General features: G+C 48.4%; 1 protein-coding gene across 2 annotated transcripts; it reads right to left on the reverse strand.

The window, feature by feature from the left end:
* Positions 1–11,073: 11,073 nt before the first annotated feature.
* On the reverse strand, positions 11,074–49,297 carry Qsox1 (quiescin sulfhydryl oxidase 1). Of its 2 annotated transcripts, XM_052737250.1 has the most exons (13): positions 48,867–49,282; positions 40,452–40,552; positions 32,601–32,646; positions 31,802–31,904; positions 29,134–29,224; positions 24,419–24,561; positions 22,738–22,872; positions 19,517–19,646; positions 16,000–16,122; positions 15,076–15,223; positions 13,831–14,010; positions 12,593–12,819; positions 11,074–11,762 (listed from the first exon to the last, which is right to left on the reverse strand). In XM_052737250.1, exons 1-13 carry the CDS (start codon positions 49,153–49,155, stop codon positions 11,754–11,756), a joined length of 1,725 nt encoding a protein of 574 aa, XP_052593210.1. In that variant the 5' UTR covers positions 49,156–49,282; the 3' UTR covers positions 11,074–11,753. The 2 variants fall into 2 exon arrangements, with proteins under 2 accessions (XP_052593210.1, XP_052593209.1); XM_052737249.1 differs by having other exon boundaries at positions 11,074–12,819; positions 48,867–49,297.
* Between the last annotated feature and the right edge of the window lie 21,938 nt (positions 49,298–71,235).

Below are 71,235 nucleotides of genomic sequence, written 5' to 3' on the forward strand. Positions count from 1 at the left end.
CTTAGACGTAGAAGGGCCCTGTCTAAAGTACACTTCCACACAGATAATCCTGCCTTTGATACTTTCTGAAATGTGGCTCTGTAGTTAGAGACCTAAGTGCATGGGAGAAGTTCCCTTTTCTGTTGTGGGAACACGCGTGGGCCAGGGACAGCTTGTGGGAGTCAGTTCCCTCCTTCCATCACTCGGGTCTCAGAATCAAACTCAGGTTTTAGTCAGAACTTCGGATTATTTCCTTAGCATGGATTTTTTAGCAGTAGCATTACTGAACCTGAGGAAATAGACATTTTAAAGGCTGATCACAATGGCATATTATTTTTCAGACATACTATACAGCTCACATGGTTGCTCCTCAACATCAAGTTATATTGTTATAGGATGTATAAAAATCATGTCCCATTAATGTTTTACTTCCTTGATGTTTTTGTTTTATATTGAGATGGGGTCTCACGTGGCACAGGCTGTTCTCATCCTGCTGCATAGCTGAGGATGAACCCCTGATTCTCCTGCTTCCTCCACCTCTCAGGTGTTGGGATTACAGGCATGTACCACCATTCCTAGCTCATGTCTTTGATTAATAAAGTAGGCTGTTGTTCATACAATTCTACTGAGTGACATCTCCTCCCCCTTCCCCTCCCCCCTTTTTATTTTCTTCTTCTTCTGACAGAATCACATACATACCAGGCTAGGCTCAGACACACTATGTCGCCTGGACATCGATTCTCCTGCCCCAGCCCCTAGTCTTGGTCCCAGAATTTGGGATTACAGATGTATGCCACAGTGCCTTGGCTTGGGAAAACCTTTGGAACAGAAAAAAAAAATCCCATAATAACTAAGACAAGTACTGAGTGATCAGCCTGAGTGTATCTACCTCAGTGTGACTCCTGGTACTGGAGGAAGGTGCCTAGGGGCAAGCACTGGCTAACCGATTCTACTTTCAAGGCATTGCTGGTGGAGCCGAGGCCCTACAAGGAACAGGGGAGGTAAGGGCTTAATGGGATCCAAAATGGCCACTTGGGTGTTGCAAGGCTATTGATGATGTTCAGTGAATGTCCTAATAGTCTGTTTATACATTTATTTATTTTTAGACCAGATCTCATATATCCCAGGTTGGCCTAGAACTTGGCATGCATTGACCTTGAACTTGTGATCCTCCTGCCTCCACCTTCTGAGTGCTGGAATTGTGTGTGTCACCTGTCCAGTTTATGTAAGGCTTCACGCATGCTCAGCAAGCGCTCTACTGGTTAGCTACACCCCCAGCCAACAGTTCACGTTCTCAGTCCATTAAAAGTGCTTTTTTTCCCCAGGTGTGGTGACAGATGTTTGTAATTCTAGGTCTCAGTAGTTTAAGGCAGGGGACACAATTTGAGGCCAGCCTGGGCTACATCAGAAGATCCATGCCCCTCATGTCTTAGTTAGGTTTATTATTGCTGTGATGAAACACCATGACCAAAAACAACTTGGGGAGGAAAGGGTTTATTTGGTTCACACTTCCACATCACTGTTCATCATTGAAGGAAGTCAGAACAGGAACTCGAGGCAGGAACCTGGAGGCAGGGGCCATGGAGGGATGCCGCTGACTGGCTTGCTCAGCATGACTTGCTCAGCCTGCTTTCTTGTAGAACCCAAGACCATCATCTCCAGGTTAGCACCACCCACAATGGGCTGGGCTCTCCCTCATCAATCCCTAATTAAGAAAATTCCCTACAGGCTTGCCTACAGCCCAATTTTATGGAGGCATTTTCTTAATTGAGGTTCCCTACTCTAAGATTACTCCAGCTTGTGTCAAATTGACTTAAAAAAAATAGCCAGCCTACACTTCAAGGAGAAAGTGTTTTCAACTGTATATATAATACTTTTTTCAAATAAAAAATGATCATATAGAAAAGGAAAACACCCATAATCCCACACTGATCTTTAACCACCAGGAATGGTATATGGGTGTATATATTCCATGTTCTCACACAGGGATTCAATCTCCATAAGTATATACATATATTTGTCCTTTAAAAAACAAAATCATTCTATAAACTTGAAATTTTCAATCAACAATGTAGTATAAAAATGCTTTCAGGGGGCCTGGAGAGATGGCTCAGAGGTTAAGAGCACCGACTGCTCTTCCAGAGGTCCTGAGTTCAATTCCCAGCACCCACGTGGTGGCTCACAACCATCTGTAATGAGATCTGGCACCCTCTTCTGTATACATAATAAATAAATAAATCTAAAAAAAAAAAATGCTTTCAGGTGCTGGACAGTGGTGGCATGCCTTTAATCCCGGCACTTGGGAGGCAGAGGCAGGTAGATCTCTGTGAGTTCAAGGCCAGCCTGATCTATAAAGTGAGTTCCAGGACAGCCTAGGCTGTTAAACAGAGAAACCCTGTCTCAAAAAAACAAAACAAAACCAAAAATAGTTTTTGGTTAAAATAGTCAAATTGTCTTTAGTATTGTGTTGCATTCCATTGGAATAATAGGTCAGATTTAATCAATTTCCCATTTGGGGCTTTATTTTAATCTTATTTTGATATTATAAATATGCATCATATAGTAAATCTTAGTAAATATCCCCAATTTGCTTCTTAGGTTGAATTCTAGAAATAGAATCACTGGATCAAAGGTTACGTATATTAAGACTTCTAAAATGTTTTACCAGCTGTACCACATTGTGAATTACTATATATGTTTCCCAAAGGTTCAGTTTGTCCCTGGCAGTGAGTGAGACAACCCAGAGACAGCCTGTATTTCTTGAGGATGGCCCCACAGCACCTCCATCGCAAATGGTTTTCCAGAACTTTGTCACATCCTTCAAGTGGTGGTGGTCTTTGACCCTTGACCCTTTGCAGGGCATGGTTTTTGCATCCAGGGTCAGTTACCGGAGCTGCCTCAGCCAGCAGAGCAGCAACAGTAGTTCTGTGTTTACCCTCTAGGCCAAGCCCTGCACTAAGTCAACTCTAATTTGGCTTCATTTAGACCCACACTTCACACTTGTGCGTGTGTGTATTCCTCCAGGCTTCTTCTAGACCAACATTAACAGATATAAATGAACAGATATAGATATAAACAAGTTTGCATGTTTATCAAGACCTGTTCTTAGACGTTTCCAGGTGAATACAGCTTCCACTCGAGCACACAGAGGAGGAAGAAGACATGGAGATCGAGCCTCACTTCAGGAGGAAGCACAGGGACATCTGCTCTTTGACTAGCCTCCGGAAGAGTAAGATGGATGGCTGTGGCTGTGTGATCGGGCCCCCACCTACATGACGGGACACTAGTAGATGTGAAATGTGCATAACACACAGCCTGCCTCACGGCCACTACCAGCCCTTCTACAACATGCTGGTGGGGGCTTCTTGTAGATACACAGCCCAAGAAAACTTAGAGACCGAGATACAACGTAGAGCCTCAAGGACTCTTACTTAGACGTGCGACGCCATTTCTGAGAGTTCCTAGGCGCACACTCCATCCTAGATCAGACCTGGAGAATTAGTATCTGAGGACCTGGAGTATATGTTTGGGATGGTATAGAATCTTTACAGAGCAAAGAAGAATCATAGCCAATACATAGCCAAGAAGCATCTTCCAGGGGACATTGCGCCGCTTCGGCTGCTGCTGCTGCTGCCTCTCAAGGGGATGGGATTCTGGAAGATGCTTGTATGTCCTCCTGGACTCAGCACCAGGACAGACCCTTCACCAGCAGCCACGTGTTTAGGTCACACGCGTTCTCAAGGTGTACACAGTCTGCTCCCTGCTACTCTAGTGAATACACTTGTGAGGTACTTTGTCCAGTGACACGGCTTGTCTGCTTGCCTGTGACATTGGTTGGTGACATTGTCTTCATGAGATCTCACAGCTGACACTTCCCATGCCTACCTCTGTCTGCATTTGCCTCAGTGAGTTTCACATCTGGGATACATGGGGTTCCGCATCTGCCGTAGTTTCTTTGTGGTTTCTCTCTGGAATGTCGATGCTCCTGAGTAAGGGTTGCTGACCCTGAGTTCAGTTGCCTGGCAGTGTGGAGAGATGGACAGGATAATGCAAGGTAAAATCTGTAACGAGTCTTTCTCTGTCCCACCAGCCAGCTCCCAAATAATGACATGGAGACTTATTACTAATTATGAAAGCTCGGCCTTGACTTAGGGTTGTTCCACTAGCTCTTACAACTTAAATTAGCCCATTTATATTAATTTACGTTCTGTCACGTACAGCCCATTCTGCATCTTCTGTGTCTCCTGACATCTAGTTTCATCTACTTCCTCTCTCTCTGGAAATCCCACCTATACCTCCTGCCTAGCTATTGACCATTTAGCTTTTTATTACACCAATCACAGCAAATACATCTTCATACAGTGTACAAAGATCCCACAGCAAAAATCATTAGAATTTACTATTTTTTTGCTAACACATGAAAAACAAATTTTTTTTTTTTTGGTTTTTTTTTTTTTTTTTTGGTTTTTCGAGACAGGGTTTCTCTGTGTAGCTTTGCGCCTTTCCTGGGACTCGCTTGGTAGCCCAGGCTGGCCTCGAACTCACAGAGATCCGCCTGGCTCTGCCTCCCGAGTGCTGGGATTAAAGGCGTGCGCCACCACCGCCCGGCGAAAAACAAATTTAAATTGGCAAAGTAGCATAATATTCCTCCTTGTATTCCACTTGAATTTATGCACATTCCTACCAGTCATGAGCTTTTTTAAAAAGTTAATTTCTGCACACAGACACACACACACACACACACACACACACACCACAGCATGCACATGGGGGTCAGAGGACAACTTTTATGAATTGGCTCTTACCTTCCATCTTGTTGAGGCAAGTCTTTCTGACCCTGCAGTGTACTCCTGGCTAGCTGGCCCACAGGCTTCTGGCACATTCTCCAGTCTCTCTTTCCTATCTTGTTATAGGAATGCTGATGGGATGACAGGTACATGCCACTGCGTCTTTTTTAAAAGCCTGTCCTAGGCACCAGGCTTGCATGGCTTCCATGACAAGCACTTCTACCTGCTGAGCTGATACCCAGCCTGCGCTTTCTGTTTTATCACATAGATTCTCTGAGTAAATGCCTGACAAACACCCGTATGAGTGAATTGTCCCTTGTCATCAATTGCTCCTTTTTTTTTTCCAGAGCTGAGGACCGAACCCAGGGCCTTGCGCTTGCTAGGCAAGCGCTCTACCACTGAGTTAAATCTCCAACCCCCAATTGCTCCTTTCTTTAAGAGTGACTTTTTTTTTTGTAGCAAGCTCTACAGATGATGTTGAAATATTTGTTCTTAAAAATCATACCTTCTGGTGTCCAAAGACTGAAAAAAAAAAGCAGGTTTTGGTTTTTTAATCAAGGAAATAATAAACTCTAATTAAGAAAAGATTTTTGGGGCTGGAGAGATGGCTCAGTGGTTAAGAGCACTGACTGCTCTTCCAGAGGTCCTGAGTTCAATTCTCAGCAACCACATGGTGGCTCACAACCATCTGTAATGAGATCTGGTGCCCTCTTCTGGCTTGCAAGGACACATGCAGGCAGAACACTGTATATATAATAAATAAATCTTTTAAAAAAAGATTTTTGAAAGACAGAAAAAGAGGGAAAGAAAAAGAGAATTTCATACCCTGTAGTCTTCAACTTTTGGGGAAAGAGGTACACATGCTTTGGGCTTTAGGATACCAGTCTGTGGGCTCCTGGATGAATTCTGATCTCAGATCTCCTTGGTTCTAACACCCCCTGGCTCCTCTTGATGCTTTGGTAACTGAGTGTGAAGGGAGGATATTGTGGTTTAATCTTTTTTGTACACTGTAAAGATGTCTCTGCCTAAGGAGCCTTCTGATTGGTTTAATAAAGAGCTGAATGGCCAATAGCTGGGCAGGAGAGAATAGGCGGGACTTCTGGGGAGAGAGGAACTGGAGAAGAATCTGAAGCCCATGGGATTTGCCAGTGAAACATGGAAGGAGTCAGATGTACAGAATGGAGGAGAGGTTAAAAAAAAGAAAAGCCATGTGGTGGCACATAGATTAATACAAACAGGTTAATTTAAGTTATAAGAGCTAGCTGGGAACAAGCCTAAGCTAAGGTCAATAATAAGCCTCTGGGTCATAATTTGGGGGCTGGTGGTCCAAAGAAAGTCCAACTACAGATGGAGCCTATAGTAGCTCGGATATTCCCAAGACTCCCTGTACTGGTCACCTCTGGTTCTCAGGTGAGCTATCCTGCAGTTACCCTGTAGAACTGACTTCTAACTCTGGTGCTGGGCCTGTCGCTTCTGCTGGGCGTTTAAAAGACAGTTGCTCTAGCGAATGAAGCATTAGGAAATCTGCTGATGTGTGCAGCAGCCTCAGACTGCTTTAAACAACTGCTCCTTTATTACCCTTGCCAACCCCACAATGACCAAAGAGGCCACTTAATGACAAAGGGATGCAATTAGGCAGTCTCTAGGAAGAGATGGCGGGGTGGCTGGCTGGCTCTTCCAGAAGAACTAGCTGTTGTCCGGTGTCTTCCTCCTAGTCAATTGCAGAGTCAGGATTGGGCTTGAATTTGCAAACGTGACCATGCATGGTATGGACCTGAGGTCACAGGGGTTTTACACTATTCATTTAAAGGTAAAAATTATTGACTACAGAGTTCACACTCATGCGACGCATTACTCAAGAACCATGGAGCATGCGGAGCACCATTGTTTCCTGCTTTAAATCAAAGATCTTTTAGAGTCACATCAAAGGCAAGACAGATGGTTTTCCTTCCACAAGAGAGATGGCTCAGCGAGAGAAGGTGTGGTACCAAAGCCTGACCCACGTGGTGGAGGTAAAGATGTCAGAGTGTCTTCCCCAATCATTCTCCACCTTATTTTCATTTTTATTTTGAGACAGCCTCTCACTGAACCTTGAGCTTACAGGTTCAGCTAGACTAGCAGGGCAATGAGCTCAGAGGACCCATCCTTCTCCGTTTCTCTGTGATTGCAGATGGTGCTGGGCCTGGCTTTCTCTGTGGGCTCCGGAGCTCAGAACTCAGGCCATCAAACTTGCACAGCAAACACTTTCTGACTCAGCCCTCTCCCTGGTCCCAATATGTACAATTATTTTACACGGTTTCTCTGTATAGTTTTGGTGCCTGTCCTGGATCTCGCTCTGTAGACCAGGCTGACCTCGAACTCACAGAGATCTGCCTGGCTCTGCCTTCCCAGTGCTGGGATTAAAAGTGTGCACCACCATTGCCTTGCATTGTACAATTTTTTAAATGGGTTTGGGGTTTGTAGTTGTTTTGGCTTTCAAAAAAAGAGTTACTTTTGTTTTTAATTATGTCTATTCCTGTGTCTGTGTGGGGGTATGGGCATGTGAGTACAGATGCCTGAGAGTTTGTGGGTTCTGGGAACTGAACTCTAGCCTTCAAGAGTGGTACAAGCTCTTAACACTGAGCCACCTCTGCAGCCTCTTTGGCTTTTTGAGCCAGGGTTTTAGTCTGACCTTGACTGTTACCCTCCAACCTCTGGCCTCTTGTATGCTACAATTATAGGTATAAGCCCCACATCTGGCTTTGTTTTTATTTATCAGTTAAGCATAATTTAAAAATCTAACCGGGCGGTGGTGGCGCACACCTTTAATCCCAGCACTCGGGAGGCAGAGTCAGGCAGATCTCTGTGAGTTCAAGGACAGCCCAGTCTACAAAGTGAGTTCCAGGAAAGGCACAAAACTACATGGAGAAACCCTGTCTCAAAAAACAAAACAAAACAAAAACAAAAACAAAAAACTAAAACAGTGAAATCTACAATTGTATTTTCTTTTTCCTTTTTTTTTTTTTAATTTTATCATTAGATTAGGATGTATTTTAACCTGGGCAGTAGTGGCGTACACCTTTAATCCCAGCACTCATGAGGCAGAGGCAGGCAGATCTCTGTTCTTTGAGTTTGATGTTTGGTGTGAAAGCAGTATCTTAGCTGAATTTTCCAAGTCATGTTCTTAGCACCATTGACTGAACAATCCTTCCCTCCTCAAGGCAGAACTCTGTGGCCATGAGAAACTTGGAGGTAGCTGGGAGCTGGATGGAGATATTGTAAGCAGATTCAAGCTAGATTAGTGTTCCATCTCTCCCAAGCCTGAGGTATGCTTCTGTGGTGGATGAAGGCTCCTTGACAGACTCCAGGAAGGGGCTAATCATCCCACAGTAGTGACATGGTGGACCAGGAAGGCTAGCAGGCAGCACCCAAGGCCAGCTCTTCTCCAGAAGAGCCTGGCAGCCCTAGGGAAAAGCCCATTGCTCTCTGCAGAGGTGAGCAGCAAAGCACCCAGATGTCACAGACTGGAGGTGAGTTTCTCTGCATGAGCTTCACAGACGTTTGAGTCTTGCTCAGACTCCCTCCTAAGCCCTGAGGTCTGCCAGGGCCTTGTGGTTTCGGAGCCCTTCTGTCTGTGACCCATGACTGGTACTTCGTGGTTTAGGACAAGAGCCAGTGAAGGTGACCCAAAAGCCTGGGCCCCCTTCCTGCAACTGACAGCCAGCCCACTTACCAGAGTGTGTTCTTCCAGAGAGGCCGAGCAAAGTGGAAATCTTACCTTCTGCTTCTGCAGCAGCCTTCCATCAGAAGCATTTGGCAGTGTGATGTGAGGTATGAACCAGGGTCAGGATGACTGTGGAGATCCTGCCTGGTGTTGATATGAGAGTTCCCCTTTCCCAGCTGCCCTGCAGTTCCATCAGCCAGGACAGCTTTAGGAGGGTGCTGGGGCCAGGCTATGAAGTGTCCCCCCCACAGTCTCGTGTATGTGCGTGTTTGGTCCCCAGCTGACGGTGCTGGAGTGTAAGGCCTGGCTGACAGACATGGATCACTAAGGCTTTCCTTTAAGGGTTTGACCCCTTCCCATCCTACAGCTCTGACATGTTCCTCAGCCCTCCTACCTGGATGGACTGAAGCTGAATCAAACATTTCCCCTCTTGTTTCTGTCATATTGTTGAGAAAGGCAGCCAGTACAGAGGGCCAAAGGACAGGGACAGCCCCTCACATCTGCCTGCCTTGGCTGGTGGTGAATAAACCACTAGAGGCCCAGGAAGACCTTGGGGAGGGCCTGCAAGCAAAGCCCAAGACCTTGTATTTGAGATGAGGAGGCAGAGCCCAGAAGTAGATGATCTACTGAAGGCCATGCCCGCCCAGCTGCCAAGGGAGCCTTCCACACCTTTTGACAAGAGTCCCTTTCCTACTGAGCATGCTATGGGCCTGAGAAGAGGGCACATCTACCTCTGTGTACCGAACCCTTTCCTGGAGGGTGTTCCCACACTGCCAACATCACATGACACACCTCAGAAATGATCACGTGGGTCTTCTGGGGCTTGGAGAAGCCTGCTGAGTTTCCCTCCTGCGGAGCACGTTGATCACTAGACCCTGCCGCCACCTCAGTCTATAACACCAAGGACTGAGGCGGTCCTCTTTTGTGCCCTGACCCAGCCTAACCCAGCACAGGAAATCTTGACATAATGATAATATTAATACAGGGTTTTTTGTCTTTTGTTTTATAGCAACAATTTTTCTTTGTTGGACTGGGTTATGTGCTTTCTCTTCTGACTGTACATTTTCATATTTTCTTATTTATTTTATTTATTTGGTATGTGCATTGGTGTTTGGTCTGTGTGTATGTCTGTGTGAGAGAATCAGATCCACTGGAACTTGAGTTACAGACAGTTGGGATCTGCTATGTGGGTGCTAGGAATTGAACCCGGGTTCTTTGGAAGAACAGCCAATGCTTTTAACCATTGACCTCCCTCTCCAACCCCACATTTTCATATTTTCTCTGTTTGTACTTCATCCTTCAAAGCCCAGCCTGGCTGTCACTTAAGGAAACCCTGAACTCCTAACACATGATGTGCCGGACAGGTGGAGTCCTCTGTCCCATCCAGCAAAAGGAGTCTTTGCTCTGCAGGGCTCTGCTTAGCAGCCTCTTCTGCCAGAGAGCATCCCAGACAAAGTCTAGAAAAGCCCCAGTCCCAGGATGGCTGCACGAACAGGGCAGGGGACCAGCTGGAGGGCAGGCTGCCTTATCCAAGCCATGGACATGAGCCCTGGGGAAATCAAGGTAAAAGGCAGGGGGGCAGGAGGCCCACCCTCCCTATCAATCAGAAGGCCCAGGATAGGGCCAAGGGGCTATGGAAGGAAACCCATACCACCAAGGATCTCAAACAGGGACCTGCCTCTACTTAGTCTTGTGGCTGAACATCATGGAACAGCCCGAAACAGTATTTCCAGCAGAGCCCAATCCTAGCTAGCCAGGTTTGATTTGGGGAAGTGTGCTTATGGGAGGGCTAGGATTTGTTGACAGAAATCTTTCCTTGACATTTTATGAGCAGCCAGGCGATTGAGTTTATTTGGTGAGGGACCTCTGTGGTCTTGGACTGGTAGGGTACTTCCTCGGACACTGGCCCCTGGAGCCTCTTTCCTAAACCCTCCTTGGTCATGTGCTGGCCCGTCAGCCTCTCCCACCCTCAAGCAGGGTCCAGCAGGGAAGGCCTAGGAGGATGTGGGGTGGGGCTCAGACACAGAGAGGGAAGCCACCCTCAGAGCCAGGCTGCTAAAGAGGTCAAATGCCCTGCCAGCTGCCCCTCCCCCACCCCAGCTGCCCCAGCACAGGAGGTGTCCCTGGTATTCCACCTGCTGCACCCAATGCTGAGGCCATCTGAGCTGAGTGAAGATGTCAGAGAAAACCCCAAATCGGATTGAGGCTTCTGCTCCCCCCTAATGAGGTTCATTATCAGCTGCTCTGATCCCTGTAAAACCCAGAAGGCTGGATTAGGGACAAAGTCTAATCCAGGCTGACTCCTCCTGGCTGAGCAGCCAACCCAGGCTGGCTGGACAAACAAACCCGTCAGTCCTGGAGGAAGAGCCGAAGGTGGCAGCTGCGGACTGGCTCCTCTGACACCCAGGCAGGTCTCAGGGAGGGTAGAGAGCAGGAGGTGTCAGAGCATCCCCAAGGCCTGGGGCACGAGAGTGCTCTGTGGGGAGTGAGGTGAGAGGCTGCTCCTGGACCGCTCTGCTGCTGGATCTCAGGTGAGGCCGGATGCTAGGCATTTGGTAGAGACCTGGACAGGAGGTCTCCAAGGAGCAAGTCAAACACACTATGTGTGACTTAACAAAAATAATTTTATTCGCCCCTCCCAAGCAGTAGTGGGAGAGTGGGAAGGAAGCATGTGTCCCAGCCTCTTTCCACCTCTGCCTGCCCGCAGTGGAACCCAAAGAGGAAACCCCTCCTCCACTGCTCTCAACCCAGCACCTTCCACGTCCAACAGTCAGGATTGATTTTAGAGAACAAAATAAAAGACGAGAGCCCCAGCTCAGAGAGAAGTCTGCCCTCTCACAGCGAGCACAGGACTACCTGGACCCAGCGTCACCCACCCCTTTACCCCTGCCACCAAGTAAGCAGCACAGCCCACAGTCCAGCCACTGTCACCCACCCAGCCTGCCAAACCCCACCGACCTCAAACTACACCCTTGCAGCAGAAACTCTAGTTTGAACCTGGAAGACCAGGATCACCTCCTGAGGCTTCCAGACCCACACTCCTGTAGCCAAAGCCCACTCGGGTCTGAGGTGCCGAAGCTGGGTAGGGCAGGAGTGATGCTGCTTTTTCTTCACGTTGAGAGGGAGGGAAGGAGACAGAACCTCAGAATGCACTGAGGAGGTCCACTCCAGCCCACCCAGCCCAGGATACTCTCTTCTGGATGGAAACTCTGGACTTGTCTGCCTCAATTTAAGGCCAAGACCAAGCAGGAGACATTGAGACTTCAGCGGGAATGGGGAGGACTTCACATAAGCTGAAAAACAGGAATTTGGTGCTGAAGCCAGGGCCTGAGCCTCCCGGAACCCCCCCGACCCCTGCCGTAGGCTGCCCTGCCCCGTGCTGGTCAGATGACACTGGGACCCTGTCTTGTCTATGGACTCCTTCACAGCAGACTCCAGGGCTCACTGTAACAGCTAGCTTTCTTGCTACGCTCAGGGAGAAAAGGGAAGAAGGGTAGAGGGGAAGCAAGGGGGTCAGGGGGCCAAAAAAGCTCTATGGATGGCAGCTCCATTTCCTGTCCTCTTCCTGGACAGTTCAGGCTACGGGGTGACTAGCATGGCCCTTCAGGGTCCTCATCCTGGCCCGGAAGTAGGTGTACATGGCTAGTAAGCCCATGAAGGACACAGAGTAGAGCCCCACACAGAGGCTAATGTCCAGGTGGGAAAAACCCCCTCCCAGAACCTGTAGCCACGGGCCTTTTTCCTGTACAGCTCGGGCCTCTGGTCCCCCTTCAGGTATGCTGGCTAGTTGCTTGGGGCTGCGGCCCCCTCGCCTTAGCTCTAAAGAGCCTTGGAGGTGGTTCACCTCAGGCAGCAATAAGGCCTCACTGTGTCTCTTGCTCAAGTGATGCTGGCCCTGGGCATGCTCCTGTGTATCCCTCTGAAGCTCTTCCATGTGCTCAGGAGGGCCCTGCCCTGGTGGAGCGCCACTCATTCTGAGGCCTGTGTATAGTTCCTGGGGGTCACTTGCTTCAGGCTTCTCAGCTCGAACATCTAGGGCAGGAGCTCCAGGGGACTTTGTAGAAGCAGCCTGCTCATGGCCCAGCACTGAATTTCTGGTCTCCAGTTTTAATGCATCCATTACCAGCTTTGGGGTAGTTTCCGGATTCTGGGGACCCCTCTGGGTTGTTAGTCCAGCTGCAGGAGAGTCCATGATGATGTTTCCTGGGGAGAAGTGAGCCTTGAGAAAGTTGAAGGTGGCATCTACATCCCACACAGGCTGCTGTCCGCTGAGTTCATTATGGCAGGCAAAACACATGTCACGGGGTGGCCACTGCACTTTGGGGAAGACGGGGTCCTCACTCGGAGCACCTGGGGAGAGAAACACATATAGTGTTTGGTTGTATCTGGTCTGCGTAGGAGCTCAGGTTTCCTGTGTTCAGAACACCAGCTTTTTCATCTACAAAAAGGCTCCCCAAGCCTTTAAAAGGATGGAAGATAAAATACAGATACAAAACAAAAAATTAGCATGTGGCCAGGCCTGGTGGTGCAGGTCTGTAATCCCGCCTACTGGGGGATGAGGTAGGAGGAGGACGATCAGGGCCAGACTGGCCTCTGCCTCAAAAAAGGGGCAGAGGAGACTTTGGGGACATAGCTCAGTGAGCTAGGCCCTAGGTTCAATCGCCAGCACCACCCCAAACAACCCCTGGCCCAATCTGCACAGTTCTGGCCCACAGCGTGGCACAGCCAGCCACTGCAGCGGTTGGTGGCAGAGCTGAGGCAAGGGTAGGGAAGAGGCGGCTGGGTCTGCCAGCAGTGAAGGCAGGCACTTGTCTTCTTTTCAAAGTCACCAGGAGGCCCCTGGAGGGAACCAGGTTCGGCACCACCTGCTCCATCGCTCCCGCCCTGGGAGGTCCTTCTTGCTCTTCAGACATGTAGTATCCAGTCTCCAGAAGTCTTCCCTCCCAGGCTCTGTGTGCGGACCCACTGTGCTCCCATGTGCAGGGGGAGCACACTGTAAATAAGGGGAACTAGCAAGACGGGGTCCCTGTCTCTCTCCAGCCCACACTGATGAGAATGGAAAACCCCTGCTCCTCCTCCGTTAGTCTGAGTGAGAGGCTAATAGCCAGGAAGCAGAGCAGAGGAGGCAGGAGAGATTCTAGCAGGCCAGAGAGGGGTCCTGGTTCAGCAGGTGAAGGAGCGCTGGCACTGAACACCGGGGTCACACAGTGTCCCAATCTGTTCCCTCTAGACACGGAGCTGACGGTACTGGACTGGTTAGCAGGACTGGCAGCTATGTGGAAGAAGCATAGGCTGTCGCTGAAGAGACAGTGAGAATGCCCCCAAATGCCACCTCCAGCCTTGGAAGTGGCCCTTCCTTACCCGAGAGGCGAGCGTTAACCCTGTTGTGGCTAGTCCAGAGCCAGAGAACTGCACTCTTGGGACTTGTCACGCGGTGCATAGAGGCAGCAGCCATCTGCTCAAAATGGTTAGCACAGTCTCGACAGCCAAAGAAGAACCGAACATAGTTCCGCATGGCTTGGAGGACCTCCTGGCCGTCAGCTGTAGGGAAAGGAGATACCACACAAAGGCCCTTGGTGTTGCCAGCCTCTGCTGTCTCCATCAGGGCTCCCCACAGGCTGCTCCGTCCTCAGCTCGGCTGTGGTCACCAGCCTGTGTAAACTAAGGTCCCTTGCCTACTTTTCTCCTGCACGGGTCACTCTAGAGGCGCTCCATTCCCTCCAAAGCGCCTAAGCTTCAGTGCCTCCTCTCAGGTCCCCGTCATTACATCTACAGAGGGACATTCGGGCTTCATGGGACATGACTGGAGAGTGGGAAGGAACAGAGCACTCACTCTAGCTCCCACGATCCTCCTCTGCCTACCTGCTTCAGGTTTCCCATTCAACTTGCTCTCCAGTGGGCCTTGCCTCTCTGGGCATTCTTAGAGGTCCATCCTGAGCTGGTCTGAATATCTTCTAATTTCTCTTCACGTCCCTCAGTATTCTCACTCTGACCTGCGCCCCGGCCCCCCGCACCCCCCCCCCGTCCCCTCCCGCCCCCCCCGTCATAGGGTGGCACAGCAATCGTCGACTCTCACACTTTTTCTTTACTTGAAACCAGCCTCTCCTAAAGGTGGACCCACCCCAACACTTTCACACCTTTTTCTCTTCCATACTCCATATACCTCAGGGTTTGCTTCCTGTTGCTTCTAATGTTCCCACCTCCAACCCTTTCGAAGGCAGCCTCCTACCTCCATCCACCAGGACCTCACAGAGAGCGCTTACACACACACACACACACACACACACACACACACACACACACACACACACACGCAGCTTTAAAACACCAACGCCTGTACCACTGTGCCGTTTACCTCCTCGGCCTTCCAACTCCATTTCTTCTGCACCCACTCCAGGTATAACTGCCCCCCACACTCCAACTGGCCTCGCCCCTCTGCCTCCCCCTTCTCAACGGCTCCATAACTGTATTCCTGCAAACATTTCCTTCCTTTCTTTCCGCCTCATCAGTTGCCCCCAATCCAGGATCACTCCACCTGGCTCCCCGCAGAGGACAGAACAAAAGGACAGTCTGAGGCACAGCGAGGTGAGCAGGCCCTGGACTCACCTGGTTCTTGTGGGTAGTTTTCACTATACCGACTTGCCTGCACAGTCAGGAAGTGGAAGAGGACCCACAGGGAGCAGGGAAAGCCCCGGAAATGTGGCTCACTGCCTTGGCAGCCAACCCAGTTCACCTTCTCATCGAGAACCGAGTCCTAAGGAATACACGTGAACATGAGGGCACAGCAGAGAAGAGGAAGGGTCGGGAGGAGGCGACAAGAGACGCTCCCAGGACCACACAGCACACAGCAAAGGAGGGCCTCCTCTTGGTCTGTCCCCTCAATGGGGCACCTCTGCCATCTCTACCCACCAAAAGACAGCAGATCCGAGAAGCCATGGTACAGACCAAGCTCTGTCTTTGGAAGAGCAGTGCTGCTCTGACCACTGAGGTCCTGCAAGCCTTGACACCTTAAAAATCCACGTGGTTTGGGCAGAAAGAATAGGTGCCCTGCTGTGGGCCATGATGAGGAAGCTGCTTGGAAGCAGGCAAGAGTTATGGTTAAGAACTCTGGTGTCGTAAATAACTGTGGTGGCTCATCCCTATAATCTTCACATTTGGGAAGCAGATGCAGGAAGATGGCTGTGAGTTTCAAGGCCAGTAGCCTTTGATACAGAGTAAGACCCTATCTTAAAAATAGGACTCCACTGCCTCAAGCCTTGTTTTTAGTCCCAATCACTTACAGGTACCATGGGCCCTTAGAGTAGAAAAGTTATGTAACCGCTCAAACTTGGTTTCTTCACCTACTAAATGGAAACTCTAAGGTCTGAGGATTCAATGAGACAGTCTATAGAACCCAATGAAGGGCAGCTCATTAGTGATAAATGGAATGACCTAATGCAAACTGCTGAATAACGTCGTCGGAGATCTCAGTCCCTCCAGTCCCAGAAATGTCAGGACACTGCTAAGTCTTTACTTGCCTTCCAGACTCACCTTCTTCCTGTCGTCCATCGCAGCTCTAAAGAAACTGTAGGGCATCTTCTTTCTCTGCTGCTTGTAGAGCCAGTCATTTAGAGAGAACAGGAAGTTCTGGACCGAAGGCCGGCCAGGGAAGTACTGCAGGTAGGAACAAGTGCGATTGGAGAGTAAAAAACAATCCTACAGTGTTACAGTCTTCTAAAGAGTAAGGGACTGTGCAGACGTGGGCCAATGCAGGTTTACTAGAATGTTCCAAAGCCAACAGGCACCAATGTAGATTCCTATAGTCTATTTTGGGCAGAGTGGAAGAGACTCTATGTCTCTGAGGCCCTGTGGGTCTCTCCTGTCAAGGCTCAGGCTCTAATGCTGACCTAACCACATGCAACCCCTCAAAGGACGGTCCAAGAGCATGCCACTCCCAGGACTGCTGTGAGCACTGGGCACAGGTCTATATTTCAGGTGGTCCTCAGATGAGCAACTTACTGACGAGCTGGACTTAGGTGGGTAGGCGAGGGGTTAAACATGGGGTAATAGTGAACTGAAGCTGCATCCTGGCAGCTCTTTTCTGATGCTCAGAACCCCCCTTTTACAGCCCAACACCCTTGGGGCAGCAGTTGGGTTCCTCAGACACTGAGATCCCAGGGCACTTTGCCCCGGCCCACCCATGACCACCAACAAACCTGCTGAGAAATACAAGGAGGGGTGGGGGGGGAGGGGACAGCAGGGACATCTTGAGCCATCCTCAGTAGTGAGATGAAGGGAAGACAGACTCAAGGGCAGGGACTTTACAACGGCATCACAAGAGGGAGGAACCAGAGAGTCTTAAGTCCCCAACGCAGGACCCAGCGGGCTTCTGCCCGCCTCCTTTGGAACACCCACTCCAAGCTGCCTGGACTGTGCTCTCTGCTTTTGCTAAGTAAACTGTTCTAGCTGTCGGTGTTTCTTGGCTCAGTTCTTTCTTTTGAAAAGACAAGAACCAAACTGAGGAGAAACCTTCATTGGTAATAGGCTGGCAAAAGACCTTTTGTTTTTGGCCCATAGGCCGCCAATGCGGACAGGCGAGCCCAGGGCTTAGGGCCAAGATCCAAATCTTGACGGTAACTCCCAAGGGCCTCCGAGGAACATGAAAAGCTACTTTGACAATAAGTCAACTCAAATCTGATTAGTATCAGCACTCTAAAACCACAGGGGCTCAGGGGAGGAGGGACTATGCGCATGTGTGCATATGTGTGCATGTACAAGTGGGGGTGGGGGACATAGGGGGTGCAGCAGAGGAGCAGGGCAGATAAAACCACACAGAGCAAAGAGGTCGGTGGAGAAGACAATGATCCTGAGAAATGTGACGAGAAGAGTAAAAAGAAAACCATCTGAAAGAAGAATCCTGGATACAAGATGGTACAGGGGAATCTGCTACCAGATCTAGTCCTCTGGGAAGACGTTAGACGTCCTTACCAAACCTCAGGCTGGCCATCCCCCAGAGTGAAAAATGGCTGGAAAGACTTGTGCTTCAGAATGCTTCCTCCTGGCTAGCTCCTGGGAGCTCTGGGCCCACACACTGATTTACAGCTCAAAGTCAGCATTTCTCACTGACCTCCGCCTGCCATCCTGACTTGGCACCTTCCTTCCGCCTTCTAAGGCCATGCATCAGAAGGAAGGATGAATTAAAGGGCTCTGGACAGCAGAGCAGGGAAACCTTGGTGAGCACACGCCACCCAGTGGCCGGCCCTGACAGCTGCCCACACGTTACAAGGCAGGCTGACCGAAGAGCTCTTCACTCCAGGCTCTCCTGTCCCTGGAGTGCTCAGTTGTGAAAGGCAAGAGAGGGGGTTAGAGGAGATGTGCACTTTCTCCTCAGACAAGGCGCTTCACTTCTCTGAGCTGTCATTTCCCCTATAAAATGATGAACACTACCCACAGAACTTAAGAATGGAAAGTAAGCAAATACCCAGTTCACTGTACAGTCAGCCTGCCAGAGCTCAGGGGAAGGGAGCACTTTTCACTATTATTCTTCAGGAAGGAAGCTTCCAGGGCAGTAAGGCAGAATGTGACAGTCATGCAGGCGAAGGTCAACAGGGCCTCTCCACCTGTGTCCCAGGTCACCCTGCTCCCTCTGTGGGCCATCCACACACCTGGCTTCCCTCAGTCCTCTGCATCAATGCCATCATCCGGTGTTCTCCGAGGGAGCTGGCTTCAGGCCGAAGGGCCCCTCCTCCCATGCTCTTCTCCTGACCCACTGGAGTGTGCTGTTCAGGCCTCTATCTAACCTGGGTGTTTTCTGTGTCTCCTCTCATATGGGCTTCACACAGTGCAAACTAAATACCAAATTGCTTGTAGCTGTGAATAGATACAAGCCGCACAGGAGAAACTACTGCTTTGGGGACTCCCTTGGAGTAGACTGACCTGGGCTGAGGAGTCCTTCTCATTGAGGTCTGCAGGAGTCGGGGAGCACATAGGAGCTTTCCCTCACTGCAGTGGTAGAAAATCAGTACAGAGGATTGCTCTAGATTTGCTCCCTCTGAATGCTCAACAAGATGTCTGTCCCAGGCCTCAGGACTGTGGAGCGCAGGCCGTAGGCCTCAGAAACAAGGTCTGCATCACGGGAATGGCTCTGCCTTGCCTGCGGCATTCCCCACAGGGTCTTCTGTGTACAGACACACGGACCACCGAGCCGAGAGGGTGGGGACGGCAGCAGAGGAGGTGAGACAGGGAGAGAGCAGAGCTTCCCACAGACCTGGGAAGGGCGGGCTTGAATCAGCTGCCACTGAGGGAGGCTGAGTCAGCAAGCAGGCCCGGGGGACAGGCAGCCCTGACTCAGCAGCAAAGCAGGGCAGGCTGGCCGTGAATGGGAAGCCAGAGCGGGGAGGAAATAGAAAGGCAGCTTTGGATGGCAACGCCTCAGCTCAGGCCTTGGGGCTGGTCCTGCTGGCAATTGTAAGGCAAGGCACTTCAGCCCCTGGGCCCCTTAAATGGTAGGGATACCACTTTGCAAAGCGGGTAAGGGGACTAAATGCTTCACATCAGGTCCTTGAAAACCAGGAGCTTCACTCTGAGGAGCTGCCACCTTTCCGAGAAGCCAGGGAGCACAGTTGAGGGTTAACACTAGGGATCTGGGTTTTACCGAGAAGAAAGACAGCAGTGCAAAAAGCGTGCTTCCTCACTCTGGTGGCCCACAGTCCCATCTCCCCAGTCACCATGGCAGGGAGTGAGAAGCCACGGTCTGGGGCTTAAGTGAGGTGGAGGACTCAGGGAAGCAGGCAGAGTAAGTCACTGGATGGCTGGGCATATTCCCAGGTATTGGGGTTTCTCCCCTCTTCCTACAGGGTGGGGTGGTCTCTGGCAATGTGGAGCTGGCACAGAATATAACTGTGAGAGGAGGGTAGCAGTCTAAGGGGGACCTGGACAGGTATGGGCCCAGGTGTCCAGTCAGATCTGAACTCCTCAAGGAAAGGACTAGTGTGGTGTACGGCTTCCAGACATGCATACTAATTACATATGGAACTACAGAGTCAAAGGAGGCTGGGGCTCTGCTCACCTTGGCCAATACGGCAATAAACTTTTTCAGGGCCGCCAGGCGATGTCCGTCCAGAACCGAGAACTTTCCCACTTCTACATGCAAGATGTAATGTAGTGAGGATTCCAGGTCGGCCATGTAGATCTTGGAGCTGAGGACCAACAGAAAGCAGAAAGAGAAGGCGCATCAACCTCAGAGCAAACGCTCAAAGGAATGAAGTGGGGGGAGGGGGGCATTACTGATGTCACAGCAATGCGTCGTGCTGGGCTCTGACAGCAGTTGGCTGAGTGCCTTGGATGAATAACTTTTCCAGGTCTCAATCCCTCATCTGTAGAACAGACATAGCACATTGCTCACAGGTAGGTTGCTAAGAAGACTGAAAACAGATGTAAACCAGCTCGGTGCAGGTAGGTAAGGCCTTCTCTCCAGGTCTAGAGCTAGCCCCTTCTGTAACTCACTAACTAGGCTCATTCTGTTTTGAGCAAAGACCCTTAGGGACAGACAAACAGACGGACAGTGGATATACAAAGCTCTGGAAAAGCTAAGCTCTCTGGGAAAGGGAAAGGCCTAGAGTTTAGCCTCCCACCAAGGCTAGGGGCTGAGACGGCAGAGACGGGAGAGGAAACACGTTCTCTGTTTCTTTCAGGGCTCATATGCATATGGTTTCTAGACCTGTCAGGCCTTAGACCTCTCCAGGCAGTTGTGCCATCCCATGTCCACCATGCTTCCATGGGGTCAGCTCAGGGACTGCTGGGAACAACACTGAATGCTGGTTACTTCTCCACCTCTGCTCCTGACTCCTGGGTTCCGGCCTCGGCATGATGGTGAGCTAGTCTTAGGAGCTCAGACGATTCCTATTTCCTGAGCCACTTCACTTGTAAAACTAAGCAACAGTTCTGCCTCTTGAAGGTATGGAGCCAACAAGGCCGGCTGCCAAGATGAGCAGTGACCATGTACACTTCACTCTCAGGCAAAATCTCTACTGTGGTGTCCTCTGGCCTCAGTTTACCTCACCATTCTGACGCTCTGCTTCAACAAGTGACCTCACTGGTCTGGAGAGATAGCTTAGAGACTATCTCTAATAAGAGACTGTACTGCTCTTCAGAGGATCTTAGTTCAGTTCCCAGGACCCACACCAGGTCGTTTATAACCTCCTGAAACTCCAACTTCAAGGAATCTGATGACCTCTTCTGGCTATGACACACACATATGTATAAATAATAGAAATAAAATCTTAAAAAGTGGCCTTATGATACAGTGAAATGATGTAGGAAGGTAGCAAACACAGAACTTGGCACAACTCTTAGTAACCTGAATAATCCGAATGATAAAAATGACCAATGACACCTTCGTGTGCGTGCATGTGTGTGTGGTGTACACATGTGTGCAGATGTGGCTGCATGTGGAGAGCAGAGGCTGGCACTGGGATGGCTTCCTCAATTGCTTCTGCACTTTATTTTATTTATTTTTTTTTTTGGTTTTTCGAGACAGGGTTTCTCTGTGTAGCTTTGCGCCTCTCCTGGAACTCACTTGGTAGCCCAGGCTGGCCTCGAACTCACAGAGATCCACCTGGCTCTGCCTCCCGAGTGCTGGGATTAAAGGCGTGCGCCACCACCGCCCGGCGCTTCTGCACTTTATTTTTGGAGACAAGGTCCCTGCACTCAACTGGGAGCTCACCATTTCAGCTAGACTGGCTGGCTATGGAGCCCCATTTCTGCCTGACTGCACTCCTCAGCGCTGGGGTTACAGGCGCACCACTACATCCAGCTTTCACAGGGCGCTTGTGATTTGAACTCAAGGCTCACCTTTGCCCAAGTACTTCACTTCCGCTGGGCCATCCCTGGGCACTCATTGTCACCACTTAGTCTCTTTCCTGACTTGATCTACTGCAACTCCTTCCACTGTGCTTCTACCCATCAGGTCTGCTATGCTAGGCTGTGAGACCCGTTCTGCACCTTTCCCCCAGTTCTCTGGGCATGCCCCATTTACAGGCTGTCTTTCTGAGCCAGCACCGAGCTGCCTGCTCAGACAGCCTTGCTTAGTACGTAGCTGGGTACTAGGGCAAGAGGTCTCCCTCTCCATCTCCATGTACAGCAATCCGGGCATTTACTATAAAACCAAAGCCCAGGAGCCTCATATAACCAGCAGTTCTTTCACACTTAAAACTCTGCACAGATAAGGACTACCTGAAAAGTAGCGCACTCCCTGATACCTGTGGCGTTCAGAAGAGGTTGGGTGACTTCCTAGAAGGGATGCTTTGGAGGGGACTGTAAAGTCTATGAGCAGTGACTGCCTGTGTGTAGAGCTTCATTCTGCTCTAAGCAAAAATCACTGAGGGGCAGAAAAACAGATGGGCAGTGCACACACACACACACACACACACACACACACACACACACACACACACCTAAAAAAGCTGGCCCTCTGCAAGAGTGGAAAGCTAAGGACCCAGCTACTCACAAGGCTGGAGAACTGGGATAGCAGAAGGGCCTAGAGGGCAGCATGGACAGCAGTTTGTCCCTTTCAGAGTTGATGTGCATGCGGATGCCAGACCTCACACTCCACTAGACAGATCGGAACCCACAGTCCTAGCACATGTGTGGCCCTGAAGAAATAACTGCTCTGGACACAAGTTGGTGTGGACCCTCTCTAGTAATCCTCCACACTGACTCGACTTCCCACTGTCCTCCCTCCCCCTTTCCTTCTCTCGTTCTCACTCCTCCTTTCTCACTGCACAGTCAGACGGGCCTGGAATGCACAACCTGCTGCTGTGGCCACCTAGGCACTGGCATTGCAAGTGTCCAGCACCATGCCTGGCTTCTACTTGCTTTTGAGAAAAGTTAAGCTTATGCAATGTGGGCGACAGACAGCATTTCTTCAGTTATGAAGGATAATGTGTGATGCCGTTTGGCAAACCCACATTTGGCCCTGAGGCCCTGTCACGAAGACAGGAGAGGCCACAGCAAGATTCCTGAGCATGGTCAGTAGTCATGCACCCCCAAAGGCCTACTGTGTAGCACGGTGTTACTCAACTGGGGACACAGTTCAATGGTAGAGTTTCTACCTAGCATGTTCAAGTCCTGGGTTGAGTTCAAAAACCCAAGGCCAGCTGTGAAGGGACAGATGTAGGCTATCCCCATGACAGGAACAGGAATGAGTAAGGCCATGTTCGTGCAGGGGATGTGGCCGTGATCAGAGAGGAGGAAGGAGCAGGGATGTATGTGAGAAGCTGGTGCCCTTACTGGTCTACAATATTCCACACTGTGGGTGCTATACTCTCAGTAGTGACCGGCGCCGCTGTGGTTGAGGAGGTCTCCCTGATCGGTCCAGACAGTCCCCGGAGGTACGATGTGTAGAAAGACCTGGACTCCATCAGCCTGGGAAGAGGGAAAGGGAAGAGTAAGTATAAGGAAGACTCACAGAGCTGGCCAACGGTCAGGGGAGTCAACAGGGTGGCTCCTCCAACAGAGAGGCGGAGCAAGAACAAGCTAAACTTACCCCCACCTTGTCTTTGGCCCCTTAGGCCTCACTTTAACCTGTCCATTTACTGGACATGCTATAGAAACCCTCTTTTACACCAGTCGGATATGGAACCTCTGTCTGAAAAAGTAACTGGGCCTGAGTGACTCAACATGCCCCCTGTCTCCAGTCAAGGCCACGGTCTTTAGAGGCAGGTGGACTCCACTGGGAACAGCATCCATTCTGCCAGAGAGAACCGGGGATACACTTCGACAGGACAGCTTCTACCAAGTTTGTGCAAGTTCTGGGTTGGGACCCCAGCACCACAAAGACAAAAAACTACCAATGACAGGAATGGCTGGGTTTGACTCTCTTCCCTACAGACTAAAAGATGGCTGGTTTTGAGGCAGTCACCCTCCCATAATCTTGTTCCAAGACAGCACAAGGTAACATTACTCTCCAAGGAAGTCAGAGTTTGATGTGTAATTTTAAAAATAATATCAGTAACAGAGAACCAGGTTTGTCCAAATCCTCCGGATTTCTTTCTCCTAACACAGGAGTCGTAAGGGCAGGAAATAGCTCCTCAAAAAGGTCTGGCCAAGATAAGCATCAGTGACAGGACGTCCCTTGGGAGCCAGCATCAGGAAGCATGGCTTCCCCGCTACGCCATCCGGGCTCACTATCTATCAATGAGCAGATGGTTCGGGAGCAGCATCGTCACAAACAATTTTCTCCTCCACCAACTCCACGTGAGGAAACAATGCCTCTTCTCGCCTCTAGGACTGGCACTTCTGGGCCTGCCCAGGATCTAGCCTAACATTCCCCTTGTGAACATACTTCTTGACTCTGAGAGGCCTGCCTCAGGGGCACTGGTGACCTAGGCTAGGGCAAGGGCAAGAAGCTGCCTAGCTCAGCTTCAGTGTAGGGTGGTATTAATGGCCCCAAGAAGCAGATTTCTGGGTAGCAAGGGTAGCCTTGAGCTCCCCAGATTTCTGCCTACAAGGCCAGGCTGACATCAATCATCTGCCTGCAGAGGGCACCAAGGCACCATCTGGTGCCATTTAACAGGCCATTCAGCAGCAGGAGGCTGACACAGCAGCTGAGGCTGGCTTGATTGTTTTCTCCTGACATTTTGGAACGGGCTATTGTCTGGCTCCTAATGGACTTTTCTGCAATTAGAAAGGGAAAGGGAGGGAAGGTCCAGCATGTCTGAGTCCTTGCCGGGCCTGCACCCTGTCAGTGCACTCCTCTGTGGACAGAGGGGATGGGGGCCATGGCCAGGGTGTGCTGTGGATGGCTTAGAAGCATTCAGGGCTGAGGCAGGAACCCTGAGCTGCAAGGGTGGAGGTCTTGTCTCACACCAAGGATCAGACATCTGCTTCTCCTGCTTGGCTGTTCTTCCTAGCGCTCTCTCTAGGCAGGAAGAATGAATAGACATGGAGGAGACGGGGACATCACACTCACACAGGCACTCGGGAGGCAGAGCCATTCCGAAAGAGCAGGTAGCATGATGGGAAATCAGTGACACCAAACTTGTTCACCACGTCTTTCTCGGTATTCAAGACCCTGCGCACCGGTATATGGCGCTGGGACAGGTCCAGAGCTACCTGCAGAGACAGCAGGATGTGAGGGGCTTACCCAGTGGGGAGAGAGAGCCTGAGCAAATGGCCTGCTGTTTGGTAGGGACTAGGCAACAGCTATATTCTATATAGACTTGAAACCTTGCAGAGCGGACCACCATGATAAGCTCATACAGCCCTCAGGTTATAACTACCAAATACCACCCAAGATGAGGGCCTTGGAACTGTCCAGATGTCCTATGATAGTACCAACTGAATGTGATAAAATGTGGTTTTATTTTTATTCTTTTTTTTTTTTTTTTTGGTTTTTCGAGACAGGGTTTCTCTGTGTAGCTTTGCGCCTTTCCTGGAACTCACTTGGTAGTCCAGGCTGGCCTCGAACTCACAGAGATCCGCCTGGCTCTGCCTCCCGAGTGCTGGGATTAAAGGCGTGCGCCACCACCGCCCGGCTATTTTTATTCTTATATAAAGCTTTATATCTATATCCTAGGTCAGAGAAGATATACTGATCAGACACAATCCTTTTGTTTTTAGGGAGAAATAATGGGAAATAGTATCTCCTGTTATGCACTACATTGTATATTAGAATGCCACATTTAGTCTGCAGACTAACACTGGAACAGCAGCCCCTGTCAGGCCCTTACACCACAGCTGCGGCAGGTGAGTCCTGCTTCCACAGGACCAATCTTTCCTTGACTCAACTTCCTTACTTGCAAAATGATCGTGATGACAGCAGTAACAAATCATAAATCTTATGAAGACTGCACTGATAAGATTTATTAAAATCCTTGCAGTAATAGCCAGTATATGGTGGACATATATGCTGTTTACTAAAAATATATCATTTGGGCTGGGTAGATGGATCCATTGATAGTGTTTAAACACAAATGTGAGGATTGGACTTCAGATGCCCAGAACTCATGTAAAAGCTGGGGTGGTTGCACACATCTGGAACCCCAGCATGCCTATGGTGAAATGGGAGGTGGAGACAGGAAAAGCCCCAGAAGCACACAGGCCAGCTAGTCTGGCATACATAGCAGTGAACAAGAGACCCTGCCTCAAATAAAGTAGAAGGTAAGGACTGACATCTGAGGTTGTCTTCTGACTTCTACATGTGCATCATGGCATGCAGATGCCTGTGTGAACACACACACTACATATATATGGGAAAAAATTTCACCTGGGTATGGTGGGGCACACCTGCAATCCCAGCACTTGGGAGGTGGAGGCAAAAAAGAGTCATGAGTTCAAGGCCTGTGGTGGTACCAGCTGGTACCAGGGAGCAGGGTACTGCTATGACAGACCCGACCATGCTGCTTGTTGGCAGAATGTGGACATAAGAGGTTTCAGAAGAGAAGAATATTAGTAAGTACTGGGGAATATTATTCTAAAGTGTGTTACTTTTGTTTATGTTGTATCTGTTTAACTCTGTGAAGCTGTGTTACTGTGCCTGTGTAAAACACCTGATGGTCTAATAAAGAGCTGAACGGCTAATAGCAAGGCAGGAGAAGGGATAGGTGGGGCTGGCAGGCAGAAAGAATTAATAATAGGAGAAATCTGGGAGAAGAGAGATCTAGGGGCAAGAGGAGGAGGAGGACATCAGGGGCCAGCCACCCACCTACACAATCAGCAACGGAGTAAGAAAGAAAGGTATACAAAAACAGAGAAAGGTAAAAGCCCAGAGGCAAAAGACAGATGAGTTAATTTAAAGTTAAGAAAAGCTAGCAAGAAACAAGTCAAGCTAAGGCCAGGCATTTATAATTAAGAATAAGCCTCCATGTATGATTTATTTGGGAGCTGGGTGGTAGGCCCCCCAAAAGACCAAAGAGCCAAAAGAGCAAAAACAAACAAGTAAGTGTCCTAAAAACTGTTCTTGTGATATCTTAGCAAAGAACGTGGCTGCTTTCTGACCTTGTCCAGAGAATCTACCTGAGGCTAAACAAGAGTTTTGGATTAATGACATTGGCAAAGGAGATTTCAAGACAATCTAGTGCTGATTCTGTGTCATGTGGCTATTAAGAGTCACTCTTATGAAGATCTATAGTGAAAAGGAACAAGCTGAGCAAGGAGAAATACAAAATGTACAGTTTGAGGAGAAAAAGCACACCGGGAAATGTAATGGAGCTAAGTTGTGTGCTCAAGGAGAAAAAAAGTTTAAAGAAAAGCCTGATCCTAAATGGAATAAAGGGAGTGGTGGCTTCAGGGCAAGACCCCACCCAGTTAAGCTTCCAACTTTTGAAAAGGTTCCAACTAAAGAAAAGCTTAAGCAGTGAAGGAAACCATGAAAAACAGAAAGCTGGTGGAAATGTATTTGAATGAGGACATGGAGTTCCAGCCCCAGCAAGCAGTAGAACTTGGTAGCTTCAGCTCCGTGGTTCTGGTCAAGGACATAAGAAATGGGTTGTTGAATCTCCCTCCACAGCTAAGGAAAGCCTCTGAGGCCAGGTGTGTGTCAGGGTGTCCCTGTATGGAGGCCCAGAGAGGCCATTGTGTGAAGTTGAAGCCTGGATTGCCTTGGAGACTCCAAGATGTTAGAGATGCCAAGAGTTGTGGGAGACCTGCCAAGGAGAGCTGCTAACAGGGTATGGAACTAGCCAAAGAGAGAGAAGTGTGTTGCAGTCAACACAGGTTAAAGGAGTTGGAGATCTGAAGAGCGCTTTGACATCAGATATGGAGATGCAGAGTTTGGAGTTTGCCCTGCTGGTTTTCAGTCTTGCTTTGGTCCAGTATTTCCTCACTCTGGTCCTTTTCCTCTCTTTTGCAATAGTAATGTATATGTTGTGCCATTGTATTCTGGAAGTATGTGATCTGCTTTTTTATTTTGATTCTACAGGGGGTTACAGTTAAGAGACTGCCATGAGTCTCAGAAGAAACTTTGTATTTTGGACTTTTGAACAGTGTTGAGACTGTTAGAGACTATGGGGACTTCTGAAGTTAGAATGAATGCATTTTCGCATTATGATATGGCTACAAGTCCATCGGGGCCAGGGAGTAGAGTGGAATGTGGTGGTTTGAATAAGAATGGCCCCCATAGGTTTAAATGCTTAGGGAGTGTCACTATTTGAAAGGATTAGGAGGTGTGGCCTTGTTGGAGGAAGCGTGTCACTGGGGTGGGATTTGAGGTTTAAAGTCCACGCCAGGACCAGTGGCTCTCTTTTCCTGCTGCCTGTGGATCAGGATATAGAATTCTTTGCTACTTCTCCACCACCATGTCCCTGCCATGACAATGGACTAAACCTCTGAACTGTAAGCAAGCCCCAATTAAGTGTTTTCATTTAGAGTTGCTGTGGTCACGGTGTCTCTTCACAGCAACAGAACACTGACGGAGATGAGGCCAGTCTCGGTTACCCAGTAAGTCAGAGGCCTTCCTGGATTATGTGGCACTCCATCTCATAAAACCAAATCAAACCACATGCTGTTCTGTAAACAGACTAGACAGTAACAGTAAACAGAATCCCGCTCTGTAGCTGAGGAGCCACGGTGTAGAAGTGAATCATGTTGTGTGAGGTGAAGGGAGAACCGATTCTAATCAGCATCTGTCAATCATCGGAGTTTGACAGGCCTAACCAAGACATAGAAGGGCCTCAGAGGGTTGGGCTCTATAGGAAAGCTGCTGGCAGTCTCCCTAACTACACTCTGAAGAGCTGAAAGGTCCCAGACTGTCATCAACAAGGAACACTGTCCCGGACCCACACTAGTGTCTAAGTTCACCTCCTCAGGTCTCTTCTCCCAGCATGCCCTTAGAACATGTAACAAGCATGGGCACACCCACCTTGCATTGAAGAAAGGCTCCCAAGTCATCTGTGGCAAGTCCGTGAACTAGCACTATAGTGCGTGCTCTCTACAGCAGGCGAAGAAGTGGATCTTTATAAAGCACCTCCTGCATGCTGGCCACTGAGTCAAGCTCTTTATCTAAATTGCTAATATGAATAATATGAATAAACATAACCACTTCTATTCAATAGTTAGGGAATAAGGCTCAGAAAAAGTTGGGAACGTGAGCAAAGTCATTCCTTGAACTGATGGAGAAGTACAGCACTGCTGGTCACGAGGGACCAGGTTACTTCTCACGTGTCTGCTTCCCTCAGTTTTCCCTCTCTTTTAAACCCCAAACCTGTGCAGTTAGGGCCGTGAAGAAACAACACCAGCTGAGTCAGGCAGCCCTGCTCCACACTCCTAGATCCTAGACCTAGATCCTAGGGTGATCCTAGACCTAGATCCTAGGGTGATCCTAGACCTAGATCCTAGTGTGATCCTAGACCTAGATCCTAGGGTGATCCTAGACCTAGATCCTAGTGTGATCCTAGTGTGATCCTAGACCTTTCATCCCACTGTCTTAAATTTGGGGATTAGCAGAAATGTGTTGGTATCGTCCTGACTCAGTAGACAGCAGCTATTACTTTTAGTTTCAGAGAGAGAAGCGAGAAGAGACACTAACTTTTTAAAGTGGAAAGGTACCTCTACACTTCCCATATGCCCTACCAGGGGCCAGGCAGTGCCTAGCTAATACATGTACAGGGGCTAGCCCCCTGCATTGGTCTGAACTAGACGTTCTCCCCATGGCCTCTTCTCAGACTCAGGGAAGCTGGGGCAGCTCACCTCTCTACCCAGGTAGGAGTCTTTGTTTTCAAAGATCAGGGCCAAGTACTCTATGTTATTTCTTGTAAAGAATTTGTTGATCTCCTTCATCCTGCAAGAGATAAATGGGGTCACTTTCTCTCCATAGTCCATAGAAATAAGGTAAGACTCCTAGTGATGAGCACTTCCCATGTACACGTTTCCCCATAACCCTGTGGCCTCCCTCTGCCAGCCTGCCAATGGAAGGAAACCAACCCCTTAAGTCTCAGAGGATGCTACCTAACTCTTTTTATCCGATCCACCTTGGGTTTTATTGCTTTATACTTTTCTTTCTGTCCCTTTCAAGAGTCAGGAGTGAACAGGAGGCAGGCTGGGGAGGAGATGTAGGGACGCTGTCAGACCAACTGTCTCCACTTCTGGGTAAGGCCCAGGCTTACTGAAGACAGTTTTATTGGTTCTCTAAGAGACTGGGGACTAGAACCCATTAAACACAAGCCCTGGTCCAAGGCAAGTCATGAGCAGTGGGGAGAGCTGCGTTTTCCTCTCAGGACAGGAGGAGAAAGGGAGGCAACAGCTGGAGTTCCGGGTCAGGAGGTGCGGAAGCCTAAGCCAACCTCTTCAGCTCAGGGCGAGGAGAGCGAGGCCCAGTTTTCTTGGGTAGAAATGATTAAGAAGGTAAATTCTATCTCTCAACCAGATAACTAAGCTACAGGTTGTCTTAAAAACTCAAAGAAAATTGTGTTTCTCCACTCCAGTTAAAAAGATAGCACCAGGCCGGGTGGTGGTGGCACATGCTTTTAATCCCAGCACTCGGGAGGCAGAGGCAGGCGGATCTCTGTGAGTTCGAGGCCAGCCTGGGCTACAGAGTGAGATCCAGGACAGGCACCAAAACTACACAGAGAAACCCTGTCTCGAAAAACCGAGAGAGAGAGAGAGAGAGAGAGAGAGAGAGAGAGAGAGAGAGAGAGAGAGAGAGAGAGAGAACCAGCATATGCTTAAGAGGAGGATGAGTGAGAAGACACAGGGGTGAGGAGAGAATGCATCTTCCTTTTATCCTCAGCCTGGTGTCTCACTTCCCCGCAGTTAACCCAAAGACATGTAGCAAATACCTCCAAACAGAAAGGGTGACATTAGGTCACACTAGAATCCAACCTGGTGGCAGTATGAATGGATATGCCAGAGAGGTGGGGATTAGGGTAAACCTTTGATGGGTAAAAGAAGTTTTGTAAATAATATCAGCCTCTGGGTGGCATTACGTGGCCAGTCTCTCTGACCACATCCTCATACCTACCCTAGGCTGGCAGAGGAGCAAGTCCTCAGCCTTCTGGAAGAGGCAGTTCAAGTTTCATCACGTGTATCTGCCTATATTCTTCCTAAGGGGCATCAAAAGGATCACTTTGAGACAGGTTGACACATTTGGCCAGTTTGTTGCTTTTAAGGTTCCCAGGGCTGGCTGAAAATGTATATAGAGGACGAGTGTGTGTGTGTGTGTGTGTATGTGTGTGTGTGTGTGTGTGTATAAGAGAATGAGACAGAGACATAGCCCTGAGGAAATGGAAGGAAAAAAGGACCAGGGTACAGGCTAATATGCATTTTCTAGAGGGATGATATTATGGCTTGGATATGAAATGTCCCCACAAAAGGCTCATGCATTGAAGGCTTAGTCCCCCGCTGGTGGGTCCAATCATTGAGAGATGATTGGTTCATGAGGGTTCTGACAATCAGTAGATCACCCAGTGTATGGATTCATAATTTCATGGCAGAATCAGGAGGTGATGGAAACTTTCAGAGGTGGGACCTAGTTAGAATAAGTACACAACTGTGTACATGTCCCTGGGGACTAGATTGTCTTGAACTCCTCTTTGTCTTTTTTTTTTTTTCTTTTCTCTTACTCCTTCTGGCTGCCATGAGGTGAGCAGCCTCTGCTGAATGCTCTGGCTGCCATGATATTCTGTATCATCTTAGACCCCAAATAATGGGTTCTGCCACATATGGACCAAACTTCTGAAATGATGAACCAAAACAAATCCTTCTTTCTTTTAAATGATTTCTCAGGTATTTGTCATAGCAGAGGGAGAGGGGACCAAGAGTTACCACAGATGGAGTCTTGTTGTGGAACCTCAATCTACATTAGGAGTATATGCTTGGCCCCAAGGTCTCTGTGAGGCCCTCTAGGAAGGTGAGGGATTGACGAAGATGATAAAGGAGTCATTGTGAATTGGATTCAACACCAGTTGACCAGTTGACCATTTTCAGTTTACAAACAGGGCTTCACTGAGCATCCTAGCCTTTTCTTCAGAATGGCATCTGACCTCTTCTGCCTTCTCATTTGCCAGTGGCCTACCCTGGAGTAGGCAGGGAAAATATCCTACACCCACAGACACTCCTGAGGACCAGACAGCAGAAGCAACAGCTGAAGACCTCCCTTCACACACTTTTTCTTCCACCCAGCCGGTCAGGCCCTTTGACCCTCAGACAGCCCCTAAGGGACAGGACTCGTCAATACCTGAAGGGAAAAAAGGTCATTACCAGCTACTCTAAAATCTGTCTAGCACATTGGGGTGTCTACTCCAGAGGTAAAGGGCACAGGAAGAATCAATGTGGGTCCTCTGCCCCATGGTTCCCAACACCTTCTCCATGCTTGGGCCCCTGACCGATGCTACACTAAGCCTGCCCCAACCCAAAATACTTGATAGGCTTCAGTGGTGGACAGGCTGAGGGCCATGTGTCATTGTGGGACTCCAGAGCATCAATGAGCCTCCTACGTAGCGTCTCCACGTTAGCACCAGCCACTGTAAATGAAAACAGGAAGAAGACATCAGGACAGAACAGACTCCTGTACCCTTGTCAATTTCACTCACAAACCAGGGTCCCCGGACCAATTCCAGGAAAAAGCACATGCCAGCCCTCCTCTGAGAAGGTGGTAGGGTGAGGGCTTGTGTGGCTTAAAGCAAAGCCAGAAGCCCCATCCCTGCATCTTGTTTCTGGAAGCTATTCGGTGGACAGTGGAAAGTCACCGGTGGTCACCGCAGACCATCTGAGGGAGAAAGGGACTCCTCAGCACAGGTTAGCTTTCCATGTGCCCATCTGCCCCTGCTCCTTTCCCTGGAAATGGGTCTCTGAGCCTGTGTCTCCTCAGTGAGAACTCTCAGCCCGTCATAGCACTCAGCCAAGGGTCAAGGATCCAGAGGGCAGAAAGGTGTCCCTCAGAACTAGCTGCAGGTTTAGGGCTATTCTGGGAAGATGGTGCCCCATCCACAAACCCACGACTTTGGACAGGCCACACTTGAAGGGCTGCTCAGCTGAGCTTTCCTGAGGCCTCTCCCGGGCTGACTAAGGAGACATATGTGGGAAGACAGCCTTTGCTTGGGGACCTCTTCTCCTTTGTGAAAGGGGTTTTCTTGACTCTGTAGGAACCCAGGTCAAAGCAGAAGAGCCGGGGAGGATACCGGCAATGCCAACGCAGCAGCCAGAGCCAGAGCACCCACCTGATAACGCTGTGCCAGGACCACTCTTGGAGAAGGCCTTAAAAAACTGAAACAGACGAACAAGAGTCAGTGGATGTCACACGGGCCCGCGTCTAAAGTGCGGCTGCGTTCTACCGGGTGCTTTGGACAGAATATTCTGAGTCCCACTTTCTTCACCTGTAACTGAGATCATAGAGGTTTTGTTCTGGAACTTTCTCTAGTGTCCTCACAGTCAACCCCTCCTCAAAGCCAAAGCACTCTTAGAACTTGGAGGCAGCAGCTCAGAAACTTTACTAGAGACCAACTCCACAAAGCCCTGGCACCTGCACATTGTTTCTGGAAGCTATTCGGTGAACAGTGGAAAGTCACCGGAGGGCTTCACACAGACCCGCTGGGGAAGAAAGGGACTCCTTGGCACATGGTAGCTTTCCCTGTGCCCATCTGCCCCTGCTCCTTTCCCTGGAAATGGGTCTTTGAGGCTAGTGTCTTCTCAGTGAGAACTCCCAGCTCGTCATGGCACTCAGCCAAGGGTCAAGGTTCCAGGACAGGTCCTACTGAGAGGTGGACCTGTGCCCTAGAAAAATGAGACTGTGTAGCACACAGGCCCCTTTCGACACCACGTTGTCCTCTTTCCCCAAACGTGTGACACCCCAGACCCCGTCTGTCACTGGAGTGAGAGGACGGGCAACCTGGACTTGCTTCTGCCCAAGGGACATGACAGCTGCGGGCTCTCGCCTGCATCCTCCCATCTCAAGAGGAAACCATGGTTGTCCCGCAAGATACTCAGCTATCTGCAGAAGAGCCTGAAGGCTTCTTCAGGAGGTCCGCAAACCTCATTTTTGGCCTTTTTTTTTTTTTGCAAATTTAGTCCTCTATTTCAACAGCACGGTCTCAGCCTTATTCCAAGCAGGTGGTTAGGTGCAGCCGGAGGGTCTGGCAGAACTGAGTTCAAGACCTGGCTTTGGTATGTTCTTGCTGTGTGACCTTGGGAAACCCTTTAGCTGCTCTACACCTTAGCATTCTGATCTTTAAAATGAGAATGACGCCACCAGCCTAGAACTGTTATAAGATTCAGCAACATAAAAGCTAAAGTAATCAAGGCACACATAACCAGTGCATATACTAATTGACCCAATACATGTCAGTCCATCACCATCATTCCCTTCTACACACAAACCCTTTATACCAGGAAACAATGGCCAGCCAGGACGGGTCTGTTCCATTCATGTGTAGGCAGGAAGGGAAAATCACATGAGTAACAGACTGCAGAAACCAGCCTGTCCCCTACCTGTGACCTTTGCCTGCCTCCTGTGACCTCACTGCCTCTCCTCATGCTCTTTACTCCATTCTCTTTTCAAAACATGAATGCAGTACTTTATTCATAAGCCATTTACATATGTCACACATATACCCACGTTCCTGACAGTTACTGGACAAATCTTGACTTGGTAAAATTATTATTCTAATACTTGTACAATGATCACAAATTTCCTGAATTTTTTGTGACATGAAATCAAGTTTATAACACACATTAGAATCTTTAGGGATAAACACTGCTTCTTTGATAAATGGGGCACTGTAGGGTGGTTTGCTCGGTGTGGGACTGCTGTTGTACTTACTCACTTTTGTACAGACGGGACAGACTTCAGCTTCTTCCTAGACCTCTCAAGTCCCGGGTCAGCCTTCAGTGGTGTGGCTTTCTCATAGCTACAGCAGTTACATTCAGGTCTGCACAATAACATGGTGCCTTTTCCTTCCTTCATCAGCCATTAGGCTGCCTGAGTCTGAGTAAGTACTTGTCCTAAAAGGAGCTGGCATTCTGCCCCCCTCCAAACAAAAGGTGTCTCCTTCACCCTCAATTTCAAGGCTCTAATCTACCATAGGAACTCTTGAGTTGAAACCAAGAGTGATTCAGGAGACCCCTCCCACACACAGAGTGTATGACAAAGGAAGTTCTGTGCCATTACTTGGCCTTCTCAGTATTTAGAAACGCCCTATCTACCTTCCAGAACACTATTACCCTCTGAGAACACAGCTCCCACATCTCATGATCTTTAGAAACTTTTCCTACCAATTGACATCTTTCTCAGTATTCCCTTTCTCTACCAGCTCCTTTCCTAGAGATCCTAAGAATCCTCATGTAAATTGTAGAAGGACAGAAGGGAAGAAGGGCAGGACTATGGAAAGGCCTCCCTCCTATCTCCTGCATTTCCTGTTTCTCTCCACTGTCACATGTCTCTTCTGCTCCCCGACACCTCTCCCGACTCCTCGGAGCCCACCCCTCAGCTAAAGTGCCTCAGGAGAACCAAGCGTTGATCTCTAGCCAGTCATGAGCATCTCCCGGCGAGGCTTGCACTCTACGCAGTAGCTGTCCGCTGCTTTCCACCTCCCTGTCCAACTTCCATTTTTTTTTTTCATGCACGTTGTCTTGAAACTAGCTCTGCCTTGTCTTTTTTTTTCCATGTTGCCACCCTCCCTGGTTGCTGGGCAGTGACCAGCTCTTCTCGGCTGTTAACCCTCGTTACCTTCACCCTGGACGGCTCGCCTGCGCCACTGCCATCACCATCTGCTGCTCTTAGTCTGTCTCCTGTTGCTACACATCAGCTCACGTCATTCTTTGTCCAAAGTGCCCTGAAAGGCACCATCCAGAGGAGGGGGCTCAGTTTATACTTTCAAATGAATGAATGAATGAATGAATGAATGAATGAATGAATGAATCAAGAACAAACCTACGGTTTCTGTTCCCAAGCCATTCACTTGGTTCAACTGATTTTCTATCTGAGCCTTGTGTCTCAGGTCCTCGCCTGTCCTAGACTTCTGGTTCCTCCTGGCAAACTCTGCTGGTGCCAGGCACCCCTACCCACACACCAATGCTGAGGTACCCCTCCTTCAACCTACTTCTGCACCTGGGTTTTATCTCACCCAGCAATCAGGACTCCTCCCTGTTTCCCAAACTAGCATGTCCCTTCCCTCCAACCCCCATGCAGTCATCTGGCGAGTTCCGTGACTCTGCCTTGGGGATACCTCTTCAACAGCCTTGTCGCCTGTCAACAATACCTCTCACCTGGTCTAGGCCAGGACCAACAAGGAAAGCCTAGTTCCTGATCTATGACATTAGTCCCTATCTGCTTTCTCTTCGTGAGTCAGAAATGCTAATCCTCAGCCAGTGAGGCGGCTCAGCAGGCAAGGGAGCTCACAGCCAACTTTGACCGTCTGAGTTCAATCCCGAGAGCTATACGGTAGAAGGGGGTAACTGACTCCTGAAAGAGAACTGACTCTGACCTCCAAACGCATGTACACACACACACACACACACACACACACACACACACACACACACACACACCCTCTCAATCTGTTCTTCAACCGTCTTCCTCCTTGCCACTGGGTTTCCTTCTCTAAGGAATAATTATGGGATTCCTCTTCGGATTGCCATAACTCTGCACGGGCTATGAATAAGATCCATACATTTAATGCCTTCCTTTCAAGATCTGAACCCAAATTGACCTTCCTCCATTCCATATACTCCAACCACAATGAACTTCAACCTGAACTTACCATCTAGTAACCCACTGGGGTGGTTCCAATAAGAATGACCCCCAGAGGCTCATATGTGTCAACGGGGACTGGCATTATTTGAAAAGGATTAGAAGGTGTGGCCTGGTTAGAGTAGGTGTGGCCTTGTTATCACGGGGATAAGGGGGAGAGGGTGGGAGTAGGGAGGTGAGGGTGGGCTTTGAGGTGTCAAAAGCCCATGTCAGGCCCAGTGTCTGTCTGGTCACCCCTCACCTGGCTGCAGAGCAAGCTGTAGCTCTCAACTACTTTTCCAGCACTGCACCCGCCTACATGCCACCGTGCTCCCCACCATGATAATGAACTAGCCCTCTGAAACTGTAAGCCCCAGTTTAATCTCTGTAAGAGTTGCTTGGTCACGGTGTCTCTTCAGAGCAACAGAACAGTGAATAAGGCACCCACCCACCTGCCTGGCTTGGGTAGTACTAACAGCTTATACATCACTGCAAGCCCCACTGTGCCTGGTATGTGTCTAGCATACTTAGCTGTCCAATCCAGCAGCCAGAGCCCTTTCATCATCTTGAAGGCTCAAGTGGAAATCTAGTCAGGGCACATTTTTGTCCTCTTAGGAAAATACATCCTTGTTAATAAGTCAGCCACTGGAGGTGTGTGTCTACCTGAGGTCAATTACCCCTGAAAAAAAGGCAGCAGAGCATCCAGAAGGGCCGCAGATCAAGACACCAGGAACGAACAGCTGAGCAGAAAGCACAAGCTCCAGGAATGACCAGTGGTGGCGCTGGAGCCACGCACACAGAACCGGTTTTCAGAAACACAACCAAGTCTCCAGGCATTTTATAGTGAGCTCAGAAAGATCAATAGCCTTGATTAGTTTCTGTGCGCTGAAAGATCAGTGTGGAAGGTGGTTGGAAGGCAGCAGGTAACAAGAGGAGAGGGGACAGCCCAGGTCCTTTTCCGGAGAGGGAGGCGACACCTGGATTCTCTGTCATCTTCAACACTCACCTCTGGCTGCAGGGTTCTCTCAGAGCTCCACAAAGTAACAGCCCAGACTCTGCACACCACGCGTGCTCCACACTCTGCCTGGCTTTCAAGGACCTGCTATTCTTGGGCTCCTACTTCCCATGCCCTACCTCACCCCAAACATGAGCTTCCATGCAACATGCCACACAGTTCTGCCCATCACAGGGTCCCAGCTCTTACCTTCCCTGCCCAAGGTCCTCTGTGCCTAGGATGCACCCACCACACAGAAACTCCCATTAGATCCAGAGGATAAGAAACAAGAAGAAAACTAACATTTACCAAGTCCCCCAAAATGCCAGTGCCTGGGCACTTTCACACGTAAGGCCTCTCTTTATACTTGGGGATCTTATTAATAGATAGTGTCATCCCATTTTTAGAGGCAGGAAAACTGAGACTGGTCAGGGCATTTAGTGACTTCCTAGGTCACACACACAGTGAGCAGTGGAGCAATGAGTTTGGATCTGCATTGGTGATCTTCTTAGAGATCACTAAATAGGCCTTCACCTCCTAATGAGGGGCACTGCTCTGGCTTGTTCAGTCAAATCCTTCTGCAAACTCACCTCCCCACTCCCCGCATCTTTGTTTTCTTCTAGTGCATTCTGCTCTGGCCTGACTCGCACCTGGCAGGACGAGATCCTGGCCTTTAGGGCTTGGTATTTTCTAAACTGGCTGGGCTAGTGGGGTTCAACATGTGCTCGTGGTGGCAAGGGGCTGGAGGCAGAGAAAAGGACAGTGACACACGTCACTCACTATAGTGGCCCCATCACACCATGCGTCCTCACCTAGGACTCTCACAGTCTCTCTGGGTAGTGAGCAAAGACAGGCTCTGGCCCCTAGAGGGCAGCAGTTAGGGCAACAGAGCTATCTGGCTGCCGAGTTTGCAAGTCTGTTCTGCTTTTTAGGGAGCCTGGCACTTTAGGCTTCCATAGTCAAGACTGGAGATCTTGTGTGAGTACTGTTTTAAAACATGCTAGAACAACCTAGTAGCAAGCTGAACTTGACAGCAGTTTCAAGTGTAACAAAAACTATCATTAAACTTTTGCTTTAGCAACAGTTAACACAAACCAAATTTAGGATCACAATGTAAAGTACACATTTCTTATTGCAGATCACAGTAAAGGTCATTTAAAGGGCGCTGCTTAGAGTCTTGGGGAAGAGGCCTAGCAACAGCGTGAACCACCTGGCCATCATGTAGAGTGCTAAGGACAGGACACTGAGTCCTTCTCCTCAGATGAAACTAAGCAGCAGGTTTCTCAGTGAAGTCATGGAAAGCTGTGCCAAGAAAGGCCAGACGAAAGCTTAGGAAATGGACAGCTGTCTACTAAACTGGCCCAGCCAGGTACTACCAGTCTGGAAATAAAGGAAAGCCAGAATGACCAGGTAAGGTCCCTCCCAGGCTCTCCCACAGTCAGCTGAGCAGCCACGGTGATTAATCACTTGAGGCATCCAGGCTGCGTGTACTTCGTGACTTGGGTAGGTGCTGAGAAGCCTCTGGCCCTGCACCTGCCTGGGCCTCCTCCTCACACCCAGTGTCTGGCCTCTCCCTGGCTGAACAGAAAGCTCCAGGTGTCAGGGCCTACAGAACCCCACTTGATATCCTGAATGGGCTCCCTATGGGCTAGACAGTGGCTAACCCCCGGTGTTCAGGGCTCACTGAGAGGAAACTGAGTCTATGGATGATGGCTCCAGCTGCTACACTGGAGTTCCCACAGCTTCCCACTCAGTAATGCTCACTCTGGCCCCCACAAAGCATACCCACTGAAGTATGTTGTTACATATCTTGGAGATGAGGACAAGTAGTGTCCTTGCCAGGGAGACTTTCTATTTACAGAGGTGACTGCTCAGAGCCTCCTGGATGGTGTGGCAGCAGGTACTGTTTTGCCATACTGTTCCGCAAACCAACCTGATCTTAGAGCATGGGCCTGGGTTCTGATCTTAAGTGGGGGCCATTTAGGAAATGATGACTCTGGGGTAGGGAGCCTCTGAGTCCAGTGGGGGTCAGAGATGGACACTCCTGCAGGTGAAACTGCCCAGTGATCAGGCCCGTGGATCTGACTGAAACTTGAGGTCCCTGAGTTCAGAGATATCTTGTTCCAAGAATAATACTTGGCATTTCAGTCTTCAAAGGCATCTCCTGATTATTCCTAATGGTAGAGGAGAAACTGCTTATCTAGATGCCATTCTGGTGGGTAGGGCTGAGCCCTGGGAGGCCCTTACCCTAACGGCTACAACTCTTTCATTCTGGGCTGTGTAAGGGCTCTTGAGAACCATGGCAATTGTTCAGTCGTCAACTTGTTGGAGAGGCTGGAGAGATGGCTCAGAGGTTAAGAGCACTGGGTGTTCTTCCAGAGGACCTGGGTTCAATTCCCAGTCCACACAGCAGTTCATGACTGTCTACAACTCCAGTTCCAGAGGATCCAACAACCTCACACAGACATACATGCAGGCCAAACACCAATACACATAAAATTAAAAAAAAATTTTTTTTTTTTTTTTGAGACAAGGTTTCTCTGAGTAGTCCTGGATGTCCTGGAACTCACTCTGTAGACCAAGCTGGCTTCAAACTCAGAGATCTACCTGCCTCTGCCTCCCAAGCACTAGGATTAAAGGTGTGTGCCACCATTGCCTGAATATTAAAAACTATTTTTAAAAAATTGCTGGTGTTCCGTGATCACTGACAGAGAATCATCAGAAAGCTCATGTCTCCATCAGAGCTGGCATATGAGAACCCTCATGCCTTGGATGTTGGTGACTTCTGTCCCTGGAAGCTTTGCCATCTGAAGCACTGCACATTTCCACTATGGGTGAGGCCACCCCTTAAGTCACCTGGGTGCACTTGTATGTCAAAGCTCTTCCTTGATGAGAATGAAGAACTCCAGTGTCTCTGAAGAACCAACAGGCCCCAAAGGATGATCCTACCCACAGAAGAGCCAGAGCCTGCATCCCAGAGTAGGAGGTAAGAAGTGAGAAGAATTACAAAGGACCTTGAGAGTTAGTAGCACTCACTAGCCTGTGTGATGACTACTTCACAACACAATGTGGAAATCTTCCCACCCCAACATTCCCATGTGCCATCTCCTTCATAAAGACAGACTTGCTCAGAATGAAAAGGCCCCTTTCGTTTCTGCCTCGATCTCTAAAACAGGCATTTCATCAGATGGTGAACAGTGCTCCAGGACCAGGACTTGAAAGACTCGGGCCCAGAGGCATCAGAGGGCTCCTCAGAGCTCAGCAGCCCAGGGAGGTACCAGGGAAATGCAGAACAGGGGCTCTATGCTCCGCCAGAGCCATCCCCAGCTCTCCTTCCTCTTTATCACATACCCTCACAGTTGGGAAGCCTAGGATGTTGAAGTCTCTGCAGACAGCAGTATTGGCCTCATCAGCACAGTCCAGGACAGCAAGATTCAGGGCCGGCCTCCAGTCTGAAAGGACGAAGATAATTCCAGTAAGCAAGAGAAGCTTTGGCCTTCTGCTGCTCTTCCATCCAAGACCCCACAGTCACTAATCCCCAAAACTCCTCTGAGGAAGGGCATACTTCCTTCAGAAAATGACCTCTAAGACAGTCCCCTCAGCAGACTCACAAAAAAGGACCTATACTCAGCATGCAGTTAAGTAGCACACTACGTTGCCTTGTAATGGTGTCTGCATTACCCTCGTGCTTAGTGGGGTGTGGCCTGGGACTGGAGGAGCTATGAAAACCAAATAAGGAGTGCAGCCCCAGGAGAGGCCCCAGTACTGCCTTTGTCCCCAAAGAGCTACCTGAGAAGGTGATCAGTTTCCAAAGGGAGAACGTGCCTTAGGAGCTTGCATTCCCCAGTGAGGTACCCAGCCAAAACAGAGGCACAAATCCCAGGGGAGAAAGAAGGCAGGAGATCCAGGAACCTCCGAGAAGGGCACCCTAGTAACCCAAGATGACTGGTCATGTTTCCTCTTCAGGCCCAGGCCTAAAGGCTTCTGCCTCAGAGAGCAACTGGCAGAGGAAATAATGGCACAGACGACCAGAAACTGACAGAATATCCACCCATACTAAGCAGCTCTCTGAACTCTGACTCGGGTCAGGGGCGCATTTCTATTCCAGCACAGAGCAAGACATAGATACACGAGGCCACACAAATCTTGAGAAAGCCGTGCCAGTGTCGAATTATATAGCACAGACCTCCAAGATTTGAGGCATTGAAGAGATTAGTCCTGTGGGTCAAGGCATGGACTTTTCTAGCCTTACCCCTACTGCTGGCTCCTCTTGGTAGGAACAGGCAGTAGCCTGTCCACAGGGTTTTGCTCACCTGACTCCAAATCCTGTCTACCCTCCCTCCTGAGTGTCTTCCTCTACTCAAGCCATTACTTCTTTGTCCTGATCTGAGCGGCTCGGCCACCTGATCTGGTTTACTTACTCCCCTTCTAAGCTACCCTCCACACCCAGGGAGCTGGTACAGCATCTCCCACAGAAGGTCTCGTGGGATAATCTCATACCTCCTACTTCTAATGTGTTTCTGTTTCTTTACTCTCCGTGGCTCTAACCGTGCCGCCCTCTACTCACTACTCCTTGGTAGTTCTGAGCATCTTGAGAAGATCTGCCCTCTGCCCACATATCTAGTTCCCTCTTAGCACTTCTCCAAAGCAAAGCCAAAGGTTTCCTTCTTCCCTGACCGCACGGTTCTCACGTATCTTCAGGCACTCCCTAGAAGCAAGGGCCTCTCTGCAGACTCCCCTGTCAGATCTACTCAGCTGGAATACTACTTTCTCCCAGGAAGAGCTGCCTCATGTGTCCAAAGTCTGGACCCGCACAATGACTGTTGTGTTCATCTCTGTCTTTTGTCTTTTTGGACTGCCTGCTGTCCAACAACCCTTACCCAGCACACAGTAGGCACTCGACCCAGACCAGGGACCAGCTCTCAGCTCTTGGTAGCTCTAATGCCTGGGTACTTTCTCTTTGTTTCCAGCCTCAGTTTTTCTGCAGTCTAGGTAGTAGGTGAAATTAAAGCAGTCTCCTGTGATAACACCTGGATTCATTCATTATTCATTAATCCTTTAAAGCAGTGGTTCTCAACCTTCCTAATGCTGTGACTCCTTAATACAGTTCCTCATGTGGTGGTGACCCCCAACCATCACATTATTTCATTATTGCTACTTTGTTACTGTAATTTTGCTACTGTTAAAAATTGTAATGTAAATATCTGTGTTTTCTGATGGTCTTAGGTGACCCCAGAGGGGCTGGGACCCACAGGTTGAGAACAACTTCTTTAAAGAAAGAGTAAGGTCACAGAAGAGCTCCCAATGGTCACCTCTTGCCCAAGTTCAGGGTTTCACACTGGCTCACAGACAAGAGCGTATTAAGTCCTTTTCTGTGCCCATGCCAAGAGAGAGCAGGTGCTAGTGAGATACACAGTTCATCTTCTGGGGCCATCGGGCACACTCTGAGCCAAGTCCCTTTTGTTCTGCCTCTAGGGTAGAACTTCGTTCTGGAGAGACTTACAGGAACGGCCCAGCTGTCCTTAAGAAATACTGGTATGTACTACATAGAAAGAGGAAAGGACAGGACATTCTGTGTCATCACACTTCACTGCCACCATCTGATGTGGCCATCACCCCCCCTTATCTGCAAATGAAGATATGGACTCAGAAGCCTCCCACCTTTGAGGGGCCTATGAGACCCGACTACCTCACTTGTTCCGCTTCCCATTGTACCAGGATCAGGGCATTACCTTTAGATGTATGCTCTTGTTCCAATTACAGCCTTCTCTTAAGAGAAATGGCAGGAATAGTTGTGCCTTCCAGTTAGATATTCTCTATAATTGGCAGCAACCTGGACCTCAGCCTTACTTAGAGGACTGTGCTATCTGCACATGTAGTGAGTTTATTGTGTGCTCAATTTATCTAGTTCAGTGCTCTCAACAAGCCGATGAGGAAGTACTAAGGCATTGATCTCCAAATCTGCTTTCCTTAACTATAAAACAGATCAGATAACCATGGCCAAGGCATAATGATAAATCTAAGATCTGAACCCAGGATTTCAGCCTTGGCACTAATTCCAGAAGGATTCAGACCAGAACAGACAGCTTCTATATTGGCTTTCCAGTATGGATGCAGAGAGGACAATGATGCAGGCCAGTGAAGGACAAGAGGAGAGATGATGCTTGGGTTGGTTTGCTTTTGCACCCCTTCCACCTTTGGAGACAGAGCCTGATGGTGTAGCCTTGGCTGGCCTGGAACTCACTATGTAGACCAAGCTGGCGTCCCACTCAGAGATCTGTGTGCCTCTGCCTCCCAAGTTCTGGGGTTAGTGTATGCCACCAACTGGCCTTGCTCTCTTTATACCTTGATTACCTGAGCTCTATGAATGAAACCAGTGCCTCTTCTGACCTGCTTCAATCTCAAGGGGTGGTGGAGGTGGGAGCTGAGGCCAGTTAGACGCTGGTTAAGTTCTGACCAGGGGATGTTTTTCAGGAGTCTCACTATCAGTACACTAAAGAGCCACAATGACACATACAGCCATGGTCTGCACTGTGCACTAGACTGCATACCTGGTTAGTCATGATTCTAGTGTGTTAAATATCATTTCTAGGAGCCCACTGGTTTGGACTGAGCTAACACACCGGAGACAACAGACCATACAAGATAGAACCAACTCATGCTGAAGTTCTAAGCCACTAAGTTGAAACCAAGTTATCTGACCTCCCCAGAGAGCAGGAGAGAGAGATAACAGCCACCTCCACAGAAGGTCAGCTTTAGTCAATATTATAATGAAGTCTCTAAAGCAGTGGTTCTCAACCAGTGGGTCATGACCCCCTGGGGGGTCACATATCAGATATCCTGCATATTAGATATTTACTGTAGCAGGAATCTTAAATAGTCTCAATAAGAACAAACCTGGAGCTGGGTATTGGGGTGAATGCTGGAAGATCAGAGAAGCAGAACAAGCCACAGCTACCTCACCTTGTCAGTTTTTCAGCTGATCCTGTTTCCTCAGACTGGAAGCTTCTGAGTCCTCATTCAGAATGGATCTCAGCTGAACTGCTTTTCGAAAGCCTAAAAGCTTAACCAGCTCTAGTTCCTGGTTTTCACGCCTTATACACCTTTCTGCTTTCTGAAATCACTTCCTGGGATTAAAGGCATGAGTCACTATGCCTGGCTGTTTCCAGTGTGGCCTTGAACTCACAGAGATCCAGATGGATCTTTGCCTTAGGAATGCTAGGATTAAAGGCGTGTGTGCCACCATTTTCTAGCCTCTGTATCTAGTGGCTGCTCTGTTCTTTGACCCCAGATAAGTTTATTAGAGTGCACAATATTCTGGGGAACACAATATCACCACAATTTACGATTCATAACAGTAGCAAAAGTACACTCATGAAGTAGCAGTGAAATAATGTTATGGTTGGAGTCACAGCATGAGGAACTGGATTAAAGGGTCGCAGCGTTAGGACGGTTGAGAAGCACTGCTCTAAAGCTTACAAGGAAGTAACTATGAAATGACCAATACATCTGTTAGTTTGTCTCCTGTGTCTTCCTGTCTTCAGCCCTTTTGTCTGGAAAGCCACACCCTCAACTCAGCTCATCAGGACATTGCAGGATTCCAAAGTCACAAATAAAAGCCCATTAAGCTGTTTAAACTAAATTTTTCTTTATCTGACTGTCTCATTGCTACAGCATAGAAAAGTGGTAGGACAGTGTAAGTGCTTTGGTGAGAGGGGCCAGCCTTTCTGGTGTTTGGTTTCTTACACCACCCCACCTTGCTCTTGAGGAGAAGCATTTCCTACCACACAAGTAGACGTGGGCAGTTCTCCAGTAGCAACACAGTAAGTAGGAAATAGACAGCAGAAAGGAAGGTTTGCAACGGTGGGTGAGGGAAACCTCCCGTGAAATGCTGCTGTGCCCTTACACAAGTGTCTCCTGGAGTCCCAGGCAGGGTCACCTCCTCCGCTCCCTAGTGCAAGAAGAACACCGAACCCAGAGGCAGAAGAATGACCCTAAGCACACCTGGCCAATGCATGTAAGCTCCACAAGCCTCCTCTCTGGTACCCAGCTCCTCATGGGTCCGAAGGCCAGGACCAATGGTCTCTACTGCCCTTCGCAGCTCCAACAGAAAGTTTTCTTGTTCATACCATCATCTGCAATCCTGCGATGCTTTGACCATTGACTGTCATGAGTGCTCCCACCCTGTACCACACTCTGTGGTAGGCATCACAGGGACACAAGTTCAAGATGTCATCCATGCTCTCAAAAGAAAAGAAAGGAAAAGCCAGCAATGCTCACCGAAGTTCAAATATATGTTCCATATGTGCTACTTGCCTACACAGCCCTGCTTCCTCCAGCACCGCTCCTCATGCTCATGCTGTGAAGTCAGACACTGCTAAGGCAAGCACCCCACAGGTACTGGAGAGATGGCCAGGGTTAAGAGCCTTGCTGTTCTTGCAGAGGACCTGCGTTTGGTTCCAGCACTGATATGGCGGCTCACAATCATCTGAAACTATGTCCCAGAGGACCCAATGTCCCTTTTGGCCTCCGCAAACACCAGTTATACATGTGGTGCACAGACACACATGCAGGCAAAACACTCACACACAGAAAATAAAAACAAACAAATCTTGAAGGAAAAAAAAAAGAACCTCCCACCAGCATTTTATAATCATATTTCTCGATTTTTTGTTTGTTTGTTTGTTTTGTTTTGTTTTTCGAGACAGGGTTTCTCTGTGTAGCTTTGCGCTGTTCCTGGATCTCGCTCTGTAGACCAGGCTGGCCTCGAACTCACAAAGATCCGCCTGCCTCTGCCTCCCAAGTGCTGGGATTAAAGGTGTGTGCCACCACCGCCTGGCTCGATTTTTTTTTTTTAAAGGACATGTTTTTGCTCTGTTTCCTGGCTCAGACCGTGAGCACTCACTCTGACATGCCCTTGTGCCATGAAGTATTACCCTTGCCAAAGGCCCAGGCAGGACAATGGGCTACCCTATCTTGAACTTGATCCTTCATAATCAAGAGCCAAAAAAAAACGGAGGCGTGGAGATGAAGAATTTCATCATCCATTTTCTCAGGTGAAGATGAAAAGGCCTTAGCAACGGCTGGCATATGAGAAGTGTGTAACAGCTGCCTGAATGAGACCTTGGCAACTAGATCATCCTGTGACTGTCCCCTTACTTGAATTCCTACCATAAGAAATATGTAGCCCACTCCTGTCTTTTTCAACACAGCTTCATGTACGGTTGCCCATCTTCCTGCTATGAATAGTCAGTTCACTGGCCCAGCTGTTGTGGAATCAATGCTTCGTCACTCAACAAATATTTGCTGAATGATTAGCCAGTGAAGAGTAATGAAGGTCCCAATTGAACCCAATCATTTTCTCAAGCACATGGTGAGACAACAGGATCTTCTCTGGAATAGAAAGAGGTGGATAAGCCCCCAGAAACAAGTTCTCTGCCCCAGGGCAGTAACTTCCCAGAGACCCTCCCATCCAACTCACCAAGAAATGAGCCCTATCCAGTCGGATGAAATGCCTAAGGCCAGCTGGTCAGGATTATAAAATGTCTCCCCAACTCCCATGATCTTCTTACACTCTCACTGTTCCTGTTCAAGACACTTGTAGCAGCACAGGGCAGTTTACTACTGTCATGACTCAGAGTGGTTTGAGCGTAGCCATCTGCCAGCCCACAACCATACTTCCTCGGGAATCTCAGAACACAGAAGTGAGACTCCCAGCTCCTTGGGGGGGGGGGGGGACTCCCCTGTGGGTTCCAGAGGAAGATACTCCTCACTGTCACAGGCCAACTTCAGACTCTTCACTCCACCTATACAATCTTGCTAAAGGAATGTGGCCAAAAAGAGACCCCCAGTTTCCACTGAGGCCTCCCACCTCCCATTTTTCCCTGATTTATCGCCATAGACTTTGATGTCTCTATTTTTCCTTCCAGAAGTTAAGACTTGCTTTTGTTTTTCTTTTCAGAAAAGGACCATCCCTCCATGCAAGACCCTTTTTGGAAATGGTAACCCTCATATAGAAACAGGCTGTGTCAGTACCTGGATGTGCAACTCATAGGAAAACTCCGGGTTGCAAGAGGCCAAACATGTGAGTCAGCTGGAAGCTAATCCTTCCCTTCAGCACACTTAAAATACAAGAACCTTCTAGAATGAGTCTATATGCTGCCATTAGAGACCTCTTACAGACTCACCTTAGAAACTGGTTGGGGAGTTTTATGGTGTTTGGGCCCATGCTGTCCTGATATAACCTCCCTCCGTGTTTCAGTTCCATAGTCCACATTCTTTCTCCCTTCTGCCCTGACCAGATGTGTTGACATCATTAAAATAGTGTTAAGGACTGCTCATGTGGATGATGGGACCAGAGAGGCATGTGGGCAAGTATAAATTGGAGGTAGGGGGAAAAGCTTGTAAGTGCTGTTAAAAATTATTTTTGAAAGCTACACACCGATCCATGTGACCACTTCAGTACCCACCTTGCCAGCTGCTCGGGGAAGGGGGAGACTAAGTCTGAGAATGAACATGGACGGACGGAAGCACTATTTACACACAGTTGAGCTTATCAAGAACCATCAACTGCACAGAAGGGAGACTGCAGTTCTAGTTTCTAGTTTTCCCATCTCTGGAAACACCTATTCCCTAAGATGCTTACAGTTCTCACCAATGACTGGATTAAGAGCTCTGCTGGTGCCCTGCCTGACACCACAAACCAGGGACAACACGCCACAGAGAAGCAGCACAATCAGAAACTAGTCCCCATCACCACGCCACTCCTGCCCCCCACAGACATCCTTGACTTGGGGTTAGGAAGATGTGTGCCACAGCAGGGATCTTTAAGCTGCAGAGAGGAGACGGAGCTCACTATTTAAGCACTCAGTATATATAATAATCACCTTTATTACCAGGTCCCCTCAGCTCTAAGTCTTAAGTTTTTAAATATTCTAACATTGCTGTAACACAGCACACCTTAAAAATCTCTACACATTTTTGTGGTTTTCTAATCCTTCTACCCCTTAGGCTGTAATTAAATGAGCAGTGGGTCCCACCACTGGCATTTTAGAATCAAAGAAACATGGTCTTAATGTCCAGGACAGTGATTGGAGCACGGAGTGAGGGCCAACTACATACCACAGGCCTATGTTTAGTTTGGTGTCGTGGGGTTAAAGGCTAAGGACTAAGGGAGCCCAGGCGCAAGGAAAAGAGAGATAAGGATGCGGACAGGAAGCTAAGGAACTAGAGGCAGCAGGTCCAGAGAGGACCTGAATTTGGAAACACGCAAACAGGAAAGCTACCCCGACGAAGGCATCCAGCTCAAAGACGGGGATGAGAAAGGAAATGTGTGTACCAGCTCTGTAACGAGCCACGGGGGTGGAGAAAGGTGGTGGGGGCGGTAGAAGGTACGTCAACTCTCTTTTCTCCCCAGCACTGCTCCACCACAGCTACGGAAGTTGGCAAGAAGCGTCCCTGGACAAGGCAGGGTACAGCCACAAATCCGGACTGGAGAAAGCCTCAGGGAAGAGCACAGGGAACAAGGAAGCCCCTCGCAGTTTAGAGACAGGACTTGACAGAGGACAAGCCAGGAGCAGAGGACTGGTGGGGGGGGGGGGGGGGTTGCGAGCCCCGGAGAACTTGAAGGCTATGAATTGGGGGAGGGGAGGGACTGCGATGGGCCAAGGAAGCAGCGATGGGGAGGGGACGGGCTAGCGGGATGGCTGGCGGGACCTGCCCGGGTGGGCCGGGGGGTGGGGAGGCGGGGAGGGCTCCACTTCTCACCCTGCACGTCGTTGGCCAGCTCCCTCCACGTCGGGGCGAAGGCGATGCAGTGGCCACACCAGGAGGCGAAGAACTCCACCACCCAGGCGCTGGAGGAGCGGAGCACCGCCGGGCGCAGCGTGTCGGCATCCAGCACCGTCAGAGGGTCCGAGGACGAGTAGAGCACCGAGAGCTTGGCCGCGCCAGCGCCGGGCACCGCGAGCAGCAGCAGCGGCGGCAGCAGCAGCAGCGGCGGCGGCAGCAGCAGCAGCTGCGACGGCGACCCCGAGCGGCGGCCGCACCTCCTCATCCTAGGCGGCTGGAACGTCCACCTCGCTCAAGTTTGTGACCAGTCGGTACCGGGAGGCCGCCGCGAACCTCCGGCCTCCGCCCGCGAGGAGGAGCTACGAGGCTCCGCCCCTTGGCCGGCGCCGCCTCCGGGGCCGCCCCTGCCGGCCGGGCCGCGGGCTCTGGAGAGGCGGGGCGTGAGCTGCCACCAGCCAGGCTCGCGGTGGAGGGCGGCGGCGCACCCGAAAGTCGGCGCCGGCCGGTCCCGCCCCCCCCCCTCCCGCCCCCAGCGATCTCGGGCCCCGGGAGCCGGGTCCGCGAACCCGGTGCGGGGAGCCTCAGGCCGCGGCTCGGGGGGGGGAGGGGGGGGATGCTGCGGGGACTGAGAGCGGCGTTTGGCCACTCTCGGCCCCCGTATGGGAAGGAAGCGGAGTCCGTTGGAATGGTCGTTACTGGTTTAGCTTGTTCCTGGAGAGTTCCAGGGGGCTTCCCTCACGCAGTGTTGACAGTGGGGATTCGAAGTAGGTGGGAGGGAAGAGCCACGAGGTAGGAGATTGGGATGGCCAAGGCCCGCAGGAGCCAGAAGTACGCACGCCTCCACCGCCTCCGGAGGCCAGTGGCCGTTCAGTCCTGGGAGCTATTGCTTGAGGGCTTTCCAGCCACGGACAAGACGCCCCCTCCCCGCCGTCGCCGGGGCTCCCTTGCAGTGGAAGCAAGGTTTCTTTAGAGTTCACGTCCCACCACCTTGGAGGTTGTTTAGTTGGGTTGATTCCTCCAGGGGGGTGGCCCCCACAGCCCCGACCCTGCATCTCCCTTAAGCCTGTTCAGAGAGTCCCATACCCCCATGTTCGCTCAAGTCATCTGATCAGCTAGTCCTGTGTTCACAAGTAGGAAGGTGATCATGGGTTTCCTATGGTCACCTTTTGTACCTCAGGTGTCTTATGAGGTATCTTGAAGGGAGTAGGTGGTCCTCAGAGGATTGTCACACTGACCTTTTGTGTCTCTAGGTTAGACACACACACACACACACACACACAATTAGACACACACACACCCCGTGACCTATGGGGGAGCTCTTGAGATTTGTTACTCATTTTCTTCAACAAACTCAGTGATGTCTTGGTACCAGTCATGCACCAGATATTAAGAATAAAGCGATAGAAGACTGAAGGGTGTGAACTTACATCAGGGATAAAGGATGATACCCAAGTAAATGTAGATTGACCAATGACAAATAATATAGGGAAACTGGATTATAATAGTGACAAAGAAGGTTCTCTTTTAGACAGTGGTCAGGGACAGGGACATTTTAATATTTGCAAGGACCGAGTCAATAATACCACTGAAGACCACATATAGGTTTGTATACTTAAAAAATGACAAGCCACCGAGTAGGGGTGAGGCATGCCTATAATCCTAGCTATTCTGCAGGCTGAGGTGGACCACACAGTGTCTCAAAAAAGAAAACAACCAAATTGTTATACAAAATTCCTACCCTCCTATCTAGACATGTGTACCTTCATAATAATCTGGAGGGCCAATTTCTTTCTCTGGAGTTCTTGAACTCCCCCCGAGATGTCCACTGGAATGTGCTAGCTTGATGGTCACTGGTTCCCGGCCTTTTCTCTGTTGCCCTCTGCTGTGTTCCATTGTGAGTATAATTGTACCAGCAATTGTATATTCTTTGTATATCCACGCTTCGTACAAACAAGCCGTGACTCTTCAGAAAGACAGCCCTTGGGAAAGGGTCAGTGCAGGCTGTGTGTCCAGTGCTGGCCTGTTGCTATAAAGGCAGGGTTTTAGGGTCTCGGGTATTCAAAGTATAATGTTTAAGTCTGTAAGAGGCGGGAGCTTTGAGTGGCACACATGGTTTTTTGTTTGTGTTTTGAGACAGGGTCTCTCTATTATGTAGTCATGGCTGTCCTGGAACTCTGGATGTAGACTGGTCTGGCCTTGAACTCACAGAGATCCTCCTGCCTCTGCCTGCCAAATGCTGGGATTACAGGTGTGTGTTACCACCACCACCACCCCTGGTGCACATGGGCTTCCTGCTCTGTGGAAATGAGGTAGTTGAAAGAAGACAGCCCCAGGGTTGGGCTTGGGGTGTCCCAATTTTAAGGAAGTTCTTATGAGGAAACATTTGAACCAAAGATTAGAATGATTGGGAGGGAACTGTGTGTAAGACCATTCCAGGCAGAGGTCCAACAGTTGGGGCTTTTGCTTCCTTCATATTTATATTCTGTCTGCCTAACATTTAAAACTCCTAAGGAAATGATATCACCAATTGGGAGGTTAGCCCCTCTCTAATCCTAAGCCAATTTGATGTGCTAGGCATTGCTCCCTGGGCTTCAGTCCTGCTAAGCTTTTGTGGCCCCACTTCCATCCATCCCAGCGGCAACTGGGTTTACAGTGTCTCCTGGGAAATTTGATTCCAGGGATTGAAAGTACTGTAGCTGCTGGGTCAGGTGCCGGTAAAATGTGCCTTAAATGTCTCCATTGGTAAAGGTGTGTAGTTAGCTTCCCCAGAGGCATGAGGATTAAAGAGACACTGTGTGGAGACCAGGCCGAGTGCCTGGGAAAGAAAAGAAAGAGAAAAACACAGAGATTGATTGGCTTGTTTCCATATCTTAGAGAATCAGAAACAGGAAACAATACAAAGTATTTGAATAAAGTAGAGAAAGTTTCTTGGCACAGAGGCCAAAAAGGTTAGGACTGGGGGTTATAATGTCTGAGGTTTCAATTTTTTCATCTTGGAAGTCCTTGTTCAGTTTTGAGAGATGTGGGGGCCCACAAAGCTTTTCTAGTGAGATCCGAGCTTGCTCTACACAGCAGGGCTGCATTAGGGGGATGGTTTGACCACATGCATGGTCACCAGGTGTCTGGGATGGTCTGCACTTGGCTGTGCAGGAGGGAGGGAGGTCTTTGGCTCCACCCCTTGGCGTTCCTTTAAAATCCTTTAGTAGAGACAGGAGGGGCTGGTGGGTTTTGACCCAGACACCCCCGAGGCTATCCTGTGTTTCTAACTGTCTCTCTCCTCTGTATTTCTATCTACATATTCCTCATTTCTCCCTGCTCAAGAGTACTCTGGTGGGGGGGGGGGGGGGAGAGCAGGTCTCCCTCAGAGAGAGAGCTTACACAGATAACACCAAGCCCAGAGTGACCCTGAGTTCCTATTTCCTGTGGTTTCGGGCTTCTTGGGAACCCTTGGTCCAGAGTTAGCAGAAATTGGGAACCACAAGTCCATGGCTTAGCTGGAAGAGGTGCTTGTTGTCAAGGCTGCCTACCTGGTCCCCACATGGTGTCACGAGAGACCCAACTTTCTACAGGTTGTCCTCTGACTCCCACTCCTTCACTGTGGTACCCCCAAATAAATAACAATATGTCACAGTTTGACCTTATTGTGCTTCCTTAGGATGAAAAGTGACAGAAAAGGAAATCTCTCAGAAATGAGAAGTGGAGAGTGGATGGCGGTGCTGTGGAAACCATTGAGAAGGGGGTGCTTAGAAATTCCTAGGCAGGCCCCCTTTGCTCACTCTTCACAAATCATAGTAGAATGAGCCGAGCTGAGTCAGCTGAGAATTACAACATTAGATATACATTTTGCATCTGAGTTCTAAGCACTGCCACCATGACTCTTTCGGTCCTCTTTCTAACTGTGAGGTTGATATGGTCCCATTTTACAGTTGAGACTAACCAGGGACCAAGCTGACTTTCCTACCTATGAGTCATTCCTGTATTATGCACAAATTAAAGAGGGAATTTGGAGATCTAATGAAACAGACAGTGAGAGGAATGTAGCTTATCCGCAAATACAGCTAATTATGGTGAGCAACCGAGGAGTGTTTGGTAAAACATGTCACCAGGTAACAGCATTAGATGACTGTCTACTTACTCACTTATCTGCACGGAGAATCAGAGGGGTGTGTGCACTGGGAGGAAGTGCCAGCAACAGAGAAGCACACGTGTCTGTCACTTTAAACTTGCCCTTCAGTCTCCAGACAAACTTCTGGTGTTAGGGAGTTTCTTTTCTTTTGTTAATAACACAATACCACATTCTGAGTAGATTCTAAAGAAAAGACAGGTATTTTATTTTGAGGGTTCTGAAGGTCCACACCTGGTGATGGCCTTCCTGCTGCCAGAATACCCTAAGAGACAGAGCACACTGATGTGTATCATGTCTCATTTCCCTCAGTTTCGAGGTGCTGGGGATAGCAGGGCCGTGTGCTTGGTGGTGTCCTGCAGGGCTGCAAACACAGCCCTTGATTTTTCAAGACTTCAGCCTTGGCTGTCTAGAGAGCCACCTGCCCTGGTCCTCTCCTCCCTTGGGTGCTGGGATTATAGGCATTCACCACCACATTGAATTCTTCTCCCTCTGGTAAACTCAGAATTCCATCATGGCTCCACCATGATGACCTTATCTAATCCAGATCACCTCTCAAAGGCCTCACCTTTTAATGCCACAGTCAGACTGTCGCCCCTCGCTCTTATTTTGTCTCACTAAGCTGGACTTTGAACTCTTATTCTTCTGCTTCAGCCTTCTGAGGGGTTCGATACAGGCTTGTGCCACCCACCATACCAGGCTAAGTTTCTATCCTTTTAATAATTCACAGTGGGTATTAGATTTCATCACAGGAAACACTGGGGTATATATACTCAAACTATAGCCAAACCATTGCACTCTCCACAGCTGGGGGCAATTGGAATTCTTATTCTGAAAGTCTCAAAAGAAGTAAAGAGTTCATGGCAGGAAAGAGAAGGCACATTCAAAACCTCCTGCGTTAGTTTCTTACTGCATTGACAAATAGCTGACCACCTAAGGAAGGGTTACTGTAGCTCACAGTTTTAGAGGATACAGTCTTGATGGAAGATGTGACAGCAGAGGGGTTAGGGAGAGGTCACAATTTATCTTCAGTCAGGATGAGAAATGAACGTTCATGCCCACCACACTCCCTCCCACTTTTTTTTGTTCAGTCAGGGATCCCATTCTGTGGGATGGTGCTCCCCACATTCAGGATGGGTCTCCCATCCTCAGTTAATCCTCTGTGGAAATTCCCCTACATCTACCCAGTGGTGTGCCTCCTAGCTAAGTCCAGTCGACTTGACAATATTGGCCATCAGACTTCTTGAACAGACTTACTAAAAGGACTGTTTACAGGGACATGTGCATGCAAAGGGGACTAAGTAAGGACAGCTAAGAGTCCTTTTAGCACTCCTAAACCAGGGGGAGAAAGGGAGGCCACTTCTCGAGGAAGACTAACAAGGACTTGAGTCCAGCAAGAGAGGCTACCCAACTGGAATTGTAACCACAAATGCCACTGTCCCTAGAATTATGAGGAAGTTGGAGAGCTAGGGAAGCTCCAGGAAAGCATAAATTCCAACCCTCTCTTCTCCAGGCTTGTGCTCTTGGCCAGTATTTCTCATTGGCCAAAACCAATCAAAAGCAGAGAGGGATACATAGTCCGAAGGAACCAGCTCTCAAGGCAAGGGGCAGGTTAGGGGAGGGCAGGGGATAAGGAAAACAGTGCCTACTTTAGAATCCCTAAACTTGGACTTTCCAGGTTTTAGAAACGGGTCTAGAAAACACAAGTTCTTGAACAATAGGAGATCTGATCATATAATTATCTTTCTAGCCAGTCTTTTTCATGACTGTTCTTGATTCTTTTTTTCCCCCAGTGAAATATCCATTGATTTTTTTTTCTCCTATAAAATATTAGGCTGTCTTATTACTAGCATGGAGAAGCTCTATTTTTATAAATTTCTGTGTGCAAGTCCTTGACAAACTCAAAACATCTCTTGACTAATAGCCCATGGATTTTCTTAAGATGTGTCTTCAGTGAGAAGTTTTAAACATTCCGATGAAGTCTAATCTATCAGGGATCTTTTTACAATTTGTGGGGTATTTTGTTGTTGTTGGTGTTGTTTGTTTTTTTTTGTGTGTGTGTCCTAAGTTTTTATCTACCCTAGTCCTATAAAGATTTTCTTATATATGTTTTCTTCTCGAAGTTTGATGGTTTTAATTTTTACCTTTAGGTCTCGATCCATTTCAGGTTAATTTTTATGTAGGGAAGCTAGAGGTCAGAGTTCATTTCTTCCCCATAAAAATACCAGTTGTATTAGCAATATTTGTTGAAAAGACTATCTTTTCGTTCTTTTTTTTTTCTTTTTGTTTTTATTTTTCAAGACAGGGTTTCTTTGTGTAGCGCTGACTGTCCTGGAACTAGAAAAGACTCTCTTTTCATATCTGAATTAACAGATATGAAAAACCAGTTTTCCATGTATAGATCTGTTTCTGAATCATTTTAAAGTATTTGTGTGTGTGTGTGTGTGTGTGTGTGTGTGTGTGTGTGTGTGTGTGTGTGTGTGTTGTGTAAGTGGTTTCATGCCATGGCTGGTGTAGAGGTCAGAGGACACCTTTGTGGAGTCAGTTCTCTCCTTCCACCACTACGTGGGTTCTGGGGATCAAACCCAGGTCACCAGGCTTTCTCAGCAAGTGCCTTTACCCACCGAGCCATCCTGATGGGTCCTGGACCATTGTGTTGTCATTCTTATGACGGTGACACAATATATAGTCTTCTGAAGCTGAGATAAAATTCATTTGCCATAATTTCATCCTTTTTAAGTATACAATTAATTTTTGTAGTATACTCACACAAATGCACAACCACCATCACTATCTAACTCCAGTACATTTTAATGATCCCCCAAAGAACCCCATACCTGCTAGCAGTCACGTCTGCAACCCCTCCCTCTCAGTCCCTGGAAACTACTAATTTCTGCCACAATGGACGTGACTGTTTCATATAAATGAATCATAGGATATAGCTGCTTCCAAAGGTTAGAACTCAGGTTTGAATGTTTTCAACTAAGATCAGGGAGAAAAGACAGAATTTCTCTCCTAACCCTATTTAGAAATATACTGTAGGAAAACTCTGGCCAGGCCTGGGCTGTGTCTAGATCAATCACTTTAGTCAGGAACACAGGGAGTCACGGTTGGCTCACTCCAGACAATGTGTCTGTTTCCCTAGGCAGTAGCACTTGTAATTGACAGCCGTAACCCAAACCACATGGTTACTTAAAGAAGGACAGTTTCCCAAGAAAAGTAAAATTGTTTTCAATGACAAAGATCAGGTGCTATGCAGACCAAAGCAGATGATGGCTGCCCTTAAAAGACTGCAAGGATCAGTGAGGAAATCTGAAGGAGTATGTGCCCAGGACAGAAGAGGACCCCTGATGTCCAGGACAGAAGAGGACCGCTGATGTCCAGGACAGAAGAGGACCGCTGATGTCCAGGACAGAAGAGGACCGCTGATGTCCAGGACAGAAGAGGACCGCTGATGTCCAGGACAGAAGAGGACCGCTGATGTCCAGGACAGAAGAGGACCGCTGATGTGCAGGACAGAAGAGGACCACTGATGTCCAGGACAGAAGAGACCACTGATGTCCAGGACAGAAGAGGACCACTGATGCCCAGGGTGAAGTGAGAGAAGATGATGAGAATTTTCATTCCTTCTCCAGCTCTGCTGTGTGTGTACGTGCTTGTGACTTTAACATTCATTGTGATAGTGGTATGGTTAGGTTTATACTTATGTTTATTATTTACTTTTTTTTCTTTCCTCTGCTGCTTGTTCATTTCCTTTTTCTGCTTTCTTTTGCATTATGCAAATGTTTTCTAGAATTTCATTTTAGTGGGTTATACCTCTCCATTTTTTTTCTTTTTTTTGAGACAGGGTCCCATTATGTACCCCTGGCTGGCCTGGAACCCACTATGAAGGCCAATCTGTCCTGGGACTCAACTGCCTTTGCCTCCTGAGTGCTGGAATTAAAGTATGAGACACATGCCAGGCCTCCTGCAGTTTTTTAGTGGCAGCTTAAAGCATTGGTTTTTAATGTGGTGGCAAAGTACAGTTTGTGATGTCTGGAAATACTCTTGGCTGACAGCCAAAGAGTAGGGCTCGTAGCATTTGGTGGGGAGAATTATCTGTCACATTGTCTGTAATGCTCCTTTTGAGATGAACTAATATTTCAGTTTGCTTGTATTAGGATGTGCTTCCCATAAAGCACAGAGACGATCTGAATCCATCTGCAGCTCCACTGCCTCTGTTCCTCACTCCAGGAGCTGGTGACATGTCAAGCTTGCCGAATCCTGCCCACTGCCCGGCTTTGTACAGAAGGTTTCACTGGAGCACAGCTATGCCCATTCACAGATGTGTGGTTCATGACTGCTCTTGCCCCATCAATGGCAGAGTGGCCTTGAATTCAAACCGTTTACTAATGCTTTGCCCCTCACAGAACAAGTTTGCCTTTCCTGCTTATAGTTGCCTGATATATCAGTTTTTCTCGTTTATATTATAAAGCCCACAAAAATATTAATTTTTGTTCAAGTAGTCACATGTGCTTTTTTTTCAAAATTATGAGTAAAAATAAATGATTTCACCAGGTGGTGGTGACGAATGCCTTTAATCCCAGCACTTGAGAGGGAATGGCAGGTGGATCTCTGAGTTTAAGTTTAGCCTTGTCTACAGAGTGATTTCCAGGACAGCCAGGGTTACACAGAGAAACTCTGTCTCAAAAAAACCCAAAAACAAGCAAACAGATAAACAAACAAACAAACAAATGTATCCCCTTGTCTAGTAGTAACTGTTTCTGCTGCCTTCATTCCTTCCTGAAGATCTGAGTGTCAGTCTGCCCACAGTTTCTTTTAATGTGAGTAAGACTGTAACCATTTAAGAAACTTATGCTAGCGGGGCCATGGTGGTGCATGCCTTTAATCCCAGCACTTGGGAGGCAGAGGCAGGCGGATCTCCGTGAGTTCAAGGCCAGCCTGGTCAAGTTCCGTGACAGCCAGGGCTACACAGAGAAACCCTGTCTCAAAAAACCAAAACAAAAAACAAAAAAAAAAAAACAAAAAAAAACTCACACTAACTAAGTTTTCCTAAAGTTATCCTTATTTGCCCTTATTTTTATTATATTTATTTATTACTGTGAGTGGTGGGGTGGGCATGTGTGGAGGTCCAAGGGCAGCTTTCGGGAGTGCGTTCTCTCCTTTCACCATGTTGGGCCTGGGGGTCACTGTCACATCACCAGCCTTGGTGACAAGCGTGTTTATCTTTTGAGCCGTCTCACCAGCCCTGTTTGCCTTCATGTTTGCAGCATATTTTCATGGGCTACAAAATTGACAGTTATTTTTTCTTTCAGTGTTTTAAAGAATTTTTTTTGTGTGTGGATATGGCTGAGAAGTGTGGGCTTTGGCCTTAAAAGGCCAACTAGTTTGACTGTGGTGTCCCCAGAAGCAGTTTTCTTCTTATTTACTCTACCTCAGACACCTCACGGGTTAGAACTTTCGTCTAGGATGTGAAACGCCCTGGATCCATCCCTAGTACCAAGATAGTGTGTCTTCCAGCATATTTAGGAAGCCATTGTTGCTGAATTTTTATCTTCCATTTCTCCTGTTACTCCAGTTCCAAGTGTGTTTATTTATAGGACTATCCTCCGAGCCAGACTGCCACCAGCTTCAGCTCAGCTGGACCTCATCATAAACTGTCACAGCTGGGACTGTTGACGTCCCTCTTAGAAAGTGGGGAAGAGTTATGGGACCTTCACCTGAATATCCAGCCACCCCTGCCAACCAGGTGTAAGCAATTCTTCCCTAATTGTATGCGCTCTCTAGGTCTCTGGGAGGGGCTAGCGTATAGGCTAGGAAGGGATGGGGAGGAGTCTCCCTCCAGCCATAGCCAGCAGCCCTGGGGAAGACTTCATCCCCGCTGGAAGCAGATTTTCTAGGGTGGCTGCATTAAGATCACCTATGTGCCTGTGAGTCCTCACACATTGCTCTGTAAGTAACCTGAATAAGCTCCCTGGTTCCCTCGGGATTGGTGGAATTGGATTCTGGTTTGTCATTGGGACCTTGTGTTTGGAAGAATGTTGCCCAGCCCCCCATCCCAACCTTCACACATCCCCTTCCATGTCTCCCTCCCCCCCCAACCCCCACCCCCATCCCCACCCCCACCCCCGTCCCCGTCCATTGCTTCCCCTTTCATGTTCGGCCCTCCAGATCTTTGAAACTCTTTTCTGCTTTTTTTCTTAAATTTTGTTCTCATGTTTGTCCTTAGATTAATTTCTATTGGCCCACCTTCAAATTCATGGAATTTTCCTCAGTTATCTCCACTCTATTAAGCACATTTCATAATTAATGTTGCATATATTATACTTTTGTTTCTGTTTTTGTTTTTTGAGACACGGTTTATGATCCTGGCTGTCCTGGAACTCGCTTTGTAGACCAGGCTGGCCTCAAACTCAGAGTTCACCTGCCTCTGCCTCCTGAGTGCTAGGATTAAAGGCATGACTCACTGATTATACTTTTAATGTTATTTTAGATAATATAATTTTTAGTTCTAGAATTTCCCTTTATTTTAAAAATGATTTCTGTTTTTCCTTTGCAATTTCCTGACTTTTCACTCATGAAACTTGGTGGTAGTTGTTCTTTGAGACAAGTGCTCACTATGTAGCCCAGGCTAGACTCTAAATTATAATCCCCATTTCAACCTCCCAAGTACTTGGGGATTGCAAGCATGTGCCACTGTGCCTCGTGTTCTAGTTTGCCTTCTCTGGTGCTGTGATAAAACACTGTGCAAAAACCAACTTACAGGAGAAAAGCTTTGATTTCCGCTTATGGGTTACAGTCCATCACCAAGGGAAGCCAATGCAGCAGTTCAGTGCTGTGGACTGACTCCCCCATTCTTGGCCAGCTACCTTCCTAGAGACCCAGGCCCACCTGGCACCTTCCACAGTGGGCGGGGCTCTCCTATGATTAGCAACTAAGAAAATGCCCTGCAGACCTGCCTACAGGCTAACCTGACGGAGGCAATTCTTCAGTCAAAGGTCGCCCTTCTGGGGTGTGTTGAGTTTGACATGATTATCATCACATCCGACTACTGTCTTTTCATTCACAGCAGGCATATTTCCCTTGCACCATTTGAGTACAGGGATATGTCTTGGTTGGGTTAGAAGAGACCAGGCCTCTTGGAAAGGGGTCCATTTATGCCCCCCCCCAAGTTTTGGCACCATGTGTATAAACTGATGGCATGATATTGTTAAGGGGAAGGTTTTATTGTAGATATGAGAGAGAGAACAGTCAGAGGCGTCTGGAAGAGTCCAGAGCAGAGAGAAAGTGGTAGCGTAAACATGGCCGCAGACTGGACCTGGCCATGAGAGAAGCAGGAAGACATAGAGAGGGAGACTATGGGAGAGCAGGGAGGGGTGGAAGGGAGACACAGTATCAAAACAGCAAGTTTACAAGGAGAATGTACCAGGGGAGGGAAGCCCATGAGCTGGAGAAGTTTAGGGTAGGGGAAGATGTGAGAAGAACTAGGATGCTAGCATGGACTCTGAAATGTGCGACAGGTACTTGTGATACTGAGGGAGCTTGGAAGCCATCAGGCACTTTGGTATGTTCATGGGCACCACAGACAGCCATTTGTCCTTTCTGCCTTTTGGAATTTGGGGAAATGGAGTTTCCTTCGTACCTGACAGGATGCAGCTGTTTTAATGCCCTTTATTTTATTTCAGCACCTGGAGCATTGTGTGACTGCTTTCCACTGAGAACAGCTGTGTTTGCTAGTTCTTTATAAGTCAAGTAATTTCCCCATCCCCATCCTTCCACCTACCTCCTGCTCCTCTTGGTCTGGGTGTTTCTGCCGAGGTAATTTTGGGTTCTCCCTGGCATTGAGAATTATGTGCTATAGAGATCCTACATAATCCTTTTCAAGTAGGATTGGTTTCTTTTTTCATTTGACTTGGTTTTTAGTAACCAACCAAGTCAACTTAGTTAGATATAAGCTACAAACACCTTCTTTGGGGTGGCAGCCCTGGATCCATTTGTTTCTACTCAAGTTAAGCTGATTTGGGGCAGGCAGAGCTTTTTCACAGAAGGTGGGACTGACCCTCCCTGACCACTCTTTTCTGGGAGTCTCTCTTCATTTTCCAATGGCATTAGGTACCTTAAAATCTATCCCGTGGTCTTCAGGCCAGAAAACACTGCTGATTTTCTGCTAGAAAAGCTAAACTCCGCTAGAGCTTTAGCTGCTCTGCACACTGTGCCAACTGCAGCCTGCCTTCAGGCTGACTCCACCTCTCCCGTGTGGTGACTCCCCTCCGGAAGCAGCCTTCCCTTCCCCTCACTCTTCAGGGTCTGCATGCAGCTCTTTAGCATGCCCCGCACCTACATTACAGTTCTTTGAAGTAAAACGACGAACCCCTAGAAGCTTAGCTGGTCGTAGTGGGATGGATCTTAAGATTTGTATTTCTGTGATTGAGACTATAGCAATAAATAGAGCTTTAAATGAACTGACTTAATCCACAATGATCTTCTTTTCCAATTTGTCTGTATTCTCTTCAGTATTTCATTGTTACTCATACCAGTTTTTAACATTGTTGACAATAGACATATTCTGCTTGCGTAACAGTTGTGTGATGGAGTCTTCTTTTTTTTTTTTTTTTTTTTTTTTTGGTTTTTTGAGACAGGGTTTCTCTGTGTAGCTTTGCGCCTTTCCTGGAACTCGCTTTGGAGACCAGGCTGGCCTTGAACTCACAGAGATCCGCCTGGCTCTGCCTCCCGAGTGCTGGGATTAAAGGCGTGCGCCACCACCGCCCGGTGGAGTCTTCTTTTTATTATTATTATTATTTAGTTTTTTTAAAAAAGATTTACTTACCTTATTGTATGAATATTTTGATTGCATGAATGTATGTGCGCCGTATATGCCTGTTGGGTTCCCTGGAACTTGGGTTATGGCTGATGATTAGCTACCATGTGGTTGTTGTGACTTGAACCCAGGCCCTCAGCAAGAGCAACAAGTACTCTTGACCACTGAGCTGCCTTTCCAGCATTTATTTAGGTTTTTGAGACAAGCTATCACTGTGTAGTCCAGGCTGGGATTACAGACGACTGTGGCCATGCCTAGGTTAGGAAATGTTTAACAGCTTGCTCTTTAGGAATGGGAGTGACCCCTGACTGGTAGTGTTTGCTAGTTTCCCAAGTGTAAACACCCCAACTATGTCTGATTTAACAACCATGTCTGACTTATACCATCATCAACTGCTGGCTTAGAATGCATACAACCATGTCTTGGAAGCCAGTGTGAACTGGCTCTGGCACACATGCCACTAATTATAGTGACTCTATAATATTCTGTCGTATGAATGGCTAACAGTATACTCAGTTATTGCTAAGCATTGAATATTATGCTTGCTTTTAGTGTCTTACAGTCATAAACACTTATACATGTTTTTAGTGTTTATGTCTTATTCCCTCCAAAAGTTTATTGGTCTAAACTGCTCAAGATACCAGTACTTTTCTAAAGTACTGTACCAATGCATATGCCCATGGCTATACACAAATGCCCAAACTCTAAAGTGCTCTACCAATACGTATGCCCATAGCTATATACAGATGTCCAAACTCTAAAGTGCTGTACCAATGCATATGCCCATAGCTATATACAGATGTCCAAACTTTTTTATTTTCTTTCTTTCTTCTTTTTTTTCCTGAAGCTTGTGTAATGGGAATTGAAGCCAGGGCCTCATTCATGCTAGGCAAGCCCTCTATTATGAGCAACACCCCAAGCCCCAACTGTTGTTTTAAAAGGACACTGATACCTGTTCCGAAGGTCACCATGAATATAAAGAAGTGCCATCGGTACCTCATCTCCCTATTTCTTTATGAAAATTCTCATGGAAATACTTTATACCAGAGGAAAAGGTTCTGGGGTCAGTGAACGTCTGTCCTTTTCTAGTTCCCTTTGGGAATTTGGCACTGAATAACCTAATGAGTCCATCAGGTTGCCTCATAACCAGCCAGCGTGTGTGAAATGAAACAAGTGGATAAATAACAGAAGTGTCTGGGGAGGGAATCCAAGCTACGTGGCTAAACATAAATAAGAATTATGGGTTAATTTAAGATATAAGAACAGATAGCAAGAAGCCTGCCACGGACATATGGTTTATAAGTAATGTAAGTCTCTCTGTGTTTACTTGGGTCTGAGTGGCTGCGGCCTGGGCAGGACTGGAGAAAACTCCAGCTTCAGGTCTGCCTCTCTCTCTAGCCTTCAGCCCTGTCTTTTTTTCCGCTTTTCTTCTCCATCGTTTGGATGTTTCTGACTTAAAGGAGTTCTGTCTGTTCTATTTTCATTCCCCTACTGACTTTCTTTTGTCTCTTGCATCCCATTTTTTAGTGGGGAGAACTGGGGTAGCCACTATGTTCTTTGGTCCTTCTGTCCTCCATGAGCAGGACCAAAGGCTAAACTCCACATGGCTTCAAGCAGAATTGACGTGCTTCTTCTTGACTTCAGATGGTTAGGGCGCAATCACAGAATAGCCTCTGATACCATGAAACCTGAAAAATTACGAGCAAGCACTCAGTAAACACTGTCTCCTGCCCTCTTTCTAGAAGCAGGAGGGCTGACTGGAAGAGGCAGAGTTGTACGATAAAAAAACAAAGCAAACAAACAAGAACTTGTCGCTACCCAGCTCTTCAGTGACCTGTGGCTCACCCTGGGCAAACTCCTGACGGGCTTTGATTCCTGTTTTCCAAAGGGAAATTCCCACCTCTGTTTGATCACAGTGGAGCATATTTATCTAAGTGTTGTAATGTTCCTTCCAAACCACCCACATAGTAAGGCCCAACCCACCAGAAAGCTTTAACCGGAACCCTGAGTGGAGAGACTTCCTGTCACTTGTAAGGTAACCCCGAAGGCAGACATTCAGCATGAGAAAAGGCAGAGGCAGGCCCTGTGTTTCCCCTCCCTTGGTCGTAAGACAGCTACACCTGCTGTACTTAGATGTACTTAGAAACACCACCCACGGAGAGCAAGCCTAATGCTGGAGCTCACTGCCTTTGCTCGGGGAGTTGGGAGAGGAAACTCCAGTTGTAGTTCTCAAGCCCTGTGGGGACTGAGTGGAGGTGGCAGGTACAGCCCATAACTCGGAAGGGTGTGATCTTCCAGTGTAGAATCTGCTACTGCCCACAGGGGCCCTGCCCCTACACTCACCCCCAGGCTTCTGGGGACACTCCACCTTTGTTGGTCAGGTGTTAGAGGATAGAAAGAACCATGACTTCCTCGGGGACAGTGCTTGACAGTTCAAGAGGCACCTTGACTCACATGAACTTTGGCAGAAGCAGGAGGAGCAATCCTCATTGAAATGCCAAAGCTGGAGAAACTGAGGCTACAGAGGCTAAGAAATTTGCACTGGGTCATATGCCTAATAACCAGAACCAGGTCCAGTCCCAACCATAGGGAGAGGAGAGAGACAGCAAACGCCACTTCCTTCCTGGAGCCCTGCAACTCCATGCTGTCACGGGGCTGCTTCTCATGCTGCAGGATAAACCGCTGCACACCTTGGTTCTTCTCTTTTGTGCCCTTAACACAAAGCATCAGAACAGAAGCCACCAGCTGGGAACTTGCCTCCCCCACTATACTGCAAGCCGTCTTGTGCCTCCATCACTCAGTGTTTTCATCCAGCACCTTCCTCTCAGTACCCACCTCTCTGAGCCTGTGCTGGCTGGCTCCCAGGTCCCTGGCCTCTCCAGGACTTTGCACCTGATCCCAGCCCTATGCCCCACAAGAGCCACCCTCTCAGCAAACAAACATGCTGTCTCCAAACAGAAAAGCCGAATTCCTGGATGAACTTCCCACCTCTTCCAGGAACGGTCCCATCTTCATCCTCCCCTCACATCAGAGTTGTCTTAACTGTGTCTACTTCCTGCCCTCGCCTTAGTTTCTCACCCCACTCTAATCCACCTTCTGACCTCTCTACACCACTGAAATTGCTTGTTAGGGTGGTGGCCTCAGCCTCCAGACCACTGCCATATCCCCTCTGCTTTCTCCTCAAACAGCTCCATCCACTTCTATACTTTGAAAATGCATCCATGAGCCAGGTCTCAATGCTGTAACCTCACCTACTTGGAGGGCCATAAATTACAAGCTCAAGGCCAGCCTAGGAAACAGTGAGATCCTATGTCAAAGTAAAAAGAGGAGGTCTGGTGTAGTGGTAAAGTACTTGCCTCGCATGTACAAGGTCCTAAGTTCAAGCCCCAATGCTGGGAGATAAAAAACTTCAGACCTGTGTTCCTAAATTTATACTTTTAGCCCTAACTGAGGTCAAGATTCACATATCTGATATCATCACATATTATTCCTGCAATGATCTGAACATGTCCAAACCAGTAGTGTTGGCCTTCCTTGGAAATGTGTTAAGAATTCAGAACCCCAGACTCTGATCTACTCAATCAAACCTTGAACTGGAACAAGATCCCCAAATGGTAGACTTACTAGATGTTGACAGGTGCATGCTTTGGTCCCTCTCGCCCTCCCTGTCACTCTTGTTAACTACTTCCACAACACACTGGCCTTCTGCTCCTCATGTCAAGCACACACTACCTTAGGGTCCCTGCAAGAGATTCCTTCTTTTCCTGGAGCATCCTCTTTTTCGTCATTAATGTCACCTCCTCAGAGGGGTCTTCTTTGACCACCCTGTTGAAAGTAGTTCTCCACCTGTCCCCAACCTCTCCTCACTAGTCAGTCAGCTTATTCAGTTCCGTTTTCCCCCGTTTCTCTGTTGCTATATTTATTTCTTCACTTACTAAACACCTTCCTCCCCTGCCCATAGGCTTGAGGCAGAAGTCTCATGAATTCAAGGCTAGCATGAGCCACATAGCAGGACCCTACCTACAAAATGGATAGATGATGGAGACAAGAAAATACCTACCCAGTAAACTTTATAAATGATTGGCAGCAAATGTCCCATTCTCTTCCTCCTCTTCCAACCTGCCTCCCATCCCATAGTTTCTGTTCTTATTGCACACTCTGGCCTAAGGACAGAATTCTCCAAACCTGTAGGAATAGCTCTGCCTGTCACCAGCCAGGAAGTGTTTTTCACCACGCAGCCTGTTAACAACTGGAGGATGCCTGACTAATCCCAAGAAATAGTCACACTTAATTGCTAGTATTTATATAACACTTACTGTTTGCCAGGTCCTGTTCTAGGTACTTTACCCATGGTGAATAAGCTCACTTATTCCCCTGTTCTTCCTGACTGTAATTATCTCAATTTTACACATGAAGAAGGCAAGACACAGACAGATTAACATGCTCAACATTTCATAATAAGGAGCTGGTGGTATCAACATCCTTACACCCATCCTGAGGGCCCCAGCACAGGCCCCAGGCTTCAGAAGACTCTGTTCCAGCTCTTTCTGATGACTCCTCCCCCTCAGGATCAAGGGGGGCCTGTGCCATTCTCTAGAACACCCCTGGTACTGTGGCTGTAGAATCCCTAACACAAAGCCAGGAATCTGCCTTCAGAACCTCTTCTCCTTGTCCATTTTCCTTTGGGTGGATGGTCCCCCCTGCATGGGCCCCAGCAGTGGTCCCAAGGCAGCTTTGTAGAGAGGTGTGAACAGAACATGAACGTGTAAGTTCAGTGTCTGTGCTGTGGGAGTCCCCGAGGAGGAGGAGGAGGAGGAGCGAGCAGGTGTGGAAGAGAAGGATTGTGTCATGAACTGGAGCCCACTCTTTATGCCCTTTCTTTGACATTGCAAACCCAGCAGTCCTTGTCAGTATGAGAGTTCTGTGTCAAGGTAGAAGAATAAACATTTTACTCAATCATTTCCTAATTTGATAACTTTAAGGTACAATATTTAGACAAAGGGTGTGTGAGCTCAATTTGTCTTCCTGCCCAGGGTCCCATAGGTGTGGGGATAGGCTGGGTGGCAGAGCTAGGGTGTGGGCCTAGGTGACCTGTCTGAGGCTTGCTAGCCGTGCTGTGTCTGGAGAGCTTTGTGTTCTGGGGCCTGTCCCACTCCAGCAGAGGGATGCTCTGCATGGTGGCTGTGCTTTCTCATCTTCTGCTTGCCCCTCCAGGGTAGCTCCAATATTGGGTAACTCCAGGATCACTCCCACTGGGGGTCTTTGGCTGCTGTCCATCAACTGCCCACCATTGACCCCACAGAGTGGTTCAAAGCATGTGCCTTGGACTCTCATCCCAGCACCCCATCTTAGTAGCTGTGCAGCTCGGGCAAATTACTTAATCTCTTTACCTGTTCTGTGTCCTACCTTCAAGTATTAAAGGGAAAGTCTGCACACCCAATAAATGGATGAATGTTCCTTCCCATCACCATATCCTCTAGTGTTTGCTTGGGGACAGTGCCCTTCAACACAGCTGTCCCAGGGAAGCACAGGGCAGGCAGGAGTAGGTATCAACGAAGAGCAACAGACATTTCTAATGGTAAGTACTGCTTTGTAGGCAGAGGGGAGCTAAAAGGGACAAGGTGGCAGCTTTTCCTGTCAGTGCTCAGAGCCAGATTCTTCTGTGCAGTCCTGGAACTTGGTTGGTCCACGCCACTGCTCTGCTTCCCTTTAAAATTCTCCTGCCTCTGACCTGTCAGTCTACTTCTCCCCCGGCTAGCAACGGTTGCACCACACAGAAGACATGTACATAGACATGCAGACGGTTTCATGTTAGGTTCTGTGTAATGGCTAAAACAGAGCACTCCTTGACAAGAGTTTAATTCCTCACGTTGAGAAATGAAGGCTGCCTCTCAACTCGTTATGACAGTCACCTTAAGCAAGAAGTTACTGTAGGTGGACTGAAGGAAGCACCGGGGATTTCTAAAGAACTGGTGTGGGTCAAGATTGACTTTCTTTTCTGTGCTCTAGTTGGGCACATGTGGGCTGATCAGAAGTAGCGTGGTGGAACTGAACCCACATGGCTTGTCCTGGGCCCAGTGGCCCTCTCAGGTCTGAGACCTGTTGACTTGGTTTTTTCTTCCCTGCTATGACATCAAAAAGTCAGGCTTTAATAGCCCATTTTCCACAGAAACAATCCAAATTTAGGATCCAAGCCTCATTATATAGGTGCTGGGAGAAATTTAGGATCTGGGGCCGAATGGTGGTGGGTTGTATGTATATAGATAGACACAATATTATAGTTCTGATTATGTGAATTCAAATCCTCTAGCATCTACTAGCTAATGATCTGGGCAAGTTAATTATCCTTCTGTGCCTCAGTCACCTCATCTACTAAATAGGCGACTAATAGTATCTGTTTCATGGGGTAATTGTGGGCTAAGTGAATGAATGCATAAAACACTTAGGGCTGTGACTGGCAAGATAAATATTCATGTCACTTATCATCTTATTAGTCATCTCAAAGGAAGCAGGCCAGAGGCTGGGGAAAATGGTACTACCACATGGTCGTTTTTAATAGCCTCTAAGTGGTTCTGATGCTGGCCTGGGCATAGGTATGTGATGAGGACACAGGCCTGGACCTTTCAGCATGTACTCAGGTGTCTGTCTGGCTCTCTTCCAGACAAATGGAGAGGGATCTATAGATTTTAAGGATTCTTGAGATCTTGGCTAGAGTTTTATGGTCTGGGAACTGAGGTTACCCTCAGGGCTCCATCAGAAAAGATGAACCATATTCTCAAAGAGAAATGGCAATGGCCGCAAGTAAACCTAGTGTAGAGGCTTCTGGGGAGGAGCTTGGCTTTGTGAGTCAGAGTGGTCCAGAGGAATCCAGGTTGTGTTGCTTCGGAGCGCTGAGTTTTCAAAGTCTACAGCAATTCTAAATTTCAGTTTTGTCCTCCTGTGAAATGGGGTGTGCTTTGTAAGCGTTTCTAGTAAGGACGAAGTATATGGTGAGTACTAAATGTTCAGTGGTCATAAGCTAGGGCTCAATGTGAAGCCCTACCTCTTGATAAACTTTTGGAGAGTCTGAGAAACATACTTGTCTGTGATATGGGACAGCATTGTCCAGGGGAGAGGCTGATGAGCAATGGGGACAGGGACAATCCAAGCATAAGAGGGTGTCTACACACCTCTAGGAGGACCAGTACTTTCTTTCCTTCCTTCCTTCCTTCCTTCCTTCCTTCCTTCCTTCCTTCCTTCCTTCCTTCCTTCCTTCCTTTTTGTTTTTTTTTTGTTTGTCTGTTTGTTTTTTGAGACAGGGCTTCTCTGTGTAGTCCTGGCTGTCCTGGAACTCGCCTAGTAGACCAGGCTGGCCTCAAACTCAGAGATTCCCTGCCTCTGCTTCTCAAGTGCTGGGATTAAAGGGATGTGCCACCACCACCTGGCACTTCACCGTTTCCAAACCTATAGGGACTGAGAACATTCCCTTGGTTATGATTAATTGCAAGTAGCAAAGAAGCCTCATGACAGGAGCCAGTAGACCTTCTGAAGCCCTATTCAGTGGTCATACCTATCATCACAGTGGCCACCGCCTAGATGCCAAAGGACTGCTATGAGAAATAATTTATTTAATGAGGTTTAAAATAGCCATAGTATGGCCAGACAATGGTGGTGCATGCCTTTAATCCCAGTACTCGGGAGGCAGAGGCAAGCAGATCTCTGAGTTCAAGGCCAGCCTGGACTACAGAATGAGTTCCAGGACAGCCAGGGCTACACAGAGAAACTCTGTCTCGAAAAACCAAAACAAACAAACAAACAAAAATCCATAGTGTGATCTTACCATCTCTCCTTATCTCTACTCCCCAGCTCTAGACCACAAGTTTCCCTTCACATAGGACACCCTCCTGTGCCTCTTAAAGGTTTCTTGAGTACCATAGGACTTGATTGCCTTTCCAGTCTATCAATAACCTGGGTTTGAAAGAAAATGGTCCCCAAAGGGAGCGGCACTATTAGGAGGTGTGGCTTTGTTGAAGGATGTGTGTCACTGGAGGAGGGGGGGGGGGAGGCGGGTGCTTTGAGGTCTCCTTTGCTCATGCTATGTTCAGTGTGGCACACAGATCATTTCCTGTTGCTTGCAAGATGTAGAACTCTGAGCTACCTGTCCAGCACCATGTCCCACCCTGATGATAATGGACCAAACCTCTGAAACTGTAAGCCAGCCCCAATTAAATGTTTTCCTTTATAAGAGTTGCCGTGGTCATGATGTCTCTTCACAGCAATAGAAACCCTAACTAAGACAGGGAGTCTAGCCTTAGCCTTCCTCGTTTCTGTCAGTGGTGTGCCGGCCACATGGACAAGGTCTATCACCCACATTCCTTCCAGGAGCAGGCCTGCGACCTCACTCTAAAGACACCCTATCTCTGTACCTTCTGCTCGCGGTACCTCGAAGCCTAAGCCATCACCCTCTGGAAGAACATCTTAATTCATGTCTTGATCCCTTACAGTGCACTCTGCATCTAGCCTCATCATGCCTACAATTCTCTAAGGCGACATAGAGGTCTCACATAAACCCCACATGTCACCTTGACCTAGGAAGCTTGCCCCTGCCCTCCCTTGCGTACCATGCAATAGCTATGCTGACCTTTTGCTATTGCTCATTTCCACGCTCTTCACTCAAATCTCTTCACTACTGACCCCATCTCATTATTCATATTTCCAGTGTCACTTTCTCTAAAGGCACTCCCTGACTCTTACGCAGTGGTTGTGTGTTGCTTGTGTGTTGTGTTGCCTCCTCTATACCAGAATGCAGAATGCAAGCTCTTGGACTAGGAACCGCCTTTGTATATAGTACGTAGAAGAGTGCCAGGAAATTGTTGCTACTTGCAAAATGAATGAGCTAGTCGGCCCTTGAAGGGGTATTACTTAATGATATCCTTTACTTATTTACATACATGTTGCTTTCCCCTCTGCACTCCACTGTAAGTCATGCAAGGGCAAGAACTGTCTTCCTGGGACATGTGAACACCTGGCTAATGAATGACTTCAAGAATAATGGCTCCTTTTCTAGTGCTCACAGGCCCAAGGGTGGAGGAAAGGAAGAGGGAGTGCTCATAGCCTTCTGGTCATATCAGAGCATGTGGGAGCATGTGGGCATGATGATGCAACAGGTCAGCAATTACTACTCAGTTGCACCTTTACGTATCCACAAACTAATAATTTTGACAAGAAAGTCAGCAGTTTAGGATATAGTTACATTGGTAAGCACTGCTGCTGTGAACCAAATAGCCATTTCCCATCTTCTTCCTCAGCCACGGAATCTATCTTTAGAAGCTGAAGATTCTGGAGACGTGCTTCCGAGCTTCCTTTACCATTCCAGCAGGGCTCTGTGACCCCCAGTTCTGCCAATGACATATGAGTGGAAGTTG

The sequence above is a fragment of the Peromyscus californicus genome, unplaced genomic scaffold (genome assembly GCF_007827085.1).
Source record: "Peromyscus californicus insignis strain IS unplaced genomic scaffold, ASM782708v3 Scaffold_14__1_contigs__length_90479793_seg_2, whole genome shotgun sequence".
In the NCBI taxonomy this organism is placed as follows: Eukaryota; Metazoa; Chordata; class Mammalia; order Rodentia; family Cricetidae; genus Peromyscus; species Peromyscus californicus.

What these genes read in the sequence shown, in the direction of transcription:
- Qsox1 (XM_052737249.1), bottom strand. Translation starts at nt 49,155, where the DNA reads ATGAGGAGGTGCGGCCGCCGCTCGGGGTCGCCGTCGCAGCTGCTGCTG. An exon ending in ACTCCTACCTGGGTAGAGAG is followed by an intron (nt 24,562 to 29,133) that starts GTGAGCTGCCCC and finishes CTGTCTCTGCAG; the next exon opens with GTAGCTCTGGACCTGTCCCA. An exon ending in TCTGCCTCCCGAGTGCCTGT is followed by an intron (nt 22,873 to 24,418) that starts GTGAGTGTGATG and finishes CCCTCTTCCCAG; the next exon opens with GCTGATGGAGTCCAGGTCTT.